This window comes from Lepidochelys kempii, chromosome 24 (assembly GCF_965140265.1).
Source record: "Lepidochelys kempii isolate rLepKem1 chromosome 24, rLepKem1.hap2, whole genome shotgun sequence".
NCBI classification, from domain to species: Eukaryota; Metazoa; Chordata; order Testudines; family Cheloniidae; genus Lepidochelys; species Lepidochelys kempii.
This window is the reverse complement of record NC_133279.1, coordinates 3,162,009-3,231,758: the sequence shown is the minus strand read 5'-3', so window position 1 is coordinate 3,231,758 and position 69,750 is coordinate 3,162,009. Positions and strand designations below refer to the sequence as shown.

The window sequence follows — 69,750 nt, the reverse complement described above, 5'->3', positions numbered from 1 at the left end:
CTGCAAGTGGGTGGGTACGAATATTCCGAGAGGGGTGGAACGGAGCCTTCGTGTCTATAAGAACCAGGCCAGTGACGCTTTTACATGGGCCTAAATGTAATTCTGACTCAGGCCTGATCCCAAATCACGGATGCCCACTTGGTATCCTGCAAGTGCCTTTAATCATGTCTAGTCGATGAAAGTTTCAGACACCCCTGCTAGTGCCACGGAGCCATTGATGGTCATCCCACATGTTTACTCCAAGAACTGGCTCCCTTGGGACCCAGGGCAGGACAGAGGCCAGGCTGCGTGTCTGCTCCCTGCCCAGCCGCCCGGGAACGCTTGCCGATCGACGGCTGGGAGCGTGGTGGGCTGGGAATTGGAGGGGCAGAGATTTGAGAGGGAAGAGGCCACTGAGCTTTGCTGCTCTGACCCTCCCCGCCCGGCCGGAGCAGGATAAATCTCTTCACAATATTCACAGCTTCTTTCTCCGGTCTTGCATTACATGACTCTAGACAACTGAAGGGCAAAATTCCCGACTAACCACAGCGATGGATCAATAGATGCCCTGACACCACCCCGTGTAGGCAGCGAGGATGTTCTAATGCACAGATCAACATCATGGGCCAGATCCTCTGGTGGTGTGAATCTGAGCAGCTCAGCTAAGTCCTTCTCTAATCCAGTACAAAAGTTTGAGAACCACTGTCCTTGCAACATTTGGCCTGCAAACACCACAGGCTTTTGCAAAGCCCTTTGGCATCTGGGCATGATTTGTCAGTAATGCCTGTTATGGGGCTGCCCCAGCCAGCCGTGCAGCCCCTCTGGTGCCCAGGTCTCCCCAAAAAGAGAGAAAATGCAAAGCTCGCTCCCTCATGCACAACACCATTCGTCTAACAAAGTGCCAGGCAGGAAACCGTTTGACAGGCGCTTTGCCCTCTGATTAAAATGCGTCGGGCAAAGAGACTCGTCAGAGAATAAAAGGAAAGAATTGCAGCCATGAAATACGAATCTGTTTGGGGCGCTGAGATCCAGGCAGGGCATTCCTGGCACTGCTCTGCAAAATGGGACTGCACTTACTGGTGCATCTGGTATTCGAAGCATGCATCACTTCGAGTTGCCTTGGCACGGCGAGGGATTGCAGCAGGGAATGGCAAGGGACCGCATGGCATGAGGGCGATGCCAGGCCCCAGCTGCAGGCTGGGCAGGAGAAGAGAGGCACCTGCTGGTCAGTGTGCAGAGCCGCTCCGGTTTGCTGCACTTAGGGATGTGTTGCAGATGGTTCAGTTATAATTCACTGGGCCTCACATTCAGGGGGACTGAGCGCCCCGAGCCCGCGATGAAGCCTATGGCGGATGCAGCTGCTCAGTGCCCCTGAAAATTGGGCATGTCGATCTCAGTTTACCAAAGAGATCCAGGCCCCAGTTCCAAGCACTTGGCACCCACAATGGGGGCTGGACATAAATATTTACGCCAGATGTCCAGCAGCGCTCAGAGCCCAGCAGCTCCCACTAGGCCGGGTGTCCCCAAAGTGCTGGGCTCATCTGAGAGCCTGGCCGGGTGGAAGGGATGGAGGAAGGGAGTCTTCTTGTGCCAAGCAGAACAGGATGGGCTGTGGAAGCATTTTGCCGCCTCATGCCTCAGATATCAAGTGTATTAACCTCCTGCTGCTCTGAGAGACACCCAGCTCCGCCAGTGCCCCACCTGCAGCACCCCCAGCTATTCCAGCCCTGGGCTCCCCCCACAGCCCCTCACTGCCCACCTGCAGCCCCTTCTCTGATTGTCCCTGGGCCTGCCTCAGCTCCTTCTTCTCTGCTTTTGGGATCCTCTTGTCCTCCGTGAAGATGCTGCCAGTCATGGCAGTTTCCGTAGGAGCCTCCGGGGGGTTATGAAGAGAGCAAACGCCCCTCCCCAGCCCCTCCACCCTCTTGCTGGGGTAAGGAAATCTGAATCTTCAGCCCCACTTCCTTCAGCAGCTGGGGGTTTGAACCCCAAACAGGCTCCGGACAGGTCCGGCACTGCTTGGCCCACGTGCGGTCACAGCCCGAGACAGCACAGTGCGAGGCAGGGATATTTATGGCCTGTGTATTTTTAGATGCTGGCATCGGCCCGTGGATAAAATGAAATCAGTTTTCCACTTTGGGCACGTCGGTTCCCATTTATATCCACCAAGGTTCCCTTGAAAATAAATAAACCCGTAGGGCAGGGCTGTAAATATGCCGACGGGGATGGGGAAGAGCAGGGGTTCACAGTGAGGTGACCAGCCAGGCACTAAAGGGGCAGGTATTTCAGAGAGCCCAGGGCTAGACTCCCCCTCAATTGGGGCTGGATTCTCTAAGAGCCCAGCCACGTTAGGTGCCATGCTGTCTGGTAGATCTGGCCCCAGCAGAGGTGCTGAGCCCTGGGGATCTGGCCGCTCCTTCCTTGGCCCTGGATCCTGCAGTGAGTTCTGTGTCAGCACATGGGGAACAAAAATTTGGTAACAGAAGACTCTGTGGTCTCGCAGCCAAAGAACCGGTGGCTGGAAGCTGCAGCGGGACCATTTCAGACTAGAAGCAAGGTGCAAATCTTCCTCGGTGAGGGCGATTAACTTTGGGAACAACTTTACCCAGGGGCGTTGGGGCTTTGCCATCGCTGGACCCCACCGGGGGGCTTTGAAGCATCTGCAAACTGAGGTAGTGGGGTTTATCTCACAGCGCTCACCACACCGAGGTGGGGTTTGGTGCTGAAACACCACAGCTACCTACCTTTTCTAGTCCATAGACATCGAAATTACAGAAGGGGGGGATGCGGGGGAAATAGAGCTTCCAGACTTACCACAGCCCCAGTCCCACTGATCCGTCCTCCCACGCAGCCTGGCTTTCCCACCGCTGCCACAGAGATTCTTAACCAACCCCAATTCCCACCGTCAGCTGCCTCCTGGATCAAGTGATGGGCACCGGGGAGCAGTGGAATCTGAGGGGGGCTGAGCTGTGTTCTTTGGCTCCACCACACCTAGATTTTGGACCCTGTCCTGTAAACTCGATGACTCTGTTAAACCCAGTGGGCAACATGCAGCCAGTCTATTAACTCAAGTGGCAGAGGCTCCTGCTGTTTAAGTGGGACAGACGCAGTGACTAGCCCGGGCGCTGTCGGTCCAGGGGAGCTGTGTCATTCATGGAGACTATGCCCTGCGAAGACCTTTCGTTTCTCCGTTCTGCAGAACTTGCCTCGGTCGACCTCATGGGATGTGAAACGCCCTGGGAACAGGCAGCAAGGCCTCTTCCATTCGCCTCCGTGCCAGAAGGGGTTTTTCTCTTGCTGCCATAAATCCACCCCCAAGAGGCAGACACTAGTTTGAAGAAGGGTTCTTCCGTCAACCTCGCGGTGTCTACACCGGGGCTTCGGTCGGCTTAACTGCGCCTCTTGGGTATGAATTTTTCACACCCCTGAGCAACGTAGCTCCATTTTAGGTGTAGACCAGGCCCTAGTGGGATTTGAGAGGGGACGTATCTATGGGTAACCCGAAGACCCCCAATTATGAGAGCCAGTGCTACCACAAACCCTGCCAGGGAGATTAAATCTCCTGGTTCAGGGCGTAAACCCATTTCTCAATATTAGAGACCAGGATGAGACTTACAAGGTGGGGTGGAATTCCCCACGTCTGCCCACTGCGGGGTTCTTGCACATTCCTCTGAAGCATCTGGTGCTGGCCAAGGTCAGAGACGGGATACCGGGCTAGATGGGCTACCAGGGCTGGGAAACTCCCTCCCAGCTGCTGTATGGACACTAGGGGACAGGCTCACTTTGGTGTGGTACTGGGGACTGGGCCTTTAAGCGGGGAGCTTCCCAGCTGGAGACTGAGGGTGTGTCTACACTGCATGCTAAGCCTGGTCTGCGGGACCTGGGCTTGTAGACTCGGTGTTTCCAAGTCCACGCTTGAGTGTCCACACTGCATTGTAAACCTGGGATTAGAGTGTCTGGACTCGGCTCACAGCTGTACTAATGGATCCATACTGCATTACGCAGACCATCTGACTGGGGTCTGGGGCTTGATCTGTGTCCACACTGCAGAATGATAGGGCTTGGACCCAAGTCTGAGCAGGTCTCGGGCTCTGACCCACTCCTCCTAGCAGCATCCTCGGACCCAGCTTGCTGACCCAAGTCAGACTGATTTGTGTGTGGATGCAACGGTGGGCTGGGCTCAAACCTGAGTCAGAGCCTGGGCTTAGTGCTCAGTGTAGACACACCCGGAGTGTTCGGGTGGGTGGCTGTGAAGCTCTTGTTATGCTCAGCCACTTGGAACGAGACCTGGAATAAAGCAGGCATCTTGCAAACCCCGCCTGCACTGAGTAGTCACTGAGCGCCACCACCTGACAATACAATCCAAGAATCCCAAAGGGGGCTTAAAGTCACCTGCTCCACTTCCCGTCCCTGCCTCTGCCAGGCCCAGGGGAACTGCAAATCCGGCTGCAATGGTCAAGAGAACCCCATCGCCCCATCCCAGAGTGGTTCCGGCCCACCAGATAAACAGAAGGCCCCTTTGCTACTCACCCCCCGGAGCCAACAGCAGGAGGCTACAGAGCAGCAGCCCCATGGCTGGCCACATGCCCTGGACTTCTGCTTTTGGGTAAGTGTGCTGCAGTGTCTCTGTATGACCGGGTGCGAGGGGAGCGGCCTTATAAAGGCCCTGTGCGGCGCACAGGAAGCTGGGCTTGGCCACAAGATGCCCGGGTGTGAATTCGGCTTTCCTGCCAAAGCTGGATGTCTGTGGCAAGCCGTGGTCGAATGCATCCGCAGAGCAGGTGGCTCAGGGGGTAGCCAGGAGCGTTGTTATCGCCAGGGTTAGGATTTTGCTGGCAGCCCAAGGAAAGGAGAGCACTGAATGGTATCGCATGGAGGCAGTGGACTGAGGGGCGCAGGGGGGTCTAGTGGCTAGAGCAGGGGGCTGGTGGCCAGCACTCTTGGGTTCTATTCGTGGCTCTAGAAAGGAGAGTTGTCCAGTGAAAATCGAAGAGGGACTCGGTGTAATTTCTGCTGGCGTCTGTTCCCAGCTGCGGGCGGGACAGTGTTGTAATTGCTAGAGCGACAGATTGGGAGACAGGACACTTGGGTTCTGCACCTGGCTCTGCCCCTGAGTTGCTGCCCGGCTTTGGGCAGGTCACTTCTCTGCCTCTTTCTGCCTCAGTTTCCCCCTCTGCAACTGGGCAACGCAATCCTTGTGTTTGCAAAGTTCTTCAGATCCTTGCATGAAAGGTCCCACAGCTGCACAAAGCCTTGTTTCTCCTCTTTGTTGTAATGGAGCATTTAAACCTCAAGGGGCTATTTAATGCACCCCAAATGCCTTTGGTTATTGGGTAAAATCTGGGGACCACCCACTGCTTAGTTTGTGATGAAAGAGGTGCTGGGGCTCAAGCCATTTTTATTTAGTTTCATAACTGATGCAGCAAGCCCAGCGGTGCCGGGGCTCTGAACTGCCAAACCCGGAGAGTCCGGGGCGCTGAACTGCCCGGCCCAGCCGTGCCGGGGCTCTGAACTGCCCAGCCCGGAGAGTCTGGGGCTCTGAACTGCCCGGCCCGGAGATGCCGGGGCTCTGAACTGCCCGGCCCGGAGATGCCGGGGCTCTGAACTGCCAAACCCAGAGATGCCGGGGCTCTGAACTGCCAAACCCGGAGAGGCCGGGGCTCTGAACCACCCGGCCCGGAGATGCCGGGGCTCTGAACCGCCCGGCCTGGAGATGCTGGGGCTCTGAACCGCCCGGCCCGGAGATGCTGGGGCTCTGAACCGCCTGGCCCGGAGATGCTGGGGCTCTGAACCGCCCGGCCCGGAGATGCTGGGGCTCTGAACCGCCCGGCCCGGAGATGCTGGGGCTCTGAACCGTCCGGCCCGGAGATGCCGGGGCTCTGAACCGCCCGGCCTGGAGATCCTGGGGCTCTGAACCGTCAGGCCCGGAGATCCCGGGGCTCTGAACCGTCAGGCCCAGAGGTGCCGGGGCTCTGAACTGCCCGGCTCGGAGATCCCGGGGCTCTGAACTGCCCGGCCTGGAGATCCCGGGGCTCTGAACTGCCCGGCCCGGAGATCCCGGGGCTCTGAACTGCCTGGCCCAGAGATGCCGGGGCTCAGCAGCTGGACTACCTCTCCACTCAAAGCCAGTGCAATGAAGTCACTGCTGCTCCCTGTCCAGGGTAACCAGTCGCTCCAGGGCATTCTCTGGGCTCTGTCCTTTACTGGAGGCATTAGGTTGCCCTCAGTTTGTCTTGGGCAGCTCGCTCCCGTAGCTAAAGCGACCGTTGGGCTGATCCCATAGAGCTTCTATGGGGCAAGCGGCATGAGACTTCCTCCAGGAGGGGGCTCCTGTGCTGTGAGGCCCCTCGGCAGGCGGGGAAGCTTGTCCTGTCCCCAGGTCCCATGGTGCATGGAGCATGTGAAATGGGGGATTGCATCAGGCTGGATGCAGTAACCCACAGGATGGGGGCTGGTAGTTTTCTGCTCTTGGGGTGGGGGAAGAGGCCTGTGGCTCGATTCTTCTGCTACCTCAGGGTGTGCTGGAGAGACTGGAGGGTTTGGTGCAGCGTGTCTGCATTAGGGGTTTACTGGCTCTGTTGGTGCAAATTTCCCCTACCTAGACCCCCCGAGAAGGCAACGACTTCGGGGGGTGGAGGAGGGAGCCCCTCGCTTGCTGGGATGAGGTAAAACCAGCTTGTTCAGGATGTACAAACTGTTGTCTCCTGGGACCCAGGTGGGGAAAGCAAACGGGTTTCCTCATCAAACAGTCCCACCATCCTGCGAGCAGCTGAGGAGCTGGAAAGCGTCATCTTGTGACAGGCTGGCTCTGGGTGGCAGACAGAGGGCCACATCCCATCTTCCAGAGCCCAGCGGCGCTGGCGGGAAATGTCTCCACATTAGACAGCATCAGACACGAATGACTTCCCCAGCCCAACCCACTGTCATCACTTTTCATGCTTGTTCAGCTGGCGCCCAGAAAGACATCCTGGAGAAAGGCCATCCCAATAAAGTGAAGGGTGCCCGAGCGGAGCCGCTCCTCAGAGCTAATCAGACCACTCGTCGTCTCTCTATCCCAGGACACACCCATCACTCTCCATGCCACTGCTCTCTCCTGGTTGGAATCAGAAATGCTCAGCTGTGTGTCATTGGCCCTATACTGCTTATATGTAGTGGAGAGTCTCTGGTCGCTGAAGAGGCAAGGCCCTGGATTATTAGCAAAGCTATTAGGCCCAGATCCACAAAGAGATTTAGGCTCCTAACTTCCACTGGAATCAATCGCAACCCCTGCTTTTAGCGTGAAATGGAAATAGCAAGCAGCCTATGAGTGCAGGAAATGTGATTGGTCACAGGTGGCTCCGGATTGGTCACAGCATGGGGAGCGACTCTCACACACTCTTCCCTGCACAGTCTGATAAGCCGCCCCCCCGAGGAAGAGGGCCTTGGGAGGAACTGGGCTGAATTTATTCTGCTTGGGATGGCAGGCGGGAGGCCCTGTTCACACCAGATCCCGTCCCGTGTTTGTCCTGGTAACCGGCTTCCTTCCTTGCTGGACATTCTTGAAGTTCGTTATTCGGTGAGCCAGGGAAGAGATTTAAGCCCAGTGATATGAAATGGCCAGGAGAGCTGCTCAGTGGGGCTGCTCCTTGTTCTAACCCCTGGAGGGAATATCCCGGGGGACTCAGGGGTGCCTGCTGCTGGCTCTCTCCTGCTGCACCTGCCCATCCTTGCAGAGCTGGGATACACGCAGCTGGGCTTCACCGGGGCCTTTCGTGCCACAGACCTAGAACCTCACCCCTGCCCTTTCCAGTGGGAGGCGGCAGGCTCGGGCCCTAGCCCAGCATTAGAAACGCACAGAGGACGGCGTCGCAGAGACGGTAACCCCAATGCCACGGGACAGGCTCTTTGCAGCGAGGTAGCCCCCCAAGGAGCGGCCTTGCTCCTGAGGTGAGATCCCCTGCCAACCAGGAGCTCGGCTGAAGGGCCCCCTTAAACCGGTTCCCTTTTGGCTGGATGGGAGCGAGGTAGAACTGCGAGGGGCCTGCTTGGGACAAACCCGGATCCCGCTCATGGGTGTAAATGGTGATGGAGAACCCAGCCCTATTACTGGCGAAAAGGCGGCAGGTGGCCTGATCCTGGCTGTTAAATTTCAATAGCTGCCGAAGCCAAGTGTGGTCGCGTACTGCCACCACCTGGTCTGAATGCAGTTTGTTCTTTGCTTGCAGTGGGGCGGTAGCTGTGTGGGTGGCAAGATATTAGAGGGACAAGGTGCAGGGAGGCACCCGACTTCTGTGGGGGGAAGCAGGGGACAAGCTTTCAAGCTCCCCAGAGCTCGTCTTCAGGTCCACTGAAGTTGCTCCAATAAAAGATGTGATCTCCCACACAAGAGACAGGGCTTCCTGCAGGGGTCCCTGGGTGAAATCCCATGGCCTGCTTATACAGGCTGGTGAACGCTTCTGGATCTAACCCTATGGGCATGTCGAGTTACATGACTCACCTCTGTCAACACCATCTCCTCCCGATAATCCTTGGAGAGCAACATTTTAAACTTTAGTGCAATTGATTTAATGAGTTTTAAGGACCGAGAAAGCATGGAGCTGGTGTGCAGTGTGGATGGGAAGGAGAAAAGTAGAGCTATAGTAGCAGCAGAGGAGGAGGTGAGGTGTCCTAAACTTGATAAGGGGGAAAGGATGGGGTTAGAGTGCCCCTCCAGGGTAGATGGGTCTAGCCCCACCTATGACCCTAGATAAGGATCACTGGGATTTGAACTCAGGTCTGTAGGGTTACTAGGAAACCAACAGTGCCCTACTGCCACCTGGTTGCACCCTAGGATGTTACTCCCGCAATCAACAGCTGTTGCACTCTGCAGGAAGTTCCGCCTTGTGTGATCTGACTGACAGTTACCTTAGTGATCCCTCATTGGCTCTTTGACCCTATATAAGCCCATGGGAAGGGGTGGGCTGTGTTCAGGTCGGTCGGTCGGTCGGTCGGTCGGTCGGTCGGTCGGTCGGTCGGTCGGTCGGTCGGTCGGTCGGTCGGTCGGTCGGTCGGTCGGTCGGTCGGTCTTTAGTAATGATTGCCCAGTGTCTGAGTTCTTGGTACTGACCTTGGCCCTCACTTGGACTCTGACTGACCCCTGGAGCCCCAACATGGACCCTGGCTTTCGCTCGGACCCTTGACTCGACTGGTGACCCTGATACTGGTTCTGACACCCGGCTTCTGGTCTGGCCTCCCTCTGCCCAGGGTCTTGACACCCACTTACTTCACCTCCCCAAGTGGAGAAAATGAACAAAGTCACATGAGGGGCTGGGCCTGGGGCAGACCCGGGCTTTCTGGGGTGGAGATGAGACGGACGCCTGGGGAGAGCTGCAAGGAAAGACCCCCAGGTAGGAAACGCTGGGTGTTGCTGCTCCATGGAGACACTCAGCAGAGCCCAAGAAGGAGGAGGAGATGCAGGAGGAGATGGGCAGGAGGAGATGGGCCCAGCTTCAGAAGGGGGTGGAAGACTCTTGTTTGTTTTGGCCGTGGGTACCCTGGGTGGGGTAGATGTCTCCTTTAAGGACTTGGCTGGAGGGCCAGGTTACCATGGCAACCAAACCTGGCTGCAAGGTGGGGAGATCTGACCTGAGTGAGGAGAAACTGAGGCAGCCGCTGCTAGCCTGAAACCGGGCTGGGTGACTGAATCTGTTATGGTGCCCTCTATATGGGGAGGGGAGGGGAGGGGATTAATGTACCCTACACCTGGGAATGGGTGACAAAGGCCAAATTCTCTGCTGGTGAAAATGGGCCAGACTCCATGAAAGTCAATGTGACCCTGCTGCAACTGGTGACTTGGCCCGAGCCTGCGGCCTTTGTAGAGCGGGTAGGAGGTGAGTGAAAATGTGATGCTTTCATAAGAAGCAGTAGCCCAGCAGACAGAGGGGCTGGTTGTGTTTTCTCTGGCAGCTTCAGTGAAGTGAAATTTGGGGGGTGTGAAATTAACAAAGCTGAGGGGCAACATGATTATGTCAAGCCTCCCCCGCCCCACATCTGTCCCTTCTTCCCAGGCGTGGTTCAATCCCTGCTTTCGCGCTGGGAGTTGTCGTCTTAGGCAGCAGGCTTGCCGTCAGGGCAACGACAGCCTTCGTGATACAGGATGACCAGGAGCCAGCTGCAGTGTGTCCTAAAACAAACACATGCAGGACTTGCTTAGTTCAGGGTGAGGAGAAGCAGGAAAGGCAGGGATCACTGTGTGCAGCAGAGCCCTTCTACAATAAAACTCCTGTTAGGATCACGTGTCGCTCTGTCTCCCTAGCTGAAGTATCTGATTCATAGAATTTAGGCCCAGAAGGGACCATTGCACCATGAAGCCTGACCTTGTAAAGACACAGGAACCAGGACGCTTCTTGGCCCAAGTCACTACCCCTCTCCGTTAGACCCCGCTGCCTTGCTCATAAGCCTGTGCACCTGGCAACTCGCTCCTGCAGGTTTTCTTCTGGCTACCTGCGAGGCAGAGAGCTGCGATCACCCCTCTTTACAGAGAGGTGAAGGGACTCGCCCCAGGTTACAGAAAAGGCCTGTAGCAGAGCTGGGAACAAACCTACATTTCCTGAGCACCATTCCCATCCTTATTGAAGGCAATCCAGGCCATCGCCCATACCAGCCCCTAGCACTGCGCCTTCCCTGTGCCTGGCAGCAGGTTTCAGAGTTAAAATGAACAGGGCAGCTCACGCCTCTGGGAGCTGTTGTTTCAGGCTGCCAGCAGACTCAGGCAATTCCACATCAGCAAGCTCTATTTTTCTCACAGGAGGGATAGAAATCATACCTTTAAAAGGCAAGCTGAGAGTCTGTTGTAGAGCCACGAACCTGGGAGCGGGGCTCCGGACATTAGAGCGTACACCTGGCAGGTTATCTGCCTCTGGTGCCAGCCTTTCCCCTCATCAGGCTTGTTGCTGCAGGGTGTCCATCGATGGAGGTCAGGAGGGTCACTGCTCCCCCATGTGTGGTTTGCTAGGTGTGCCCCGGAAAGGAGGGGTTTTTTCCCTTGCTTAGAAGCAGGCTGCAGATAGGTCTGGTGCTGCATGGAAGGAAGAGAGGATGTTGCACTAGTGGTCTGGAATGCACGTCTACTGGGCTAGATGGCCCCCTGGTCTGACCTAGTAGGTCAAAGGATGCAGGGTTAAGAGTGGTGCTGAGGATTTATACAGCACTCGGCAAACAATGAACCCTCACAACCCCCCTAGCCACCAGGTAACCTCAACCCCTTTCCCAGACTGAGAGATTGGAACAGAGAGAGGAGGGGACCTGCTCAAGGTCACACAATAGATTAATGGCAGAGGTGGGACGGACATTCACCTCTCCCAGCCCTGGGCCCTGTGCCATAGCTAGGCAGGGCCTCTTGTGGATTGGTGAGCTGGTCTGATATGCCAGGAGCCGGGCTGTGAGGCTAGCTATTGCTCTGATGTAATGGGGCCTAGATGGATGGCAGGAGATGGGGTCGGGGCATTGCGTGAGGAGCTCGGCGCGTGGTGATTTCTGAGCCAAAATCTTCCTGTACCCAGAGCTCTTTGCCCATTAAGAATTCCAGCATGATGTAAATGATGCTTTGCATCTCACGTCACTGCAAAAACACCAGTGTGTCAAGCCAGGAGCCCCAACCCCATTTCACAAAAGGGGAAACTGAGGCACGGGTGGGGGAGTGGCTTGTCCGTGGTAAGGAAAGGAGGCAGGAAGAGAACCCAGGAGGTGTGACCCACCCCAGGAAATAATCACTTGCTGCCCCTGCCCTTTCGCTGCAGAATTCATAGCGGATGATGGTTGCTGATGTGGAGCTGTGGTTGTGGGAGGCCCATGCTGTGCGCTTGTAGGGCAGGGGTTTATCCGCCGGTCACAGGAGAAGCTGGAGAATGGACCCCTGAACAGGTGAGGCTCCTGCCTTCCCAGCGTGGGTCCAGCTGAAGGTCACATGATCTGTCCTCCCGGTCCCCGCCGTGCAGTTCAGTTCGAGGCTGCAGGTCCCTTCCGCCCAGCGTGATATCTGCAGGGCGAGGGAAGAGCCAGCCCCGGAGGCTGTTAGGGGATCATGTCAAAATACATCACGATGGATGAATCGAGGCTGACACCCCAGAAACAGTCTGTACGCATTCCTGGTCATCTTTATGCCTGGCAACTTGCACTAACGCTGAGCTTTCAGATCAGACACACGATGGACGGGCACGGATCTGCAGCTTGGAACAGCAGGCCCGGAAAGAGGGTGCAAGGCCGGGTGTCCATTCTGCACAGGCAGGTCCGGACGCTGCCCTGGCTGAGAGAGGCAGACTGAGAGGTTTCTTTTCGCTCGGCCCTGAGCTGTTCTGCAGAAAGCAAGATACAAGAGAAGTCTTGTATGACTTCCTTATTCACGCGTTTGGGCTGCTGTGACACAAGGCTGGCGTGGCGTGGTCTGGGATGGACAGAGTAGATGTGACAGTTCATCATTCCCTAGTTTTTGCTTACGGGCAGTTCGCAGATGACCTGCCCCCTAGGAACTGCGTGGGGACCAGCCTAGCTCTGTCCCCACGGACTAATGAGTGTCCAGCAAATGACAGCGGCTTACTCCCTGCCCGGGCTGGGTCTTGAAAGCCGTGATTAATTTGGCCACACTGGAAAATGAATGCAGACTGAGGTCGGGTGTGAATTTAAAGCGCAATAGTTATTCCAGAATAGAAACTCTGTGTAGATTGGAGATTACAGGGTAAGGGTGTAATTCTAGAGTAACTCCCATTCAAGTCAATGGGCCTGATTCTCAGTTGCTCTGTTCCGAGGCTGGAAGCAGGGGATGAGGGTGCAGTGGGTGGGCTTAAATTGGATTTAAGTTTCCTTTGCATTCCTTGTATTCTGGCCCCTGATGTAAATTAGAGCAGCCTCAGGGCTGCTGTAACTCACAAGCTGCTTCCATTACCCCTGCGAAGTAAAGAACAGCAACGCACGTTGGCCGCAACCCCCAGCTCAGGTCTCCCAAGTCACTGCCCTTGTCTGGGGAGATTTTGACGGACCAGGAAAAGGCCGGGACGGCTACGGGTAGCGTAATATGGATTCTGAGGTTTATCATTACTGTGCCTTGGCACAGTATTTCCCAAATGCGGCCACGACAGCCTCCAGGGCGGTGATGGGGGGAGGGAGCAAAGCATCGGCCCCTCCCCCTCCCGCTCCTTACCTGTTGCTCCTGGATGTGCCACCCTGCACTGACTGGAGACGGGGAGGGGGAGGAGGAAGGGACACAAACAGGAGCAAGGTGAGTTCTCAACCCACCTTGGGTGGCGAGGGATGGTGGGGCCTGGGGTGGATGGGCTCCAGCTCCCAGCCCCTGGCTCCAGCCACATGGTGGTGAGGCTCACCACTCCCTCCCCCATCACTCCTAGGCCCCAGCTCCCACTGCCTCCCTCGGCCCCGCATCCACCCCCTCATCGCCCCTGCTGCCTCCTCCACCACCTGGGGCTTGCTGAGAAGAGTGATATTAACAAACATGCAAGTACCACCTTTCACAGCAGATGGACTAGCATGCAATGCCAAGTAAAGCACCTGGGAAAACATCATCTCAACTCTACAGATACAACGATGGGGTCGAAATGAGCTGTTACCGCTCAAGGAAGAGATCTTGGAGTCGTTGTGGGTAGTTCTCTGAAAACATCCACTCAATGTGCAATGGCAGGCGACAAAGCGAACAGAATGCTGGGAATCATTAAGAAAGGGATAGATAATAAGACAGAAAATATCGTATTGCATCATATTGTGGATAAATGTAAAGTAATGCACATTTGAAAAAATAACCCCGACTATACATACGATATGATGGGGGCTAATTTAGCTACAACTAATCAGGCGAAAGATCTTGGAGTAGTTCTCTGAAGACGTCCATGCAGTGTGCAGCGGCAGTCAGAAAAGCAAACGGGATGTTAGAAATCATTAAAAAAGGGATCGAGAATAAGACAGAGAATATCTTATTGCCCTTATATAAATCCATGGTACGCCCACATCTTGAATACTGCATGCAGAATTGGTTGCCCCATCTCGAAAAAAGATATATCGGAATTGGAAAAGGTCCGGAAAAGGGTGACAAAAATGATTTGGGGTATGGCACAGCATCCGTTTGAGGGGAGATTAATAAGATTGGGACTTTTCAGTTTGAAAAAGACGACTAAGGGGGGATATGATAGAGGTCTATAAAATCATGACTGGTGTGGAGAAAGTAAATCAGGAAGAGTTATTTACTCCTTCTCCTAACACAAGAACTAGGGGTCACGAAATGAAATGAATAGGCAGCAGGTTTAAAACAAACAAAAGGAAGTATTTCTTCAGCCAACGCACAGTCAACCTGTGGAACTCCTTGCCAAAGGATGTTGTGAAGGCCAAGACTATAACAGGGTTAACCCCCCCCCCCAGAAAACTAGATAAATTCATAGAGGACAGGTCCACCACTGGCTATTAGCCAGGATGGGCAGGGATGGTGTCCCTAGCCTCTGTTTGCCAGAAGCTGGGGATGGATCACTTGATGATTCCCTGTTCTGTTCACTCCCTCCGGGGCACCTGGCATTGGTCACTGTCGGCAGACAGGATACTGGGCTAGATGGACCTTTGGTCTGACCCAGTGGGGCCGTTCTTATGTGTGAGTGCTTGAGACTAGAATAAAGTGCAGCTTTAATTGAGAACACTCTTGTCTTGTACTGTTTGTGCCAGCCACCTATCGGCTGGACACCTCGGTCTCCATTGATTTATTTTCTACCACCACCTCGCCAAGATTAAGAGTTACCAAGAGTCTGGGGTTTTTAGAAGCACAGTAACACCCTCACCATTGGACTGTTTCCTCTCGTGAACCCTGGGGGCTGGGATGTGAGACCTGATCACGCTCTGCACTAGAGCTGGTCCAAAGTTTAATTTTTGTTGTTGAAGACACTTTTTTGGACCAAAAAATGAACACTTTCAATTTTTGTTTGCCATTTTCCTTTTTCCCCTCAAAAAACTTGAACTTGTTTACCAAAAAGTTTACCGAAAGTGTGGTTTTAAGGGAAAACCGACATTTTTATCAAATAGAGATTCTGAAAACCAAACCTCTTCTGGTTGCCAGCTTTGGTTTTTCATCGCAAGTTGGCATCTGGACTCCTGGGTCCTATCCCTGCATCATCTCCTGATTGAGCTCAGTTCCGCTCTCTGTGCCTCTGTTTCCCTATCTGTCATAGGGTCATGTCCACAGTGAGGGGTAGTTCCTTGGTGCATGGCAGAGAAGATCGTCGAGTGAGAAAGGGGGTGTGGAAGGATGCAGTGTTGTCATGTTGGATGAAAACATGCTTGTAGCCTCATCGGAGAAGAGAAGGGCTTCTGTTTGCTGTGGAAGACGGGGGAGCAATCAGGGCTCCTGGGAAAGCCAGGTAAAGGACCGGCCAGTGCTGACTGGTAGAGACACAGGATGCTGTTGCGGAGGCTAATCTGGAGAAGCCGTTGAAAGGATGACAGACAATAGGCTTAGGCAGGCAATTTGTGGGGGAACCATAAGGTGATTAGTGCAGTTCAGAGGGGATTTGAAGGGAAAACAGCCGTGTGGTGGATCAGATGACGAGCTCAGAGTTTGGGCACGCCTGCCTGCGTGGAGCTTTTTCTCTCTTCTGGCTGCCGAGGGAGTTTATGGAACGTTCTGCAGAGATATGGCTCTGGCCTCGCTTTCCAGCATGATTCAGTTTTGCAGCCCGGTTATTATCTCTAGGCTAAGGCTTTTCAGGTCAGATGGAGGTGGGAGGAGGCCTGGCCCTGTGAAATATGGAATCGGCTAGATAGGGAGAGGCAGTGTGGCCTGGTGAATAAGGCACTGGGCTAAGCTGGCAGAGACCTGGGGCCTGTTCTTGGCTCTGCCAGAGCTGGGGAGGAGCAAAGCGCCGGCTCTCCAGTGAGGTAGCATGATCTAGTGGGTAGAGCCTAGGACTGTGAGTCAGGACGTCTGGGTTCTACTCTTGATCTGGCGCATCACTTCCCCTCTCTGTGCCTCTGTTTCCTCTTCCCTCTGTTTAAATGCCAAGCTCTTCAAGGCACGGGGCTGCCCGTTTTGGTTGGCTGCATTCCTGGAGGTTTCCTCACAAGACATAAGCTGTAATTAAAGATTGATCTTTAATTCCTGGAGACTCCTGGACAATCCTGGAGGGCTGGTAACCCTACCAGGGCAGGGGCTGCTTCTTAGGGGCTGTGCACACTGCGGCCAGGGGGTGTGACTGGCAGCTGGGGCAGACACACCCGCTCCAACCGCGCCTGAGCTAGCTCGCCAAAAATGAAGGTGAGGACGTCACAACTGGGCTTCAGCACCGGCTGCACCAGCCCGCCTGACCCCCTAGGTATAATACTCGCTTTTATTTTTAGTGAGTTAGCTAGACTGCAGAAAGCCCGGGTCTGTCTACACAAGCTCTCCCCCCCGGCAATGGAGATGCTCTGTGAGAGTGTCTACACTGCAATCCGGGGGGTGATTGCAGCACATATGCAAATTAGCGTCGAGCTCCAATGAAAATAGCAGCGAAGCCGCGGCAGCACGGGCTAGGCATGCGAGTCTCCATCCGGGGTCCCCACTGCAAAGAGCTGGGGTGCTAAGGTTACGTCTGCACTGCAGAGCGCACCCGGGTCCTGGCCTGTGGGCGTGGGCTTGCCACGCTGGTCTCCAAGAATCCACGTGGCAGAGCTGCTCACGCCCCAGACCCCTGTCCACCCCGGCGCTGCCATGAAATGTGTTTGGCGCTAGAATTGCCGGGGCGGGGAGGGGCCCGTATCCCAAGGTTCTGAGCGCCTCGCGATTTGCAGCCACTCTAGCAATTGGTGTGCAGCTGTATGGTGGCCGAAGTTGTCTGTCCTTCCCCTTTGCGGAAGCGTTCTCAGCACGTGCCAGCATGTTTAGCTGCAGGATTTCCCGTGCTGCACTTCTGTCTGCTCCAGCCGGCACCGCTGGCTGAGCTGGCATCGCAGCTGGGGACGGATAAGGGGTCTGTGAGATAGTGATGGGCATTTCAGCCTCAGATCCTTCTACACCGAATGCGGCGTGGGTGGGACTCAGAGGGGAGTCCGTCCATGCCACTCTTCTCCTAAGTAGACAAGTCCTGCAAAGTGTGGGAGGGGAGACAAATGGGAAGGGGTTTGCTCAAGGTCACAGTCAGGGACAGAACCTCCTGACCCCACTCAATGCTCAGTCCACTAGACCGCACTGACAGTGTTTTGTATCGTGGCAGCACCAAGCAGTCATAGACCAGGACCCCGTGGTGCTAGGCGCTGTACAAACACAGAACAAAAAGATTGTCCCTGCCCCAAAAAGTCTGCAACTGAAATGTAAGTCAAGAGGCAACGGATGGATGCAGGCAGGCAGGGGAGTATGACACTTCTGGCACATGTCCCAAACGGTGGCTGCCCTTCGAAGAGTGAGAGGGTGCTCGGCTGGGCAGCACCATTTAGCTAGGAAAAAAGAGCTGCAAAATGTTGCTGAATTGTAATAAAGCAACTTCTTTCCTTTCCGACGTTGGGCTCGTTAGTCTCTCTCAATGCAGCAGATTTAACGGCGTGGTATTTGGTAGCCTCGCTATGTGTGGTATCAGCAAGCTGCTGCTGAGCGAGGTGAACAGAACTTTCTTTTTATGGGACGTGCCTGGCAGATCGCAGGAGGTTTAAAGTTACAGTATTTCACCATGGAAGTAAATAAACCTTGTGAGATGAGAAAAGTCGTGTTCATTCCGCTTAAGGAATTCGGAAGAGAGTTAAAGCTATTGATGGTTGCCCTCACAGACCCCTTGAGTTTGGGGATGGCTCTTTGCCAAGGCAATGGAAACCATGCGGATGAAGAACTGGGCTCTGGGGAGCGGGGTTTCAATTCCCAGCTCTTCCATAGGTTCCTTGAGCAAGATACGGAATCTGTTTGTGCCTCAGTTTCCCATTCTGTGTCTTTCCATTCTGTGTCCGCCCTGGTGGGTTGGACTGCACGCTCCTCGAGGAGTCTGTCCAAGCTGTGAATTGAGCCCTGGCTTGGGGTTTTAGCCGAAAGGCCCCCGGAAGAGTTAGGAGCAGCAGCAGCAGCTTGGTTAAGTGCCTGATCAGTGGTCTTTGCGGGCGGGGCTGGGACTGTCAGACGAAGGGCCTGAGAGCGGGACAGTCGTCCGCTATAGCGCTGGCAGGCAGCTGAGACTGAATTTCATCCTAGTTCAGTGGCGATGGAAGGTACCTTGCTGGTTGAGTGAATTACTGGGGGCAGATAGTGCCCAGGGTGGCATCGGAAAAAGCCGATTTGTTGACCCCAAAATGGTTCCTGGGGACGTATCAGGTTCAACAACCTTTTGACGGGAACCTATCAGGCTCTGACAGAACTGTCTGGTCTCCTACCAGGCTACTGGGGGCCCCCAGGCTTCCAGGATCTACGGCTCCAGGGCCACCCTGCCATGTGGACTGCCCCAGGGGCAGAAGGCCTCTAAATACTCCCCCTGTGTCTCCCCCTGCCACTGTTACAGTCCAGGGCCCTCAGTCATTTCTCCCACGCTAGCATTGTTAGAATAGTGCACAGGTGTAAATGACGCCAGGGGCAGGGCTGCGGAGAATCAGGCCCCATGGATTTGGTGATTTGCCTGGGTTGTCTTTTTCCAGATCTCTACTGTAAGTGAGGCCAAGACACCAAACAATTAGCCGGTGTCTGTAACACAGCCAGGAAGTAGGCAGGTGGGAGCTGTGGCATTGCTAAAGCTGCGGCACGAATTTCATCTCGAGGGCAGTTTTCGACCTTTCTTTTTATGCCGCATTGTAAAAGTGGCCGAACGCCCAAAGCTTCCCCAGAAATGAACATTGCTGCTGAATTTGAATTTCCCCTGCTGGTTGGGTGCAGACAGGATTCAGAAGCACAGACTAGAAGCCCTTCCCAAAGCCCCCTGCGTAACATTTTCAGCAGAGCATCCTTTTGAACCCCTTTTGCAAAAACCCACCAACCAGCCCGTTACAACCGCTGGTTAGAACAAGAGCCGCCTGACCCCTCTTCTCTGAACACCCTCCAGTTCATCCAAATCCCAGTGCCCAGAATTGAACAGAAGTTCCCACAGCAGAGTAAACCAGGACAGGTCTGTTTACAGCAGCCTGATGGGGTGCGCTACTGATTCGGCCCAGCTGAGGAGGAACTCCCTGGGGTTTCAGGCTGGGGAGGCAAGGGTTAATGGAGAGAGCTGCCAATCAGCCTCCGACAGCCCTGGCCTGGGGCAGCTGTAGGGGGGAGGAAGGTGGCTGGGGGTGGATCAGTAGCCTGGCTGGCACCTCGCACGCAGGGCAGGTGCTTCGCAGACAGTCTCTCAGTCTGGACTGGTCTGTTTTCCAGCAACTCTCAGATTCAGTCTCCCCCTGGATGGGTGAGGAGCCAGGAAATGGCTTTGTGCTGGCTGTGGTCTGGGGGCCGTGGGGAGGGGAGGAGAGCTGGGAACGCCCCACAGCAGAGCAGGCCTGAATTCCGGTCCGGGTGCCCACTTCCTCGCAGACCCCTGCCCATGCTGTGGCAGTAGGGCAGAGAAGGGACCCAGGGCAGGGAGGGACCTCAATAAACAAATACATGTTCGGGACCCAGCCGCTCTGGGCCCCAGGAGCTCCGACTCCAAAGAGCCCGGAGGGGGCAGGGATGCCACGCCCAACTCGTCTGGCCTGGCCAGGTGCAGTGCAAAGCCCGGTGCCCCCAGGCCTCCGCAACCCCCTTCCTGCCCAAGACCAGGCACTGAAGGGCCAGGCATGCAGACTGGGACCGCAGAGCGGGAGGCAACAAGCTGCCCCTGGGGGGTGGGGGTTCCTGGCCGGGCAGGGGACGGGCGAGTGCTCATCTCCCAGGCTGTGCTGGGCCAGCCGGGATTCCTTTCCCCTCCGTGCGCCCCACTGTCTGAGCTGTGCCCAGGCAACTGTGTGGGGCCATGCTGGGCTCGCCCCACAAGGGCTGCGAGAGACGCACGCAGCAGCTGCTGTCCAGTGCCACCTTCCTTCCCATCAGGCGTTCCCTCGGCAGCAGGAGAGAAGCTACCCGATGCACCAGCCCTTCCTGCCTCGGCCACGATGCCCACCGTTCACTGCTTCTCGCAGCCCCAGCCTGGCTAGGACAGGTCCCCCCGGCAGCGGTGATTCCACAGTGACACACCTCATTGCCCGGGCATAACCCCTCCTAAGCTTCAGCCGAAACATTCCCTTCCCCCTTGCCACCCCACACCAGCATTCCTCAGAAAACCCCACAAGGAGGGTGATGCCACGAGCAGGCGTAAGCCAGAGATGCAGAGATCATTATACCGTGGAGTCAAATGGTAGAGACTTTATTTATGAGATGGGGGGTTAACCTGTGGAACTCACTGCTACCCGGTATCCACAGTATTAAAATACAGCCAATCCTAGATATTTATGTGAATAACGAGATCCACAATTCCACCATTGGCTCAGAGAGTTGACGGCCCCGTTGCCGGACCCAGTGTTTCTGCTTCGCTCCTGACTCAGTGACATTAACCCTTCGGAAGCTGCAAGTGAGTGTGTCATCTCCCCCCCCCCCGCCCCCTTTCCATCCCTTGGCCTGGCAGGCTGGGGAACGCCTGGGGCCGGTGGAATTGGCAGTTGCAGTGGAAGCTCCTCTGGTCTTGGTCCCATCTCCGCTCCCTGCCGGGGAGGCCGTGCTACGCGATGGCCCCGGCGCTCAGGGCTCCCAGCGCCAGCAGCAGGATGATGAGGCAGTAGGACGGCGATGAGGCCAGGGACTGGTCTGGCGGGGTAGCTAAACAAGAGCGACGGGGTCAGTTCCTGTCGGGGGCGACTGGCGATGCCGGGGCGTTGCTGCATGGTTGGGGCAGGGGCTGGGATACCCAGGGACCCTCCCCCCCCCATTCCATATGGGGCAAGAGGAGATTGGGCAAACAGGGCTGGGTCTGGGCAGGGCCATGCCGGCCTCGGTTCCAGCATCTCCTCTGGGGAATCGGAGTCAGTTCTGCCCAGGAACCCCCCGTCCGTGGAGCTCGGCGCCTGAGGACTCTGACACGGAGCAGAATGAGGAGAGTGGGAAGTGATAGGGCTCAGACCTGCCCCTTGGTCCCCCCAAGTCTGAGCCCCTTGCTCTGCCGGCTCCCTGTGAGTAGCTCACCAAGTGTCTGCCACTCTGCGGGATGTGGCCGCCCTCCCCGGGCCCTGCCCCGCTGATGTTCCAGACCCTTCCCCTGAGCTTCCCCCCTGGTAGGGACCTTCTTAGAGCAAAGACCAGCTCTCCCTGTCCCCACGCCGGGCAGCGCTTTCCCAGGGGGTTACCTGCACACAGGTCCTTTGGGGAGACCATTCTGGAGCTGTTACTTGCGGGGTGCCGGGCCGTGCAGGCGACGGCCGGGAGAGCCTCGAAAGGTCTCAGAGAGACGAGCAGAATGGGTCCGGTGGATACGACCGCGCCGCTGGCCTTCCGAGTCCAGCTGTAGGCCACGCGTCCCCCTCTCTCCCCGGCCACGCAGCGCAGGGTGTAGTTACAGGTTCCATTGGCACAAGTCACCGCGTCACAGACGATCGTTGTTGCTGGCACTTGCTCTGCGGGGTGGGGGAGGGAGAAATGGGATAAAATCCCTGGCACAACTCCCTAGCGGCTGCCTGGAACCGCTGGAGGAAGCGGACCGCGGGGCGGGGGAGCACCTGCCCATAGATGGCTGGTCAAATAGTGTCAAAAATAATGTAAAAGCATCAATTTATCCGAACAGTAACGTCGGTAACAAGATACGGTTGTGGTCGCCAGCCCGCTTAGCCTCAGCTACTTCTCTTTAATCGCCAAAAAAAAAAAAAAAAGTTACTGACCAGGGTGGCGGGTGGACCCCCGCTTCAGGGAGGCTAGCCCCACAGCCCCGCCTCTTCCGCCCAAGCACACCCCCCCCTGCTGCCAGAGCCCCGAGCCTGCCCCCACTGCGGCTGGAGGAGCCCCAGGCCACCCCAACCCCTGCCCGCCGGCTGGAGCTCAGCCCCCGCTGGCTTCAGGGGAGAGGGGGAGTGAAGGCAGGCTCTCAGAGCGGAGCATGGGTGGGGCCGGGGCCTGGGTTAGGGGAGGCTTAGCCTGCCCTGGCCTTCGATACCCACACTTAAGCTAGGTGGGCAGCTAGCCAGCTCTTCGAGCAGCTCACTTTGCATTCTCTTACTATTTTTTTTTTATCTGCTTCACGTAGATCCTAGCCATCATCCCAGTCAGCGAATTCGTCAGTCTGTCCGTCTTCCTCTTCGCTGGAAGAGCATTGAGTCAGTTCTTCATCTGCCATTTTCTTCTCTGATTTCACACGGCGACACAGCAGGGGAGACTTTCTGTCTCTTTCTGGATTTTCAGTGCATGATCCCCAAACTGGCCAACTGAGCCATTTAAAGTGTTACAGGCATTTCTGCCGCTGTAACGAGATTGCAAGGCGGACGCTGCTTTGATTTAAGTGCGGGGATTGCACTCCGCACGGTTTTACGGCTGGCCAGGCTGCCGCTTACGCCATAACTTGCTACCTCCATCCGAACAGTCTGTTCGCTGGTTTAGCCTTTAAAATTCGCATGAGATGCTCTGAGGTCACAAGCAGAAATGGAATCACCATCGCAGACGTCTTGGAAGCGTGGCTGTAGAAGGTAGACAGCAGGGTGTGGGTCTCACGCGGTTCACACCACTCATGGCTGGGGCGCCTCCTTGTGGCTCACCGGGGGATTGGCTCACCGCTGGGGCGCCTCCTTGTGGCTCACCGGGGGATTGGCTCACCGCTGGTTTGCTGCACTGCCGCTTGCGGTTTCTTGCCTCCCTTGCCCCAATTGCGCACTTGGCGGCTTCTCTCATGCTCCGCGAGCTCCAGCACTTCCTCTTTGTGGCTTGGCCCTCTGGCCAGCTGGCTGCAGTTTCCTCCCTTTGCGGGGGTCAGAGTCTCGCTAAATAAACTGCCTCGGGAAGTCTTCAAAATCCACTGCCCTGCCCCTGTTACCCTCCCCTTGAGCGGCGGTGTAGGGTGAACACCCTGTCAGTGCGGGAATGATCCCTTAGTTTTTCCGTGGTGTTGTCCCTTTCCTTCCACTCTTGTGAGTGGACTATGTTCACTGCTCTCATGAGGATGTGTCTGAACGTTCAGGAACCCGTTCTGGGCATCAGACGACGCAAAAGTGTCATTTTCCGCATTCTGAATGGACGGAATGCCGGGTTCAAGCAGTGAACTGAATGTTGAGTTTCACATTTGAAAGACATGAGGAATGTCACGGTGGGCTGTCCACACCTGGCCACCCCTTGCCCGACAGCTGCGGAGCGACGAGCCTTCCTGCACATTGGAGGATCTCTGAGACGGTTGGTAGAAGAGGCCCAGCAAGTACCATGAGACGTTCTCGGCATGGCTCTGCTAACGATGCTGGAGAAAGGTTGCTGGGTCTTGTTTGGTTTTGAAAACCAGGACGACGCTCTTCCCTTTTGACCCGTGGGGAGAGAAAACGGTCAGATCTTCAGCTTCCCCGGCAAGAAGTGGCCTTGTCCGGGCAGCACGGCCGGACTCCCGACGGCGGGAGTGCTCGTGTGTCAACAAAGCCCACGCAGCCTCCATATGAGCCGCGGTGTTGGTCCCAAGCCCAGACCGTTCCCTGGACCCGGTTCGTTGGTGATATTTTTTTTTTAAGAGGTCTGCAATCTCCTGGCCTGGTGAGCAATGGACCAGAGAGTGGGGCAATGCTCAGCTGCACACGGGAATGAGTAAAGCACCGGCTGTGGAGTCGTCACCGTGACGTCATGCCACTATTGCTCCATCCGTCTGATGCTGGAGACACATGAAGGGCTTGCGCAAGAAGAACCCCGAGGGCTGGGGTCACAAAGGAACGTAGGGACACTGAGAGCCGCCACGCCTAACTCGGAGGGGTCTGGGACACCACTGAGATTCACAAGCCTGAGTCTGGCGCCCCGGCGTCCCGTGCAACCAGTGGGGACCGATAGGTACAAAGGGATTCATGCTGGGCAGGGAGCCCTCCCCCTCTCATGGCCTTTGCCGCCTGTCTCTGCTGGGGACTCTCAGCTGGGAACCCTCTCTTGGGCGTGGGCTGCCGAGGCCTCCCCTTGTACTGTGTAGCCCCGTGGTGAGGGCCCTCCCCCGGGTGGGAGAAGGGGTTTCAACAGGGAGCTGCCACCTCACGAGTGAGCGATATAACTGCTGGGCTCTGGGATAGCCTGATGGGGGGCGGGGGGCTCTTTGGATCTCTGATTAATGAGTGGCTGGAGCAGGGGATCGGATCCTGGGGCTCCCTGCTGGTTCTCTTTGCGGCCCCATGACTCTGCACTGGCCCAGCCACAGGGACGCTCCAGCCCCTTCCCTTGATATCTCCCCGGGGGGACGGAGGGGCAGCAGCTTTCTCAGAGGGGGAGGTGGGGCAGGGGATTGCTGGGGTGACAGGGCCCCTTTAAGTGCAAAAAAGTGTTGGAGACCAGAGCGGTTTCATTGAAATAGTCGTGGGGTCAGGGCAGAGGCAGGGACCCGATGCCAGCTCTCTCCAGGAGAGCCCCGGGCAGCGTTTCCCTGCGGAGGGCATTACCTGCGCAGAAGTCCTTCGGGGAGATGGTCCTGGAGCTGTTCCCGTCGGGGAGACGGGCCGTGCAGGTGACGTCCTTGTGGGCAGCCTGGTGCCGCTGAGGGATGTGCACGGTGGAGTCCGTGGACAGAACGCTGCTGGGTGCGTTACTCCAGGTGTAGGTCACGTTCTCCCTTCCGTCCCTGACGGCGCAGCACAGGGTGTAGCTACAGGAGTCCTCCTCACAGGCCACTGAGTCACAGGTGATGGTGGGTGGCAGTTGTCCCTCTGTGTGGGGGGAGAGAAACATGGAACAGGCTGAAATCCCTGCAGCAACTTACTAGCCACTGCCTGGATCTGCTGGGGGAGCAGCACGCAAGGAGCCCTCTGCATCTTCGCAGCGCTCTTGGGGCAGGGGCAGGGGGACATGAAGGTAATGGGACAGCTGGGAGGGGGCGGACGAAGGAGGGATCATTTGGGGGGCCCAGCTTGGGGATCGGTTGGGGGTTGGAGCTGGTTGAGATTTTCCAATGAACATCTTTTCCATCTGAAAATTTGGTTTTGTCAAAACTGCCATTTTCGGCGGGGGAAAAGTTGATGCCAAGAAAAATGAACACCTGCTTCGGAAACCTGAACAAGCAAAACCCCAACCGTTGCATTCGAACGGTCTTTCCCCTCCACCCTTTGGAGTCCGCCCTCAGGGGCAAAGTCGCTGTGGAAACCGATCAGTATTTCGACACCTAGTGTTTCAGAGGGAGTGAAAATGTTGAAATGTTTAATTTTCTGTTTGGGGTCTTTTGAAACTTTTCATGCCACTATTTTATTCTCATTTTTTTTAATTTCTACTTCACATCCCGATCAGGGGCAAAAGCAGATGTCGAAATGGCCCTGTGCAATGGAAACGTTGTTCCTGACTAACTCTCTTGGGGTGACCAGCGCTGGAGTTGTGGGATGGGGAAAGCAGACCAGGAAGTGGAGCCCTGGGTTGGGTGGGGGAAACCTCGATTCCAAGAGGAGTTTGGGTTTCGGATGGGCCAGGACCATGTGGGGCAGTGACCAGAATGGGGGAAGGAAGCTGCAGCAGAGCACAAGTGGGAAAGGGCTTCAGAAGATGGAGGAGCAGGGAGACAGGGCTGGTGAGCAGTGGAAGAGACAAGCGCAAGGCGGAGGACGAGAAGAAGCAGCCACACTAAGATGTTTGCAAGCAGCTGTGAGTTTCCTGAGCAAAGCGAGTTCCAGGCTCCATCAGGGTTCCCCCTGCCCCAGCACTTACTGGACACGCGCAGCGTGAATTCCCTGTAGGCGAATTGCTCTTTGTCTGTGCTGAATTCCACGGTGTAGCTGCCCATGTCCTCCATCCTCAGGTTGGTGATCTGAAGCGAGTAGCTCTCATCATGGAATCGCAGGCGTCCCTTGTAGGATAGGTCAAACACCAGGACATGGGGAGGTTTCCCTGCGGTGACGGTGGCTAGACTGCTTGTGTTTACTGCCCAGGCCCCGTGTTTAAATTTCTGTGCTGCTGGGATCCTCAGGGGGAAAGTGACCGATCCTCCCAGAATCCCGGTCAGCTCCGACTCGTCCGCGGCTGCTCTGGAGTACTCTGGTGCACAGGAGGGAAGAAAAGGGAATAGACGGACCATGGACACACCAGGCCAGTTCCCTCCATGGCCTCTGTGCGTGCTCCACAGGAACCAGGGGGAGTCACAGATTACAGGAGTGGGAGGGGGGAAAATGGTTTCCCCTGGATCTGGGCTCAAACCCCAGAGATTGCAGATCTGGACGTCAAACGTCCCATGGCCGGGCAGCCTTCCCACCTGGGGTGTTGGTTTGGATATTACAGAGCGAGGGGCCATTTGTGAGGTTGAGAGCCGGATCTGGCTTTGGAACACATCCGCTCTTGGGGGACAGAGATCTGGTAGCAGTAGGGGGGTCTAACCCTTGCATGGGGTGCAGCCTCTAGATAAAAGACCCTCAAAAGGGACAAAACCCCTCACTGTACTAGAGTGGGATACAGCTTTTCCAGGGGTTTTATCCGCATAGCCAAGGGAAGCTGGTGATCCTATTACAGCCCATTGAACGGCTGAACGAATCGGTCTGTCTCTCTCCATTCCCACCCATCTCTCTCCCCCCATAGGTGCTGGCGAATGGTGGGTCGTGCCATAACCAGCATAGCAGAGGGAATAGCTGCTGCCACAGAAATAGTCTTGCCAGCATCTCCACCTCACAAATTATCTTCCAGATGCTTTAGCAGCCGGGCTCTGCTGGAGCCAGGGGGGAACCTCGAAGCCCTTAGGGCAGCAGGTCTCCTGGGAGAGGCAAGTTCCACCCCTTTGCAGGGCTGGTAGCTGCCTCTCAGGCCAGAAGTAGCCAACGTGACATTTCTGTTGGTATTTCTACATCCCCACTAGCGGTTCGGGGCTGGGAAGCAGACGAGCAAGGAAATGTAGGTCGAGATCCTGGGCCTGATTCTCCACTGCTCTGCATCTTGCGTAACCACTTCCCCCAGGGCAAAGCCAGGGTGAAATGCTCCTGGTGCGATCCAGGAGCATTTCACACACGGGTCCGCGGAGGATCAGGCCTGACCGGGGGGTCCTGGAAAAGTCGTCTTGGTGTGAATGAGACGGATCAACCCAAAGGGTCAGGTTGGTCCCACCCGCCCCGTGGCTCACGCTGGGCCGGGCCCAGCTGTTGTGCAGGTGCAAGGAGGGGCCGTTTCATCTCGGCCTCATGACTGTCCTCCAGGAATCGCCCCGCCACACACTCCCAAGCCCCTCTCCTCTCCTGAGCTGGGCTCTCGTTTGCTCCCTCTGCAGGGGCCTGTGGAGTTTGGTGGCCCTGCTACGGCTCTGTGTGCAGGTCATGCTCAGTGTGATTGGCCCACGGCAGGCCCTGGGCAGGGGGTGGGGAGCAGGGAGTGGGAAGCACGAATCCGTGCAGACCCCCCCCACCCCCCCGAGCAGCCACCAGGAGCTGCCAGGGAAGCAGTAATAACCCTGCCCCTGCCCACCGCCCTGCTACCCCTAGGGACAGGGGCTCAGGGCATCCCCTGCTGCACCGCGGCCACCTCGCAGGAGTCCCCCCTCCCTCCCTCCCTCCTCTCAGCCTCCAGACCCACAACCTGACCCCTCCTTCTCCCTCCCCCAAGTCCTCCCGTCTCCCATCCCCAGGTCCCTCCTGGCAATGCTCTATGCTTTGCCCTGCCATTATGCAGGACATCCCTCCCAGCATCGTCCCTCTGCTGCGGGGAGATGGTCCCCCAAGAGCACAGGAGCGCTCTCGGGCCTGCCCAGACCCTTCCCTTGGCCACCCCAGGATCTTCAGGGTCTGTGTAGCTTCCCACAGGTCTTGCCCCCAGCTGCTAGAGAGGAGGGGACCCTGCAGGGTGAGGTGAGCTGGGAGTGCAGGTCTATTCCAGCCCCGGGTTCTACCTCTGTTCAGCTCTGCTGATGCCCCTCAATCCTGACATGCAGCCCCCCCATTCCAGCGCTGGACTCCCCTTCCCTCCTTCAGCTTTGCTGATAACCCTCAATCCTGACGTTCAGCCCCCCCCGCCCCCCCCGGTTATTCCAGCCCTGGCCGAGGAGCTATTTGCAGGGCTGCAATAACTCTACGTGGAAAAGAAGGCAAATGGATTGAATCAAACCCTAGACTCCCAGTTGCCCCAGGTGTGGGGTTTGTGGGTAACCCATGTGTCACCATTTCCTGCACCCAATTCAGACAGATCACTCACCGCCAGGCTGCAAGAGCAGAAGCAGCAAAAGAAAAGAAGGTCGAAGAAGAGCCCCTTCCATCCTGACAGCGTGGGGCAGTGGGTGTCGGAGAGCCTCACCAAATCGAGCCGGAGCCTGGAGTGGTTCGGATGGGAACGTGTGGCTGGCAGGGCGATCCTGGCTACCCTCTGTGGCTGAGGATGGACTGCAAAGAAATGAATTGCTCTGTGGCTCTGCAATTTCTCCACCGGGAGATCGGATATGGCAAGACCACACCCCACTGGCAGTGATGTGACTCAACTCTTGCGGTGAGTCACCCAATGAGCTCAAAGCAGCCGAGTTCCCTAACCCCACAGGGTGTGTCACGCTGAGTGCGGGGCTCCACTCAGCTGGGCTCAAGCCCAGGGGGCTGGGTTGGGGAAGGGTCCTCTAATTGCTCAGGGCTGAAAGGGACAGCGGGTGGGACTGAAACGGACATGGTTCCTGTGATATTGGATGGTTCTGTCTATTGCATTGGAGAGCCTGCCAGAAACTGTTTAGTAAGCACATGGTAAAAAAATATAAGGGCAGGTTAAGAAAGAAACATTTAAACTATAAATACAAGGCTAGGTTAAGAAAAGAGCATTTAAAAAGAGTTAAGTTAAAAGAGAGAACAGGGCAAGAAAACTGAAAAGAAAGCCCCTTTGCAAAGGGCAAAGATAGACAGCATGTGGTTGAGGCAGAGAGAGAGAGAGATCTTACCCTTCCAAGTGTTTCTGTGGAAAGAGGCAACTTCCCAGGTTCACAGCCCCTCAGGCTTGTTATCACCGCCTTTGGGTTGGCCCAATCAGATCTTGTTCTACAGAAGTGTCATACAATTCATTTTCCGGAACCAATCCTATAGTCCCAAGGTTTTTAAACAAGACCCACCCCCCCTCCCTTTAACAGCATTAATCTTATCTAAAAAAAAAAAAAAGACCCCAAGCATTTTTCCCCACCATGTAGCCCTTTTACAGAGGGACTTTAATAAAAGTTAAAACCATAAGCCCTTAGTAACAAACAATTTTAAAAATTTCCCCCCTATGTTTTAGACTAACATTGGTTATTTTTTAATAAGGATAATTTGAAGCTGCAGCAAAACCCCTGTTAGCAAAAACAGCATCTGTGAGCCAGTGGATCAGAGATAAGAAGGCTGCTTCTTCCCCAAACTTTTTAACAAATGCAAGTAAAAGTTATATTAAGTCTTGTAAAGGGATAAACACTTTAAAAGACAAACCTATATTGTCAAGGTTCCTTCCCCACTCTGAACTCTAGGGTACAGATGTGGGGACCTGCATGAAAACCCCCTAAGCTTATTTTTACCAGCTTAAGTTAAAACTTCCCCAAGGTACAAAGTATTTTTCCTTTTGCCCTTGGACTTTATTGCTGCCACCACCAAGCATCTAGCAAATATATAACAGGGAAAAAGTCCGCTTGGAAATGTCTTTCCCCCCAAAATCCTCCCCAAACCTTACACCCCCTTTCCTGGGGAAGGCTTGATAAAAATCCTCACCAATTTGCATAGGTGAACACAGACCCAAACCCTTGGATCTTAAGAACAATGAAAAAGCAATCAGGTTCTTACAAGAAAAATTTTAATAGAAGAAAAGGTAAAAAGAATCACCTCTGTAAAATCAGGATGGCAAATACCTTACAGGGTAATCAGATTCAAAACATAGAGAATCCCTCTAGGCAAAACCTTAAGTTACAAAAAGACACAAAAACAGGAATATCCATTCCATTCAGCACAGCTTATTTTATCAGCCATTTAAACAAAACAGAATCTAATGCATCTCTAGCTAGATTACTTCCTAAGTTCTAAGACTCCATCCTTTTCTGTTCCGGGCAAAAGTATCACACAGACAGAGAGAACCTTTGTTTCTCTCCCTCTCCAGCTTTGAAAGTATCTTGTCTCCTTATTGGTCATTTTGGTCAGGTGCCAGCGAGGTTATCTTAGCTTCTTAACCCTTTACAGGTGAAAGGGTTTTTCCTCTGGCCAGGAGGGATTTTAAAGGTGTTTACCCTTCTCTTTATATTTATGACACGCCCCGCAAATCACAGATAGGGTGAAACGCTGGCTGTGATTTCTTCCTGGAGCTCTAGGAGAAAACAGAGTTAATAAGACACATGCACCTCTAAATATACTACCAAGTACATAAAGACTAACAATATTTTCCACATCTCAAGGATGATTTTAACCAGTTGATTCTGGGAAACTTTCATGGGAGAGTGCATCAGCCACTTTGTTAGAAACTCCTGAGATGTGTTGGATGTCGAAATCAAAATCTTGGAGAGCTAAACTCCACCGAATAAGTTTTTTGTTATTTCCTGTGATGGTATGAAGCCACTATAGCGCAACATGGTCGGTTTGCAGGTGGAAACGCCGTCCCCAAACATATGGGCGTAGCTTTTCCAGAGCGTAGACAATGGCGTAACATTCTTTTTCACTGACTGACCAGTTGCTTTCCCTCTCAGACAGCTTCTTGCTGAGAAACACTACAGGGTGGAATTCTTGATCCGGTTCTTCCTGCATTAAAACTGCTCCCACACCACGCTCGGACGCATCTGTGGTTACTAGGAACGGTTTGTCAAAGTCTGGGGCCCTTAGCACAGGGTCAGACAGGAGTGTCGCTTTAAGCTGGTTAAAAGCCTTCTGACGCTTTTCTGTCCACTGAACAGCATTTGGCTGTTTCTTTTTGGTTAGGTCTGTCAGTGGGGCGGCGATTTGGCTGTATTGAGTTACAAATTGCCTGTAATATCCGGCCAAGCCTAAGAAGGATTGGACCTGTTTCTTTGACTTTGGGACAGACCGCTTTTGGATAGCATCCACTTTGGCATGTAGGGGGTTGATTGTTCCTTGACCCACCTGGTGTCCAAGGTAAGTCACTCTGTTTAGGCCTATTTGACCCTTCTTAACCTTAACAGTTAGTCCTGTCTCCCTTATCTGCTCAAAGACTTTTTGTAGATGTTCAAGGTGTTCTGCCCAGGAATCCAAAAATATGGCCACATCGTCAAGGTAGGCGACTGCATATTCTCCTAATCCCACTAGGAGACCATCTACAAGTCTTTGGAAGATGGCAGGTGCATTCTGCAGCCCGAAAGGGAGCACATTAAATTCATACAGCCTGACATGGGTGGTGAAGGCTGACCTTTCCTTGGCGGATTAATCTAGCGGTACCTGCCAGTACCCCTTGGTTAAGTCCAAGGTAGAGATGAACTGGGCCCGTCCCAGTTTCTTTAATCGTTCATCTGTGCGTGGCATTGGATAGTTGTCTGGGCAAGTTACAGCATTTAGCTTACGGTAGTCCACGCAAAAACGTATCTCCCCATCTGGTTTGGGAACTAGAACCAGTGGAGATGCCCATGCGCTGCCAGAAGGGCGGATTACACCCATCTGTAACATATCCTGGATCTCCCGTTCTATAGCAGTTTTAGCTTGAGGAGACACCCGGTATGGTTGGACTTTAGTTGGGTGAGCATTACCTGTGTCAATGGAGTGGTATGCCTGTTCAGTCAGTCTTGGGGTGGCTGAGAACGTTGGTGCGTAGCTAGTGCACAGCTCCTGGATCTGCTGTCGCTGCATACGCCCAAGGGTCATGGAGAGGTTCACCTCTTCCACACCACCAGCACTTTTCCCTTCATAGTAGACACCTTCAGGCCACTCAGTGTCGTCTCCTCCCTGGGCTGTAAACTGACAAACCTTTAATTCTCTGGAATAAAAGGGCTTTAGAGAATTAATATGGTACACCTTAGGCTTTCGGTTGGAGGTGGGGAATGCTAGGAGATAATTAACAGCTCCCAGGCACTCCTGGACTGTGAATGGCCCTTCCTACAACGCTTCCATTTTATGGGCCTGGAGCGCCTTTAAGACCATGACCTGGTCCCCTACCTTGAAGGAATGCTCTCTGGCATGTTTATTATACCAGGCTTTTTGCTCTTTTTGAGCATCCTGTAGGTTTTCTTTAGCAAGGGCTAAAGAGGTTCGGAGGGTGTTTTGTAGGTTGGTTACAAAGTTCAGAATGTTAGTTCCTGGAGAAGGTGTAAATCCCTCCCATTGCTGCTTCACCAATTGTAATGGCCCCTTAACCTCGCGGCCATATACAAGTTCAAATGGTGAAAACCGTAAACTGGGATGTGGTACAGCTCTGTAGGCAAAGAGCAACTGCTGCAACACTAGGTCCCAATCATTGGAGTGCTCATTTACGAATTTATGTATCATGGCCCCCAAAGTTCCATTAAACTTCTCCACCATGCCATTTGTTTGATGGTGGTAAGGAGTGGCAACCAAGTGATTTACCCCATGAGCTTCCCAAAGGCTTTCCATAGTTCCTGCCAGGAAATTAGTCCCTGCATCTGTGAGGATGTCGGAGAGCCAACCTAGCCTGGCAAAAATGTCTGCTAGTGCCTGGGACACACTTTTAGCCCTGGTGTTGCTTAGAGCTACTGCTTCCAGCCATCGGGTGGCAAAATCCATGAAAGTCAGTATGTACTGCTTCCCTCTGGGTGTCTTTTTTGGAAAAGGACCCAGAATATCCACAGCTATACGCTGAAATGGAACCTCAATGATGGGGAGTGGCTGGAGAGAGGCTTTGACCTGGTCTTGGGGTTTTCCCACTCTTTGGCATACCTCACAGGACCGGACATAGGTAGAAACATCCTTACCCATTCCCTCCCAGTGGAATGACCTCCCCAAATGGTCTTTGGTCCTGTTCACCCCAGCATGGCCACTAGGATGATTGTGGGCTAAGCTCAAGAGCTTGACCCAGTACTTAGTTGGAACTACCAACTGTCTCTGAGGATGCCAGTCTTCCTGGTGTCCACCAGAAAGAGTTTCCTTGTATAAAAGTCCTTTTTCTACAACAAATCTGGATCGATTAGAAGAGCTGAGAGGCGGTGGGTTGCTCCGTGCCGCCATCCAAGCTCTTTGAAGGCTTTCACCTGCTTCTGGTTCAGTCTGGAACTGTTCCCTGGATGCTGGAGACATCAGTTCCTCATTGGATTGTGGACCTAGGCTTGGTCCCTCTGGAAGCGATGTAGGGGATGGGGCTGCTTCTGTTGACTGTGAACCGCTCTCCACTGGTGCACTATGTTGGGGTTCAGGCTCCGGATGAGCCTCTGGTGTAGGGTTATCGGCTGCTGCCGGTTCAGGTTCGGTGGGGCCCTCTGGTGTTGGGGTTGCAAGTACTGGGTTCAGTGCTGGCAATGGGTCTGGTGCTGGTTGTTCTGCTGGTTCCGGTTCTGGGACTGGCTCTGTCTGGGTCTCTGGGACTGGATCCACTACTGCTGTTGCAGACATTGGCCTGGGGTCTGGGTCCACCACCTCTGACCGGGTCCTGGTAGAAGTTTCCAGAACAGAGCTAGGTGTGACGGCTTGTTTAGCCTGGCTGCGGGTGACCGTTCTCACCCTCTTGGCTTGCTTCACATGATTGGCCAAGTCTTCCTCCAACAGCATGGGGACGGAATAATCATCATAGACTGCAAAAGTCCACGTTCCTGACCAGCCCTTGTACTGGACAGGCAACTTGGCTGTAGGCAAATTGAAAAAGTTGGACTTGAAGGGTTGAATTGTCACTTGGATCTCTGGGTCGATTAAATTTGGGTCCACTAAGGAAGCATGGATAGCCGACACTTGTGCTACGGTGTCCCTCCATGCAGTGACCTTCTTCCCGCCCACACTCACAGTTTCCCTCTGCTCCAAGGGTATCTGGGAGGTATCTGGGCCTGAGAACCTCTGGTGTGATTCTGGTGCAATGAACAGTAATCTGTTGGGATTCTTGAGGCACTTGGCCTTCACGTGCCCCAGCTCATTACATTTAAAACATCGTCCAGCTGACGGGTCACTGGGGCGAGGTGGGTTGCTGGAGAATGGGGTGGTGGGATGATAAGGTGTCTGCAGGGTTCCTTGAGGGGTAGTTCGGGCCTTGGGCTGCCCCTGGTAGTAGGGTGTGGTCTGAGGTTGTCCCTTCTGGTATCCGCTCCAACTGCAACCAGCTTTTTTCTTTTCTGTCACCTCCACCCATTTGGCTCCAATCTCCCCCGCCTTGATTACAGTTTTGGGCTTCCCATCTAGGATGTATCTTTCTATTTCCTCAGGAACACCCTCTAAGAACTGCTCCATTTGCATTAGGAAGGGCAAATCTTCTGGAGATTTAACGCTTGCTCCTGATATCCAGGCATCCCAATGTTTCACAATGTGGTAGGCATGTCGGGTAAATGACACGTCTGGTTTCCACCTTAGGGCTCTGAACCGCTGACGGGAATGCTCGGGTGTTAGCCCCATTCCGATTCTCGCCTTGGTTTTAAACAGTTCATACTTGTTCATGTGGTCCTTAGGCATTTCAGCCCCCACCTCAGCTAAGGGTCCACTGAGCTGCGGCCTCAGCTCTACCATGTATTGGTCTGTAGAGACGCTGCACCCAAGGCAGGCCCTTTTGAAGTTTTCTAAGAAAGCCTCGGTATCATAGCCTGCCTTGTAGGTGGGGAACTTCCTGGGATTTGAAGCTGTACCTGGAGAAGGATTGCTATTCTGCTGAGCCTTTGCCTTCTCCATCTCCAGTGTATGATTCATTTCTTTTCCCCTTGCCTCCATAGCTCTCCTGTGGGCAGCCTCCCTTTCCTCCTCAGCATGCTTCCATTCTTTTTCCTTTTCCTCCATTTCTTTTTCCTTTGCCTCCATAGCTCTCCTGCGGGCAGCCTCTTGGGCTTTTTCCTTTTCCTCCGTTTCTTTTTCCTTTGCCTCCATAGCTCTCCTGTGGGCAGCCTCTTTGGCTGTTTCTGTTTTGGGGCTCTGTCATGTTTGCCTCTCTGTTTTTAACTAACTTTACACCCAGGAGTTAGAAATAAAACAAACAAAAAAATTTGGCTTGTAAAATTTTGCTGTGCTGTAACCGGATACCTATGTTCTCTGATAGTGATTGTCAGCCTACAGAAAAATCCTTAAAAAAAACCAAACCCAACACCTTTGTCTCCAGGCAAATAGGCAGAAAACCCCTCTAGTTGCGCTTAGGTAAAAAAAAAAAAAAATTCTTCAGGTCTGTGAAGACTTGTGAATTTCCCTGCAGGAGGTTAACTACCCTGCCTTTAGGTAGAGAAAACTCCAGCTCACAAAAGACAATTCCCTTTTGTCTCTGCTCTGGCCCCCAAGCAGAGACAAAAAAACTCTAACTGCTTTCAGCTGAAAACCTGCTTTCCAGCAGCCCAAAGGAAAAAAAGATTCCCTTTTTAAAATCTGGGCTTCTTGTTCAAAAAATCTCAAATTGATCTCAAAATGATTTCAAGTTAATCCTACTGCTCTGCCACCATGTCAAGGTTCCTTCCCCACTCTGAACTCTAGGGTACAGATGTGGGGACCTGCATGAAAACCCCCTAAGTTTATTTTTACCAGCTTAAGTTAAAACTTCCCCAAGGTACAAACTATTTTACCTTTTGCCCTTGGACTTTATTGCTGCCACCACCAAGCGTCTAGCAAATATATAACAGGGAAAGAGCCTGCTTGGAAACGTCTTTCCCCCCAAAATCCTCCCCAAACCTTACACCCCCTTTCCTGGGGAAGGCTTGATAAAAATCCTCACCAATTTGCATAGGTGAACACAGACCCAAACCCTTGGATCTTAAGAACAATGAAAAAGCATTCAGTTTCTGAAAAGAAGAATTTTAACTGAAGTAAAAAGAATCACCTCTGTAATCACCTCTGTTGTGCTCTCGGCAGCTGCCAGAGGGCACCTCTGAGCTGGGCTGATTCTCCACCACATCTTCTGCCACACAGAGGGACCCAATACTTCCCCTCCTCCCACTCAGTGACATCCACCCTTCGGAAGCTGCAATCAGGATGGTAAATACCTTACAGGGTAATCAGATTCAGAACAGAGAATCCCTCTAGGCAAAACCTTAAGTTACAAAAAGACACAAAAACAGGAATATATATTCCATTCAGCACAGCTTATTTTATCAGCCATTTAAACAAAACAGAATCGAATGCATAGCTAGCTAGATTGCTTATTAACTTCTAAGACTCCATTCCTTTCTGTTCCCGACAAAAGTATCACACAGACAGAGAGAACCTTTGTTTCTCCCCCCTCCAGCTTTGAAAGTATCTTGTCTCCTCATTGGTCATTTGGTCAGGTGCCAGTGAGGTTATCCTAGCTTCTTAACCCTTTACAGGTGAAAGGGTTTTTCCTCTGGCCAGGAGGGATTTTAAAGGTGTTTACCCTTCCCTTTATATTTATGACATATATGAAGACACATCCCTTTATTTACAGGTGTGTTTCAATAAAATAGAGCATGCAGATACCAGCTTTAAAACCACAGGTCCTTAGTAACAGACAGTTTATATTCCCCTTATTTTGTAAACCAGTGGATCAGAGAGAAGAAGTTTGTTTCTTCCCCCACTTTTTAACAGAGGTGAAAATTATAGTACGTCTTGTAAAGGAATAAACACTGTAAAAGACAAGCCTGTATGAAGACACATCTCTTCATTTAGCACTTTTGCCTACGTTTCAATAAAAAAAAGCATGCAGAAGCACTCCAGGCCTAAACACAAACCCTGACTAGGAAAAAGTTTTTAAAAGCTTTCCCCTATGCTGTTAGTGAGAACAATTTGAAGCAGCCTTTTTAAGTTGGTTGATTAGAAAAGAAGAAGACCACTTTGAAAAACAAGTCTATGTGAAGAAACAATTTTTCATTCTGCCCTTTTGCATAGGTGTTTCAATAAAAAGAAAAGGAGGACTTGTGGCACTTCAGAGACTAACCAATTTATTTGAGCATAAGCTTTCGTGAGCTACAGCTCACTTCATTGGATGCATACCGTGGAAACTGCAGAAGACATTATATACACAGAGACCATGAAACAATACCTCCTCCCACCCCACTCTCCTGCTGGTAATAGCTTATCTAAAGTGATCACTCTCCTTACAATGTGTATGATAATCAAGTTGGGCCATTTCCAGCACAAATCCAGGTTTTCTCACCCTTCGCTCCCCCCCCACAAACTCACTCTCCTGCTGGTAATAGCCCATCCAAAGTGACCACTCTCTTTACAATAAAAGAAAAGAAGGACTTGTGGCACCTTAGAGACTAACCAATTTATTTGAGCATGAGCTTTCGTGAGCTACAGCTCACTTCATCCAATGAAGTGAGCTGTAGCTCACGAAAGCTCATGCTCAAATAAATTGGTTAGTCTCTAAGGTGCCACAAGTCCTCCTTTTCTTTTTGCGAATACAGACTAACACGGCTGTTACTCTGAAACCTCTCTTTACAATGTGTATGATAATCAAGGTGGGCCATTTCCAGCACAAATCCAGGTTTTCTCAGCCCCCCCCCCTTTTTTTTTCCAAAAAACCACACACACAAACTCACTCTCCTGCTGGTAATAGCTTATCCGAAGTGACCACTCTCCCTACAATGTGCATGATAATCAAGGTGGACCATTTCCAGCACAAATCCAGGTTTTCCCTCCCCCTCACCCCCATACACACACAAACGCACTCTCCTGCTGGTAATAGCTCATCCAAAGTGACCACTCTCCGTACAATGTGCATGATCATCAAGGTGGGCCATTTCCAGCACAAATCCAGGTTTTCTCACGCCCCCCCAAACTCACTCTCCCGCTGGTAATAGCTCATCCAAACTGACTGCTCTCCTTACAATGTGTATGATAATCAAGGTGGGCCATTTCCAGCATAAATCCAAGTTTAACCAGAACATCTGGGGGGGGGGTAGGAAAAAACAAGGGGAAATAGGCTATCTTGCATAATGAGTTAGCCACTCCCAGTCTCTATTTAAGCCTAAAATAATAGTATCCAATTTGCAAATGAATTCCAATTCAGCAGTTGCCCACATATCTATTCAGGGGACACCATCACAGGGCCTAATAACATCAGCCACACTATCAGAGGCTCGTTCACCTGCACATCCACCAATGTGATATATGCCATCATGTGCCAGCAATGCCCCTCTGCCATGTACATTGGTCAAACTGGACAGTCTCTACGTAAAAGAATAAATGGACACAAATCAGACGTCAAGAATTATAACATTCGAAAACCAGTCGGAGAACACTTCAATCTCTCTGGTCAAGCAATCACAGACATGAAGGTCGCTATCTTACAACAAAAAAACTTCAAATCCAGACTCCAGCGAGAAACTGCTGAATTGGAATTCATTTGCAAATTGGATACTATTAATTTAGGCTTAAATAGAGACTGGGAGTGGCTAAGTCATTATGCAAGATAGCCTATTTCCTCTTGTTTTTTCCTACCCCCTCCACCCCCCTCAGACGTTCTGGTTAAACTTGGATTTATGCTGGAAATGGCCCACCTTGATTATCATGCACATTGTAGGGAGAGTGGTCACTTTGGATAAGCTATTACCAGCAGGAGACTGAGTTTGTGTGTGTGTGTTTGGGGGCGGGGGGAAGGGGTGAGAAAACCTGGATTTGTGCTGGAAATGGCCCACCTTGATTTTCATACACATTGTAAAGAGAGTGGTCACTTTGGATGGGCTATTACCAGCAGGAGAGTGAGTTTGTGTGTGTGTGTGTGGGGGGGGGGGCAGAAGGTGAGAAAACCTGGATTTGTGCTAGAAATGGCTCAACTTGATTATCATACACATTGTAAGGAGAGTGATCACTTTAGATAAGCTATTACCAGCAGGACAGTGGGGCGGGACGGGGTATTGTTTCATGGTCTCTGTGTATAAAAAGATCTTCTGTACTTTCCACAGTATGCATCCGATGAAGTGAGCTGTAGCTCACGAAAACTTATGCTCAAATAAATTGGTTAATCTCTAAGGTGCCACAAGTCCTCCTTTTCTTTTTGCGAATATAGACTGACACGGCTGTTACTCTGAAACCTGTCAATAAAAAGTGAGCACGCAGAAACAACCCAGGGCAAAAAACACAGAAAACCTGTTTATAAAAGTAATGTATAGTGATAAAAAAGTTCCCCCCTGCGTTTTGGACTAACATGGGTCATTTTTTAGTAAGGACAATTTGAAGCAGCGTGATTTTGTAGCAAAGCCACCGTCAGCACAAACAGCCTCTGTAAGCCAGTGGATCAGAGATGAGAAGGCTGCTTCTTCGCTTGCTTTTTAACGAATACAAGTGAAAGTTATATTAAGTTTTGTAAAGGAATAAATGCTTTAGAAGACAAGCCTGCCTGAAGACAGAGCCCTTCAACATTTTTACGTGTGTTTCAATTAAAAAAAACGAAAAATGAGCGTGCAGAAAACACCCCAGAGTGAAAACCGCAGAACCTTAGTAACAGCTAGTTTATATTCCCCTTATTTCGTAATCCAGTGGAGCAGAGAGAAGTTTATTTTCCTCTCCACTTTTTGACAAATCCATGCAAAAGTTATATTAAGCTTTCTTTTTCTTTTTTGCTTATTAATTTACCCAGAGTAAGTAATTACTACCTGGGGGAGCAACCAGCTGTGTATATCTCTCTATCAGTTAAGTCTGCAGCTTTGGGTGCGTGGATCAGACCTGGGTCTGGGTTTGCAGCAGGCTGGCATGTCTGGCTCGACAAGGCAGGGTTCTGGAGTCCCAAGCTGGCGGGGAAAATGGGCTCAGAGGTCGTCTCAGCACATCAGGTGACAGTCCCAAGGGGGTCTCTGTGACCCAACCCGTCACAATGGAGGCTTGGTGTGAATGAGAATCTGGCCCTGCATCCCGGGGGGGCTGCAGGTTCTCTGCTACATAAAGGAATGCGCAAAGGAATGGAAGGTACCTCCCCATGGCTGGAAGCTCAGAGCTGGGATAGGGACACAAATGCGGGTCAGGTGTGAGCAGGAGCAATGTTGGGAAGATGGTGACTGAGCCTGGGCCCCGAGGAAACCCCGCAGTGAGTATGATGCCACTAGCGGGATTACCCCAGAGATACCAAGATCATGACCCTGTGGAGTGCAGAGGCCTGGGAAGGGCCTGGAAAAGTCTGGGAAGCCTGGAAGAGCCTGGGAAGAACCAGGCGCTGGAGCAGCCGTGAGGACTGAGCAGTGTGCTCTGGGTTGGGGGATTGGTGTGGGCTGGGCACGTAGGGACTGTTTACACTCTGGGACAATAAACCAGCCCCTGGAAGGGGTACGTTTAGACACTGGGATCTTTTCAAAAAGAAGGAAACTGAGGCAGGTGCACCTGTTGTGCTGTCGGCGGCTGCCAGAGGGCGCCTCTGAGCCGGGCTGATTCTCCACCACATCTCCCGCCACACAGAGGAACCCAATACTTCCCCTCCTCCCACTCAGTGACATCCACCCTTATGAAGCTGCAAGCGAGCGTCCCCCCGGAGCATCCCTTGGGCTGGCGGGCTGGGGAACACCCAGGCGGGATGAGCTGCCACAGTGGGAGCCCCTGTGCTCTCAGTCCCGTCTCTGGTCCCTGCTGGGGAGGACGTGCACCACGATGATCCTGGCGCTCAGGGCTCCCAGCACCAGCAGCAGGATGAGCCCCTTGACGTGGCAGTAGGACAGCGAGGAGGCCGGGGCTGATGTGGGAGCTAAACAAACAAAGGTGATGGCGTCAGTTCATGCAGGGGGCAACCGGCAATGCCCCAAGAGCAAAGCAGGGGAAGGGGTCGGGGTGCCTGGGAACCTGCCCCCCACTCCTTATGGGGCAGGAGGAGACGCTGTGTGAACAGGGCTGAGTCTGGGCCTGGCCCCGCTGACCTCGGCTCCGGTGTCCCGTCTGGGGAATCAGAGTCAGAGGCCGCGTCCTGCCCCCAGTGCCCAGAGCGGGGCCCAGGGGGCTCTGATGCGGCTCAGACTCCTCCGGAGCAGAGTGAGGTAACGGGACCCAAAACAGCCCCTTGGGCTCCCACTCTGAGACCCTCGCTCCCCCACTCTGAGACCCTCGCTCCGCCGGCTCCACCCTACGCTCCCCCTCCCCCGTGAGCCGCTTATCACACCTGTGCAGGGCTGGGCTGGGACCCCTCCCCTGGGCAGCCTGCGCTGATGTTTCTGCCCCTCCCCCTGCTACCTCCCAGGTAGGAGCCTTTTCAGAGCCGGGGGGGGGGGGGGGTTGATGCGGCCCCTTATGTGAGTCAGTGTTTGAGATCAGGAGTGTTTAATGACAAAACTTCTAGGGGTTCCCCCCCCAGTATCTCAGCCTGTGCACGACTCTCCTTGGGCCCAGGCTGCTCCCCACTGACCCTGCGACAGACGAATCGAGTGCAAACCGCTCCCTGACTGGCAGGTTGACAGGTTAAATCTGCGGCGAGGTGGCTTCTGGGGCTGCAGGGGGCCAGGTTGCATTTGGTATCAAAGGCCTGGGACCGGTGCAAAGGCAGCGACCCGATGCCAGCTCCCCCCACGTGAGCGCTGGGCAGCGGCATCCTGCAAGGGGAGTTACCTGCACAAAGGTCCTTTGCAGAGGCCGTTGTGGAGCTGTGACTGACGGGGTTCTGTGCTGTGCAGGTGACGGCCAGGTGAGCATCACGGGGTCCCTGGGAGATGGTCAGAATGGGTCCAATGGACACCACAGCGCCCCCTGCTGGGCGAGTCCAGCCGTAGGTCACCTGCTCCTTTCCATCCCTGACGGTGCAGCTCAGGTTGTAGTTACAGGTTTCGGGCACACAGGTCACTGAGTCACAGAGGATAGTTGGCTCCGGTACTTGCTCTGCACGGGGGAGAGAAACATGGAATGGGCTGAAATTCCCACAGCATCTTGCTAGCCGCTGCCTGGATGTGCTGGGGGAAACCGAGCGCAAGGAGCTGTCTGGTTCCTCGCAGCACGGTTGGAGCAGGGGCAGGGGATTGGGCAGACCCTGCCCCAGCTGGAGGTGGGGGGAAGAAGGGAGGGATTGATTGGGGGTGCTGGAGAAGCGTTGGCCAGGAGGCCCAGCCTGGAGCTAGTTGAAATTCCTCAAGGAAAGGGGTTTCCATCAGAAAATGGGGTTTTGGTGGAATTGGGGAGATGGGGGTGGGGCCTGCAGAAAGCGGCCGGGCAGGTGAGCCCTGGCTTGGGTGCAGGAAATCCGCGTGCCAAGAGGAGTTTGGGTTTCTGAGGAGCCAGGGCCGTGTGGGGTGGGAGCAGTGGGGCGGCAGCCAGGGCAGGGGAAGAAAGTTGCAGAGGAGAAGCGGGCAGAGAGGCGGAGCTGGGGGTCGGGAGTGGAGGGGACAGGAATGAGGAGGAAGAGAAGCAGCCGCACTAAGAGGTCTGCACAGACGCTGGGACCCTGCAGCCCTTGATCTCCCGGAGGAGCTTCCTGAGCAGGGCGGGTTCCAGCTTCCACCGGGGTTCATCGGCCCCACACTCACTGAACACGCGCAGCAGGAAGTGTCTGTCGATGATGCGTGGAGCTGTGATGATTTGAGCTTTGTAGGTGCCCGTGTCCTCCATCCTCAGGCTGGTGATTTGAAGCGAGTAGTTCTCGGCAGGGACACTCAGGCGTCCCTCGTAGGATGGGTCCGACACAAGGACATTGGGGGGTTTCCTGCTGCTACAGTTACTACAATCCTCGTTGTGTTTACTGTCCATGCAGCAATTTTAACTTGCTCTGCTGGGATCCCCAGAGGGAAAGTGACGGAGCCCCCCAGAATCCCGCTCAGCTCCATCGCACCTGCCTCTGCTCTGCCGTACGCTGCCCCACGAGAGAGAACAGGAGCCTTTAGGACCAGGTCGACCACACGCCCCATCAAAGGACAGGTGCCTTCCCCAGCCCTTGTGACACATTCCCCCGGGAACCAGGAGCGCTGCTGTTCCCGGGCCAGAGAACAGCCGGGGGAGGGGACGGTACCCTTTCCTTTGGAGCTGGACCCAAACCCTCCCAGATTTCAGATCCTGGTGTCCAGAGCCCCATGGCCGCGCGCCTTCAGCCCTGGGGCTGGGATATTACAGAGCCAGGGGCCAGCTGTGAGATGTGGGTCCGGATCTGGCTTTTGAACACGTCCGAACTCAGAGGGTTGAGATCCGGTAGCAGTAGGAGGCTCTTTCCCTCTGCTGTGATCCAACCACTAGAGGGGGATGGAGAGCTGCCCTGTGCCAGAGCGGGTTACAGGCTTTCACAGGCATTTTTCCTGCCCAGGTTGAGTGGAGGCTGATGATCCTGTTGCAGCCCATTGGTGGCTGAGTCTGCCTCTCCCCTTACCCACTCGTCTCTCTCCGGGGGGTTCTTACACTGGTGCCCAGCACCCTGGTATCTGAGCACCTCCCAAGAGTAAGGGAGACAGCTTTGCTTCCCTTCTCCCTTCCCAGCAGGCTCGGGTGGTTTCATGATCCCCACTGGACCGAGCTGAGCGGGGAGTGACTGTGCTGAGTTGGGGGCTAGTGAAGGAAGTTTGGCTGAAGAGGTGACTTTGCACATTGCTCTGAATGTGGGGAGGTTTTAGATCCTTAGGGGGAGGGACCTGCCTAAGGTATGGTGCAGGCATTTTAGGCTCAGAGAGGAGGGGTCTACAGTGCTCCCCAATGAGCCTTGGGGGGCAGGAGCTTGAGGCAGACCCAGCAAAGCCGCCTTTGGCTGGGGAGGGGGCATGAGTCTCCCAGGCCCATGGCAGGGGCTATTTGTGGGGCCCCCATTTCCCTCCTAACTTTGCAGAGGATTTGAGGTGGTCCTCCCAATGCTCCATAAATTCCCCAGATTGCCCATCCCGTCTTTGTGCACCTCCTGTGGTCAGTGGGAGATGAGGAGCCCCCAGTAAAACAGGAATCCCTCTGTGGGTGGGGGGTTGAGGAGAGAAGGCAGGGGACTCAGAAGAAATACAGCCAAGCCCTCTGAGCCAAGGCTACATTCAGAACAGAGGAAGGTGTGCGGGGCATAAGTGAAAAGAAGGGGCCAAACCCCAGGGCAGGGCTCGCAGTGGTACAGAGAAGTTCCCACTCTACCTGTGGTACTTATGTGGCCCCATCACCGCAGTATCTGAGCGCCTCCCATCACAGCCCCTGGATGAGGTAGAGCAGGGCTGTTATCCCCATTGTACAGATGGGGCATTGAGGCACACACAGATTAACAGCCAGACTTTCACAGGTATTTAGGCACGGAGTGGGATTTTCAAAAGCGCCTAGAAAGTCCGGAGCTTTGTAAACCCCACAAGATGCCTGGCTGCATCCTTGGGTGCCTAAAAACCTTTGAGACACTGTCCCTAAGGCACTGACCTGAGGTCAGACGGAAAGTCTATAGGGGGTGGGGCGTTGTGTTGAAGACCCTGCTGGAAAGTGACTAGCCTTTCAAGAGAAGTGAACGCTGTGTCGCCAACTCTCATGAGTTTGTCATGAGTCTCATGCTAAATATCTTTTCCCTTAAAACCCCGGCACCTGGAGTCAAGCGATATGTGATGATTTCAGCCTTCATTCTTAAAGAACAATGAAGTTTCTAGCTCTTGTGGCTGTGGAGGGAGCTTCAAAATGTGACCCCTGTGCACCTTAAAGGCTCAAAAAGCAGAATGTAAAGAAAAAACCCACCAAGTCTATTATTTTTTATATACTCGGATTATTTTAAAGCCAATCTCATGATTTTTGAACATTTGGGGTTGGCAATACTCTGAAAGTGACTTGAAAGTGTCAGTTTCACTCCTGTTTAAAGCCATTTTCTAGTCTATTACTTCTAGTGGGGCAACACCCCTAGAGCAGGAGGCGGGTGCAATCTAAATTCACAGGGCCTTCCCCTAATAGGATGTTTCCAAAAGCTAAAGGGTCTATTCCAAGCTTGATGAACTGCAAAAAAGAGATAGAAAGTCCTCTAGGTTTTTCTACCATTGTTTCAAGAGTTGTATGCAAGAGTTAGTAACAAAGGAAGAATATACATTAACATTTTAAACCTAACCAGTGTCCCTTAAGTGACTTGACACAAGAGGCCAGAACATGTTAGTATTAGAGCTGAGTGGGCCTAATATTTATTAAATTTTCTTTCTTTATAGAGGAATTAGAAACTATTATCTGACAGGAGCACTGTACCTCAGTTATTATCTGCAAAAAACCAAGAGTTTTCAGGTGCCCAAGTAGCCTCTGGAATCACGGTTAAAGTGCCCCTTCTTCCCCACCGAAATCTGAAATGATGGCCCTGTCTCTGCCACCATTTCCTGCCCTGGAATTTAGACAGATCACTCACCGCCGCGCTGTAAAACCAACAGGAGCAAGAGAAGGGAAGGCCGTAGAGCCCCCTCCATCCTGACAGCAAGGGGCAGACTGAGCGGGCGGCCGTCAGTCCATGTAATGGGTGTCCTGACTGAACAGAGCCAGAGCGGGTTGGCCGGCAGGGTTTCCTGAGTGGTCGATCCCTGATGGTGCCGAGGAGCTGCAGAGAAATGACCCACCCCACAGCTCTGTAACTTCCCCCGCGAGATGCTCTTTCCTTTTGTGATAAGTTGCGCAATGAACTCAAAGCAGCTGAGTTCCCTAAAGCCTGCAGGGTGCGTCACTCTGAGTGCCGGACTACACCCAGCCGGGCTCCTGGCGAGGGGTCATGTCGCCTTTGGTCAATGCAAGCCCAGGGCGCCGGGTTGGGGAAGGCTCCTCTCATGGGCCTTGCTCAGGGCTGAAAGGGGCAGCGGGTGGGTCTGAAAGGGACATGGCTCCTGCGTTATTGGATAGTTCTGTCTATTGCATCCGAGAGCCTGCCATGCTAGGAATTGTCAGAGCTGGGGGAAGGGATAGGTGAGCTGATACAGTCCCTTAAGTGAGTCAGTGTTTGAGATCAGGAGTGATTAAGAACTAAACCTCTCGGGGTTCCCCCCAACATCCCCCCTAATATCTCAGCCTGCGCATGGCTCTCCTTGGACCCTGCCAGAGGCTGCTCTGGTGATACAGACAAATCAAGTGCAACCTGCTCCCTGATTGGCAGGGTTACAGGCTAAAATCTGCAGCAAGGTGGCTTCTGGGGTGGAGTGGGAGGTGGCAGATTCGGTTTGGGGTCAAAGGCCTGGGATAGGCACAAAGACCATGACACAAGGCTAGCTGTCTCTGCGTCAGCACTGGGCAGCACCTTGCTGTCAAGGGAGTTACCTGCACAAAAGTCGTTTGGTGAGACCGTTGTGGAGCTGTGACTGACGGGGTTCTGTGCTGTGCAGGTGACGGCCAGGTGAGCATCACGGGGTCTCTGGGAGATGGTCAGAATGGGTCCAATGGACACCACAGCACCCCCTGCTGGGCGAGTCCAGCTGTAGGTCACATTCTCCACCCCCATCCCTGGCGGTGCAGCTCAGGTTGTAGTTACAGGTTTCATTCACGCAGGTCACTGAGTCACAGATGATAGCTGGCTCCGGTCCTTGCTCTGCGGGGGGTGCAGAGAAACGTGGAACAGGATGAAATCACAGCAGCATCTTATTAGCTGCTGCCTGGAACTGCTGGGGAAAGAAGAGGGCGGGGAGCTCTCTGCATCTTTGCAGCATGGTTGGAGCAGGGGCGGTGGGGAAGTGTGATGCTGTCACAACTAGGAAGTGGGGGGCAGACGGAAGGAAGGGATCATTTAGGGGATTGGGGGTTGCAGGGAGGCCCAGCCTGTAGGCTTGTTGGGGGTCTGAGCTGATCAAAAGTTTCCAGTGAATTTTTTTTCTGTTGGAAAATGTGGGTTTGTTGCAATTGATATTTTCCAGGGGGAATCGTCCATTTCAGTGGAATTTTTTAATTTTCCAAAGCTACATTTGGAAACAAACCATTTCATTTTGAACGGACATTTCCGCTCAAAGCACCATTTTATTGGCACGGTAGGTTGAAACATCTAAGTAACCAATCAAAGCTTTGAAACAAAACTTTTGCTTTGATTGAAAACGTTGAAAATTTTCCTTTCTGAATCGAACATTTTCAAACTGTTTTGTTCCATGAACATTTTTGCTCCTTCCACTTTTCCTCTTGATGCAGAAGGAAAACCGCTGTAGAAATACCGGCATGTCCTGCGGGATGGGAATTCTGTCTGACCAGCTCTGTTGGGGTGAAGATCACTCTGGAGTTGTGTGGTGAGGAGATCAGGCTGGGGCCTGGAGAAGATGAATGAACAATGAAATGCTGGGGTGGGTGAAGGAAAACTACATGCCAAGAGAAGACTGGGTTTCTGATGGACCAGGTCTGTGTGTGTTCAGGGAAGGGGCTGGAGCAATGGGATAGCAACCGGGATGGGGGAAGGTATCTGCAGAGGACAAGTGGGAAAGGGCTGTAGAGGAGGAGCAGAAAGGCAGGGCTGGGATGTGGGGGAGCGGCAGGGACAGGAACGAGGAGGAGGAGAAGCAACCGCACTAAGAAGTCTGCACAGACGCTGGGACCCTGCAGCCCTTGATCTCCCAGAGGAGCTTCCTGAGCACCGGGGTTTCGTTGGCCCCACACTTACTGTACACTTTATCCGTGTTTATGTCAGCTGTGTATTGTCCCGTGTCCTCCATGCGCAGGTGGGTGATCTGTGGGAAGTAGCTCTCGTCAAGGATTCTCATGCATCCGCGGTAATTTTTTTTGTCTATCAGAACAACATTGGGTGGTTGCCCTGCTGCCACGGTTAGTAAACTGTTTGTGTTTACCATCCAGCCAGCGTTCTCGAAGTGCTCTGCCGCTGGGATCCCCAGAGGGAAAGTGACCGACCCTCCCAGAATCCCGCTCAGCTCCATCACGCCTGCCTCTGCTCTGCCGTACCCTGCCCCATGAGAGAGAAGAACAGGAGCCTTTAGGACCAGATCGACCGCACGCCCCATCACGGCGACACCAGGCCAGGTCCAGCTCTTGTGACATGTTCTCTCAAACACCAGGGGGTGCTGCTGTTCCCGGGCTGGGGGAGGGGACAGTTCCTTTTCCTATGGAGCTGGGCCCAAACCCTCCCACATCATGGTGTCCAGCGCCTCGTGGCCGGGCCTTCAGCCCTGGGGCTGTGACTGGGCTATTGCCGAGGGAGGGGCCACTTGTCAGATTTGGATCTGGGTCTGGCTTTTGAATGCATCAGCTATTGGGGGGTAGAGATCTGGGAGCAGCAGGAGGCTCTGACCCTTTGATGTGGAGCAGCCACTAGATGGGGACAAAGGCCCTCCCTGTCTGGAGTGGGTTGCAGCTGTTACAGGGGTTTTTCTGCAGAGCCTCACGGGAGGCTGCTGATCTCTTTACAGCCCATTGAATGGCTGATGCTGTCTATCAGATGTCCACACACACCCATCTCTTTCTCCGGGTCCTGGGGCACGGGGGTCATGCTGCCAACCATCACAAAAAGTAACGATTGAAATGTACAGCTAGGCCGGGTAAGAAACCTGCTGCTTCAGAGCATATTAGAAGTTGATTGACGGCTATTTACAGCTGTCAACATTGCATGTCAAAATGGACAATGACAAAGCTGGGTATGCAGTCGCCTTGCAGCCCCGTCGGTCCCGGGACATGAGAGAGACAAGGTGGGGGAGGGCACATCTTTTATAGGAGCAGAGAGACCAGCCCTGGAGCTACCCCAGAGCTTTTTGAAAGCTTGCCTCCGGCCCAATAACAACGCCCCCTCCTTCTCTCTCACGATAAAGCTTTAATGTTTTGCATCTCAAGGTCTGCCATAAAGAATTATTTCTGACCTTCCCCCCCCCCGATGTCCTGCAACTGTGAATATAGAAATTGATAAACATTGAAAAATGCTTAAAACCCATAATCCAAACACCGCAGGAAGCTCGAGGGGTCACTCGGCTGCTCTGAGCCCAGCCAGCTCTGCCCGCCACACCTGTAGCAGGGCCAGGCTGGAAGGGAGACGCTAAGAAAGGGGAGACCCTGCCCTGCAGGGGGCTGGCTGGGAAGGAGCAGGGACCCAACAGCCCTCACGGGGAGAGGGGAGCTGGGCTAGGGATTGAAACTGGAAGACCTGACTGGGCCTCCTTGGGGGGAGGGAAGGCCCTGACAGGAGACTGCTTGGAAGTACCTGGGATGATTCCTAACGTAAGGCCCTGCAGGGGCAGGAGAGTGACTGCGAGCTGAGTCCAGGGGGTGGGCAGATGGGTAACGTGAAAGGAGCAGAGAACTAAGCTGAGCTGGGACAAAGGCTCCTATATCTTGTGTCTGGTTCGACTCCGATACCCTGGAAGGGGACTGAGCTTCCGCACTGACCGAGCCAGAGTGGTGAGCCAGGCGAACCGTCATAGCAAGTGGGGAAAGCTAGAATGGAGAAACTAAGGCAGAACACCTGCAGCACCATGCCCAGCCAGGAGGTGGTGGCAACCCATTCTCAGCCAGGTTTAGGGGGGCTCTGGAGGCTGAGTTTCTCTAGTCCCGACCTCCCCATCTGAGCCCCAGCATGGCAGGGCAAGGGAGCAGGGATGGGTCCAAACCCAGGCCCATCGACAGCTGGGCTGCTGCGGCTCCGGTGTGCAGTAGGGGAGTGAAAAGACCCCGTTGCAGATGCAGACGTCGCCACAAGCCGCAAGGAAAGCTCCTTGCACTGGCCCTTCGGCTCGCTCAATCCAGCCTCTCTTTGTCCTGGGTGAGGACGTGCACCATGCCGATGGCTGTGAGCAGGGCTCCCAGCACCACCAGCAGCAGAATCCCCTTCACCTGGCAATAGGTCGCTGGGCTGCTTGACCCTGCTGGGAAGCCAGTGCTGGTGAAGCCTGAAGGAAGAAACGGGACAGGGTTAGTTCATGTGGGGAGTGATTGGTGACGCCCTGCGGTTGCTGCACCCATAGAGTGCAACAGGGGAAGGGGTCGGGGAGCCTGAGAACTCACGCCCCATGCTGCAGAGGTCTCTGCCAACCTGACTCAGGGGCAAATTCCTTCCTGACCCCAGCTTCCTGCCACTGGATCTCATTGTGCTCTCTTCGGCTAGATTAAGGTCCTCTCTGCTATCAGAAATCACTGAAACTTGTAGGCTAAAATCCAGTCACCTGCCAATTTTCTCTTAAACGGAATAGATTGAGCTTCTAAAGTCTCTCCTTATAAAGTGCATTTCCCAGACCTCAAATTCTGGTTGTAGCTCTTCCCTGAACCCTTTCCAGGTGGACAGTTTTTGATCTGCTGTTGCTGGGGCAGATTTTATCCCCAAGTGGATTAGCTACAGCTACCATCAGACATGACACATACAGCAAGAATGGCTGTTAACAGGACTTGTTGCTGTGGAAAGTCACCTTCACAAAATTCCTGGAGAGAAATTGATTTTGAGCTGTTGCTGATGGGGTTCCTGGCCGTGCAGGTCACAGGTGAGACCCCACTTCCGAGTCTGTGCGAGATGAGAATGGATGCCCCACTGGAGACAACAGAGCTCTCTGCTGTCTGGGTCCAGGTGTAGGTCACGTCCTCTCCTCTCCCCGGGAGGGAGCAGTTCAGGGTGACGATACACGTCCCATTCACAGTGCGCACGGAGTCCTGCCCGGGGACGATGTTGATGTCGGACTCTGTCAGTCGTTCTGTTTGGGAGGAAAACAAACCTCATCAGCGAGGACAGCTGGCTCTGGCCCCTGCTGTGCAGGTGAATTTGGAAATCACGGAATTCCAAAAGGGGGGGAGATGAGAGAGAACAAACAACCCCTGAGAGGTGTTGTCACGTCGCTCAGTGCACATCTGGAAGGTGCCCAGATGCCACAGTGATGGGGGCAGTGGAAGAACCTACCCAGAGCGGAGTGGCTGGACGAGATCTAGAGAGGGGGGCTGCAGATCAGGTCTGAGTTTGCTGTGCGGGATAGTCGCAGAAAGGCCAAGAGCGCTGCTTCCTTCTCACTTCAAGCAGCTTTGGATCAGGCCCTGCGTGGTTCTATCTAAGGTGCTTAAATGGCCCTCATCTCGGTGCCGTCTCTCAGTCTTTATCCTTGCAGCACCCCCGTGAGGCAGGGCTTTTATCCCCATTGTACAGATGGGAAACCGAGGCACACAGTGGCTAAGTGACTTGCCCAAGGTCACGCAAGAAGCCTGTGGCAAATCAAGGACGTGAACCCATCCCCCTGGGTCTCCAGCGAGAACCCAAGCCCCTGGGCCACGCTTCCTCCCTTTCTGGCCTGAGCTCCACCTGGAAAGGGTTCAGAAAAGAGCGACAAGAAAGATTGGAGGCCTGGACAACCTGCCTTATAGCAAGGGACTGAAGAGGCTCATGGGTCTCGCTCATCAAGAGAAGGCTACTGTGCAGAGTCTCCCCAGCAGCTGCGTGAAAGCGTGCAGGGGGCAGGGTGGGGCGACCACGGCAGCGAGACGAGTATAGAGCCTGCCGTGCCAGAGGGCAAAGCTCACTTCATCCAGTCGCTGCCATGGAGTCTGCCACCACAGGCCGTCCGTCCTCCCTCTGCCCCCGGCCGCATCCCCCAGCAACGCCCCTCATGGCAACAAACTGAACAACCAACATCCAGACCCATCCATCTGCTGTAGGGAGAAAGGGACTGACCCCTCCGCCCGGGACTTACTGTACACGTGCAGGGCGAATCTCTGGAAGATGGGCTCAGTGGTTCCTTCTGTGGCTATTTGTGCCGTGTATGTACTTGTGTCCTCCTGGCTTAGGTCCATGATTTGCAATGAGTAGCCCCCGTCCAGGACTCTCAGTCGCTCTCTGTAATGTTGATCTATCACTTGTGGTGCGGCTTCTTTTCCTGGTTTCACAATTGCTACAGTTGACTTTGCGTTCCAGACGATATTGTCAACCCGGCTTCCACTTGGAATCACCGGAGAGAAAGTGACCGACTCTCCCCAAATCCCGTTCAGCCTCACGGGCCCCGACTCTTCTCCGGAGGCTCCTGCAGCCGGGAAGACAGAAGAAAAGAAAACTGTAAGATCCAGCCGGAACAAACCCTGCCCCCGCCACCTATCAGAGACGGACCAAGCTCTCCCCCCGGCACCTGGTCAAATATCTCCACTGAAAACCTGCCGCAGGGTATTTATCGCCTGTATTACCGTAGGGCTGGGGAGCTCCTGTCATAGACCAGGCCCATGGTGCGAGGCGCTGTAGAAACACAGGACGGCGACAGTCCCTGCCCCATAGAGCTGCCCCTTTGTGGGCCTCTGGGATATTATACTGCCCGTCAGTTTATTTTTGAGGTGTCAATTCTTCCCTGGGACATCCGTGCAACTTTACTGAGTGCAGGGGGGGAAAGCCGGCTGCACAAGCCCTGTGCCCAGAGTCTAGCAAAAATAGAGCTGGGTGAAAATGGGGAGGGAGCTGAGGTGGGGGGAGGAGGTTTTTGGATGCAGATTAAAAAGCCCCAACCCTGGGAATAGGCCAGTCCTGCTGCCCGATCCCAGCCCATCGCAGACAGATCGAGCCAGTCCCGCTGCCCCATCCTAGTGGCTTATGTCTATGGAGAACTTTTGGGGACCCAAGGAGGCAGTGGACTGGGAATCAGACCTGTTTTTGGCCTCATGCTGCAGTTTTGGGGCTGTTCTCTGGCTCCCCTGCCTGTCCTGCTGATCTCTCTCTGGCTGGCCGTGTCAGAGACTCCAACCCTGCCTGTCTTCGTCAGCCTGTCAGCGGAGCCCTCGCTGCCCGAAGCGCCTTCCTGCCCCCTGTTTTCTCTCTCTTCCTCTTCTGCTTTTTCCTCTTTTCTGCCCTTCTTTCCATTCCCACTTCCAGTCGTCTCCTCGCCCGCCAGCAGCCCTGTCTCCGCCTTGCTCAACCAGATATTACTGCAGATCCATGTGCACCTGAGGGACAGCGCTGGTCCCCATCACAATAATATCCGAACCCCTCCCTGTCTCTCATGGAGTTCTCCTCCTAACACGGGGTTGTCACCCCCACCTTCAGAGTGGGGACCTGAGGCGCAGAGAGACTAAGTGACTTACCCAAGGTCACACATGGAGTCCGCAACGGAGCAGGGACTTGACACCCAGCCCACGGAGCCGCCCTGCTACTCAGCCTTTGCTTCCAGCCCTGACCAAAAGTGGGAAGTGCAAATGCTCACATGGATCTGCATGAGTGCTCTGTGGCTCTGTTAATGCACCCACTTTGTGACTTGCGAAATACCCCTGGTTTTCCCCGCTCCACACAACTCAGCCAGTCCATCTCAGTCTGGACCCGCAGTACCCAATGCTATTCCAGTCCGGAGCCCCGCCACGCAGCTCTGTCTAAGCACGTCATCCCTGCTCTCCGTGCCCCATGCTGCTGGCCTCCTGAATCCCCTCCCCAGAGCTGGTGATGTGCCTGGAGCCTCATCCACATCTCCCGTAGCTGCGAGTCTCACTCAGATTGAGACCCGGTGCCAACGGCGCTTTGTGATGGGAGCAGCCGTCCGAGGACGTGTCTACCTTGCAATCAGGGGGCCGGTGTAGGCATCACTGAGCTACCTTCCATTGAGCCAGCTGGCTAAGAACAACAGTGAGGCTGGGGTGGCACAGACTAGCTGTCTGAGTATAGCCAGCCTAGATCCCCGGCTACCTACTCAAGTGGTTAGTCCAAGTCCCCGCCATGCTGCTGCAGCTTCACTCTATTTACAGCTGGCTAGTTTTCCTCTAGCTCGCTGGGCTATGCCTACAGGGGCTGCAATCACACCTCCCGATTGCTGTGTAGACAGACCCTCGGTGAGCCCAGATGCCAGGTTTTTTTGTTAATATTTTTTCAAATAAAACTGGGCTATTCACCCCAACTGGGCTACAAACAACCAGCTTAATCGGATCTCTAAGACTTCTAGCTACGACCCTGTGGCTGACCTGCTGGCTTATTGCTCTTTCACCCTGCCCTTAGTTGTTACTTACCTACAGCTTGGAAAGCCAGCAGGAGGAAGAGAAGGGAAGGTGGCAGAGGTCCAAGCATCATGGCAGTGCGGGACAGGACAGGACAGGTTGCTGAGCCAGGAGTAATCAGTCTATAGAGCGGATACCCAGACCAACTAGGCAAAGAGCTCAGAGTTGATGGACAGGAGGATCTTGTGACTCCCCTGCTGAAAGAAATAATATAACCCCCAGGTGGTGTGCAAATTCCCCTCGCTCTTTTCTGCTCCTAAGAACTCTGCAGAGCAGGTGAGATTCTGCGTGTGTGTGATTGAAACCGAGCATGGTTTACGGAGAGGGAAGGTTTTGTTGCTCAACAGAGGAAGTGGTGTAGATAACAGGATATTCGTAGTTTTGAAAGCTTGTTTTTTAATGGTCTTCATAAGGCCTGGTTGAAAAACCAGGAAACAAATCAGACTGATCTCTACGGAATTTTTTGCCCTGGCTTGTTGCAATTCAACATTTCTGTGGCATTTTTAAAAATTCTGATCACTGCTGTAGCTGGTCAAGATGGGTGTGTGGTGGCGGCAGGAGATCATTCTGGCTGTCCCTAAAGTGCAGGACATGGGGGAATTTTAAATAGAGCTGGTTGGAAAGTAGATGGTGCGGGCTTGCAAGGAAAACACCGATTAGAAGAAAATGCTTTGTGGGGATTTTCAGCAGAAAGTTCCGAAGTTTGGTTCTGAAACTTCCCACGGTGGAAAATGGGAAGTTGTTTTGTTTGTTTGTCTTCAGCTGCCAAAACTGTTTCAGCTGCAACCTTGTTTTTGAGGATTTCAGCTTTCGGATGGAAAAATCAAACAACTGGAGCGTGAAGCAACCGCTTCCTGTGAACGTTTGCATTTGGCCTAACCCCCCATTTTCTATGTTAAAAGAACCCAAACCTAATCCGAGCCCATTCTGATGGGGAAAATTCAACCAGCTCCAGCTGTAACAGGTCAGGTCATTCACGACCCAGGAAAGGCACAGCACTGGTGCAATGGCAGCTTTGCGGACAGGGAGCCCGGTTTAGTGCTGGGGCAAACAAGTGTCATGAACTTTGCAGGGAAAATCCTGACTGAGTGCAGGGGACAGGACAGGAGTCTCCTATTGTAGAAGGGAGGCAGCATTGCCTAGTGGTTAGAGCACTGGACCAGGCGACTTGGGTTTGATTCCTGGCTTGGCATCTAGGTGATCATGAATAAGTCACTTCCCCTCCCCCTGCCTCAGTTTCCCCATCTATAAAATGGGGGAAATGATACTGACCCTCTTTGTAAAGCATTTGGAGATCTATTTAGAAGGGCAGGTATCATTGTTCCTGGCAAAAAATGAAAAACATTTTTTTCTGGGGGCACGAGTGAGTGTTGAGAGTTGCATTAAGGGGACAGCGTTAGGAGAGTAGAGTAAAGGGAACCTGTTCCCATTTGTGACCCTCCCCCCTCCATACACACTGGTTGCACTCACCCCCGGGTCAATGGTTCACTGGTGTCTCTGAACTCTGGTTTGTGCTGGTAGAAATGACTTTTCTAAATGGCTGTTCACAGCCCCTCCCTGATCCATGAGGCAGCCTGGCTTAGGGGTAAAACACTTCCGTGCAGAGCTGGATGCTCCAATTTCCCAGTCAGCCACCTGTAGCATTTTCATTTGTGGCCTGATTTCCTCTCTCACGACTGGGGTGCAAAGGGGCCACCACAGGCATACTGAAAAGCCATACAATCCCAAGGTGCTTTTCTAAATTTGGTGAGTGAAATGCCAACATGGAAATGCGGCCTCCTCTGGGGTGGAGTGGGCCAGCTGTTTAGCGGCTACTCTGCACCAGTAAACAGTGTTTATGGGCGAGGCAGCCTCCATTGCATCTAATTAAACTGGAGGGGAATGCAGGGCACCAGTGTAATTCACCAACACTTGGATTTAGCACCAGGCCTAACAGCTCGACTGTAGCAAAGTGCCCTGGGATCCTTAGACAGGACCGACAGCACTAAATAGCAAAACCGCGTGCTCTGCCCATTGTAATGTGCTCCGGGGTGTAATCCAGACTGTGGAACGCCTGTGCCCCCTTTAACTCTCCTGCCCAGGCTGTCTCTTACACTGTTCTGCCAGTGAACAGCAAACCCCTCCAGGCTCTGTTCACTCAGCCATCAGCGTGCAGAGGCACACCCAGCAAAGTTACCTGGAGGCTCTCCTAAGCCACTCCTGAACAGCATACAGGGAGACCCCAGCAAATTCCCCCAGCCTTGCACCCCAGAAATGTGTGTCTTACACTGCTTAAGACCTTCTTGATCAATACAAGCTCATTAATGAGTTCGCCACTCCGTCAAAGGGTAATGGACATGCCCCAGCTTCTGTAATCTGAGCAGATCCCCCAAACACTTTAGACAAACACACTGGTTTAGATTAAACATCGAAATAAGTTTATTAACTAAAGAGAGAGAGATTTGAAGTGATTATATGTGGTAGGCGTAAAGGTCAGAGTTGGTTACATAAGAAATACAAAGTAAACAGGCATCCTAAATCCTGAACTTTATCAGGCTAAGCAAGATTGGAATCAAACACTTTTTCTCACCCTACCAAACACTGCAGGCAGGTTACAGTTCAGAGTTTGTACTAACTCAAAAGCTTTCTTGTTTGGTCCCTCCCCTCCCCCAAAATGTCAAAATGGGATTTCTCTCTGGAAAGAAAATACTTTCCAAAATTACAAAATAAAAATAAATCATCTCTCGAGGTACAGAAATGATTTAAATTAATATAATTTCATTCATTTAATGAATTCCGTGGCCCATTCACAAAAATGTGATGGGAGAAAAATTGAATGGTCAAGTTTTCAAATTTGCTGAAATTTCTGCAAACTTTTTTTTATCAGCTCTAGTTGTAACTTAATAAACTTCTGGAATTATTGTTAATTATTATTATTTATTATCATTATTATAATGCAGCAGTTCCTCGGGGCCCCACTCAGGGCTCTGGCTGCAGATCAGACGTGGGGGAGAGAGACCAGGGAGCAGTAGGAGGCTCTTATGCTTCTTTGTGGTGTCACCACTAGATGGGGACAAAGACCCACACTGAGCGAGAGACGCTCACAAGCTTTTAAAGGTGTTTTTCTGCATAGACTCAAGGGCGACTGACGATCTTATCACAACCCCTTGAATGGCTGATTGTGTCTGACAGTCTCCAAGCACACCTTTCTCTTTCTCTCTCTCTCTCTGCCTCAGGGTCCTGGGGAACGGTGGGTCTTGCTGCCAACACTCTAGCCAGGGAATGGCTGCAGCCACAGAAATGTTCTTGTTAATGTCTCCCCGCAGCAAATGATCTGCTAGGCGCTTTAGCAGCCGGGTCCCTGATGTGATGGGAACCTCAAAGGGCTGAGAAATTCAACTAGCATCTCAGGATCCTGCCCCAACCTCTCCGTAGCCCTTAGGTAGGCAGGAGAGGGGAGCTTGGGCCCTTCCTAGGCCTGGTAATTGCTGGCAGTAGCCGGAACAGCATTTCTGTGTTTTTTCAGCATCCCCACCTGTGATAACGTCTGGGGCCAGGGCGTGCACGGGCAGAAGCGGAAATAAACAGAGGCTGAGATCCTGGGCCTGATTCTCCATCGCTCTGCACCTTGCAGGGCCGTTTCCCCTCAGTGCAAAGCAAGTGTGAAATGCCGCCATTGCGAACCGGGGACATTTCACACCCAGGGCAATGGAGGATCGGCCCTTTCTGGGGCTCCGTTCCCCAGCGGGCTTGGAACATCTCAGCTGTCGCTCGTATCGACTCAGAGAATCAGGCATTGCCATTTCAGCCCCATTACTCTCACTGGTGAGTCGCATAAGCCATTCAGCTTCCAGCCCCTCCACTCTCCCCTCCTGAGCTGGGCTCTCTCTCTCTCTGTCCCCCTCCAGGGGCCTGTGCAGTTTGGTGGCCCTGCTGCGGCTCTGTGTGCAGGTCACACTCACAGCGTCGCTGGCCCCCGGCAGTCCCTGGGCAGGGGGTGGGGAGCAGGCATCGGGAAGCACGAATCCGTGTGGACCCTCCTGAGCAGCCACCAGGAGAGCAGTGATAACCCTGCCCCTGCCCGCTGCCCCTAGGGACAAGGGCTCAGGGCATCCCCTGCTGCACCGCAGCCACCTTGCAGGAGTCCCCCTCTGTCCTCCCCTCAACGCTGTGCCCCTGACTCCTCCTTTTCCCTCCCCCAAGTCCTCCTGTCTCCCTGCCCCAGAGCCCCCCATCGCTCTGTGCTTCTCCTTTTGTTATCCCAATCCCCCCTCCATCTCTTCTCCTCCCAATGTCATCTCGGCCCCCTGCTACCGGGGGATGCGCACCCCAAACCCAGGACTCTTCAGGGTCTGCCTACCTCTTTCCCAGCCACCCTGGACTCTTCAGGGTCTGGGCAGATTCCCACTGGTCTATCCCGCAGCTGCTGGAGAGGATGTTGGGGACCCACCAGTGGTTTCCTGCCCTCAAATTCAGACAGATCACTCACTGCCGGGCTTTAAAACCAGCAGGAGCAAGAGAAGGGAAGGCCGTAGAGCCCCCTCCATCCTGACAGTGAGGGGCAGGCAGAGCGGGCGGCCACCAGTCCATATAACGGTTGTCTTGACGGAACAGACCCAGAGGCAGAGCCGGTTGGCCGTCAGGGTCTGGCTGAGTGGCCGACCTGTGATGGTGCCGAGGGCCTGCAGAGAAATGACCCACCCCACAGCTCTGCAACTTCCCCTCGAGACGCTCTTTCCTTTTGTGGTAACCCGTGCAGTGAGCTCAAAGCAGCCCAGGGCGCTGGGTTGGGGAGGGCTCCTCTTCCTGGCCTTGCTCAGGGCTGAGGGGCGGCGGGTGGGTCTGAAACGGACATGGCTCCTTCTGCCTTTGATGGTTCTGTCTATTTCATCGTAGAGCCTGTCACGTGAGGAGCTGTGTTAGGTACAAGAAATACAAAATGGAAGGGCAGCAGGGAGCCCCCTAACAATATCTGAGCTCACAGTCGTCTACTGCCATACCAGCGTGGGTCGTCGGGTTGGCAGCCATCCTCCATTATGTAACCATTATGTAACCTCCCTTCCCTCCCTATGGGGAAATAATGCAAATGGAAGCAGACGCCCCTGAACTGGAGCAGGGCTGGGGAATAGGGCTGCAGAGATACAGCCTGGGAATAGGCAAAGGCAGCAGGGCCTAACCCCCTTGCCAGTGATGAGTAGTTTGCCCCAGTGAGCGGGGGCTAGATGACGGGCAGTAGCCAATGCGGCAAGGTGGGTGAGAGGGTTGAGGGTCCCCTGGGAGGGGAGACCCAGAGTGTGGGAGTACTGCGGGGCACAACCCCGAGGTAAAGGGCACCGGGGTCCAGGAGGGACACTGGGCCAGCGGCAGGCAAGACACCCGCCGGCAGAGGGTGCCCCGAAGGCTGGAAAGAGCTAATGCCCAAGACGACCAGCAGGAGGCTGACCGAGCCTGGGCCCATGTGGGCAGCCCCTGGCTTCCCCTTGCAGGTCTCCCCGCTCGCTGACTGGTCCCAGCCCCGGGTCAGAAAGGGTCAGAAACCAGGAGCCTCCACACAAATGATGTGACAAGCTGATTTGCATATTTGCTGACTATGCATCACCTCCTTTGCATAACTCCCCCCACTGCCAAAGATCCCTCCTGTGCCCCTCCTCCCTCTGTGGTCCTCCCCCTCCTCCGTATCCCTACATCCTCCCATCCCTGTTCTCTTTCCTGTGTCCCCTCGCTCTCTGGCTGGCTCCTCTCCACACAGGCCCTCTCTTGCTCCTCCCCTTTCCAGTTAAGTTTCCCCAAGTCCCTGCCCCATGGTAAAAATGTGTCTCCCCAATTCTCCCCCCCCCCCCGACCCAGCCTGGTCAGTGAGAGTCGGTCAGCATGGAAATCTAAGCTCATCTGAACGTCCACCGGCAGGGAAAGCATTTGGAGTAGCATTTAGGGGACAGCAGAGTAAAGTAAAGGGAACCAGTTTCCAATTGGCCCCTGCACCCTCCTCCCTCCCCCCCCCGCACTGGTTACACCCATCACTGGGTCAGTGGTTCGCTTGTGTCTCTGGGCTCTGGTTTGCGCTAGTGGAAATGGCTTTTCTAAATGGCTGTTCACAGCCCCTCCCTGATCCATGAGGCGGGCTGGCTAGTATCACCCCAGCTGGGTGCACACACCCTATAGCATTGGGGTAAAACACTTCCATGGATTGCTGGATGCTCCATTTTCCCCATCTGCCCCACTGTAGTGTTTTCATTGGTAGTCTGATTTCCTCTCTCGTGACTGGTGTGCAGAGGGGCCACTGCAGACATATGATACCAACATGCTTTTCTAAGTTTGTTGGCATTTTTCTCCCCATGGAAATGGAGCCTCCTCTGGGGTGGAATGGGCCAGTTGTTTAATGGCCACTCTGCACGAGTAAACAGTGTTTAGGGTGGAGGAAATATCCACTGAAGTTAAACTGGAGGGGAATTCAGGGCATCAATGTAATTCACCCAGGACATCACCAGGCTGACACCTTGACTGCAGCAAAGTGCCCTGGGATCCTAAGACAGGACCAACAGCACTAAATAGCAGAGAAACAGAAATCCTTGGTGAGAACACGACAGATTTACCGATTGCTAAAAATGCAGTAGAGAAACCATGGAGTTTTGCTAGCATCAGTGTAAACCACCAAGCCCGGTGACAGCTGCTGCCTGAGGCCTTTCTTCACAGGCTGTACGCAGAGCTAGGGAGCAACGTTCACTTCCTCGGGTGAGTCGTACCCGCAGGGGGGGCTCTGTTCTCTGTCTTGTCCCCCACCCCCACCACCGACACAGAGTGCCCCTACAGCCAGTCAGTATCTAGAGAGCCAATGTCGGCTGGTGCCAAAGACCGCCCTAGCATTTGCTCTTCACCTGAGAAGCTTGTCTACATGGTGAGTTATTCTGGAATAGCTGTTCCTGATTAACTCCATGTACGGCTGCTCTTATTCCAGAATTAGAGTGTCTTATTCCTGATTAGCTTCATCCATTTAGGAAGTGCATTAAACTAGTGTGCTTTAAATTCACACCCTATCTTATTCCAGATGAACTTTCACGTGCAGACAATCCTAAAAAGGATCGTAATCCTCAACGCTCAGCAAACGCAGAGGCACAGAACTCCGTAACGTCATCATGGCCTGATCCCCTGGCAATGCAGAGGAAATAGAAGGTGCTGAATGACTCCTTAAAAGGACTGATCAGCCGTGAGAGAGCCTCTGGGTGAAAGCGACTCTGCTGGTAAAGCGAGGGTTTGTAAGTGCACACCTTCCCTCCTTGCGAAAGTTAGAAGCCAAAGTTCCTCTGCCGAGTCCAGTGAGAACTTCCCCATGACTTCTCCATGGGCCTGTGGCCTCTTAGCTAGTTGTAACAGGACTGAGCCCTCTGCAATTGCAGTCACTTCCATTACTTTGCGGCCTGGTGGTCCACAAATACCAGGAGCCAGGTGGTGGGTGAAGGGTTAACGGATTGCAGAGCTTGTCGGGGAAGTGTGGGATAAATGAGAACGTCAATAGCCTGGAATTTAAACCCAGGGAGAGGCGTGGTAGCCCTGGAGAAGGAAGTCTCAGTTTATCAATGGAAAAGGTAGCATGAACATCCCACAAACCTGACTTAGAGTGACCCACTGACTTCAGTGCATAAGGTTAGGCATTTGGTTAGGGGGCTTGCTGGACTGGGGCCAGAGGGCTCATCCCCTTTACAGGATGGAGCCCTTAGCCTCCCCCACATCTACTGACCCTGATCTACTGATGTGTAAGGGAGGCTAAGTGCATGTGTAACTTACATGGAGCCCTTTAAATAGCCCCATCCCTGATTTAACGCACGTCCTCTGTTGCCTTGTCCTGTAAGCAGAGGTGAAAGTAAGCCGGTACGGCGTACCGGTAAGAAAGTTCCTGCCGGTACACAGTCGACTGTTCCAGCAGGGCTGCTCATGGGCGGGGGCAAAAGGGGCAGTCCAGAGCCGCCCCCCAGCCTTGCCCGGGACCTGAGTACCGGTAAGTCCGTTAAGTTACTTTCACCCCTGCCTGTAAGTGGCAGTCCCGGACACAGGAGGAGGTGTTAAGTAAGTGCTAAATGGGGTTATGAATGTCAGCAAGGGAATGGGTCTAATTTATAGCCCCTTCAGACACAGGGCCCTACATCTTGCATGGTTTGGCCGGTAGGATGCAGAGAGACACTGACAAGCAGGCATATGCTGTGGTGGGGAAAATCCCACCCATCGTGGCTTTATACTTCCTTTCTCCAGTCTATTTTCCCCTGTGGTCCAGCACACAGTGAGCAGGTGTGATCACCACAAGAAGTGTGAAACTGCATGGGGAAAAAACTCTGACTTTTTTTTTTAAGTGAGAATATTAGCTGAATAAAAAATGGGGGAGGGGTTGAGGACACTTGAATCTGCTAAAACTGGCATTGGGGGTTGATCAGGGAATAGGATGCCTGGAATAGTAACTAAAGGTCTGTTCCTGCCCTACTGAAGTGAATGGGAACTTGGCCATTGACATCAGGTGTCCGGGACCCAGCCCTGCAAAAACGGCTGTGTGGGTTTAATTGTATGCATGTGAGCAGTCCCACTGCAGTGCACTGAGCTCCGTGCAGAGGCCGGTGCAGAGTGAAATCAGTGAGCTATGACACTCCGCACCAGCTAAAACCATCCTCCCTGCCATACGTAAAATTCAGCGTGTGCATAAGTCTTTTCAGGATTGGGGCCTCTGTGGGAGTCTGAAATGATGGTGAAAGGCCCCGCTCTGCCCTACACACTCTTGCTCCACAACATTCTCCATCAGGGGCAATGGAATGAATTCTCACTTGGTCGGGATTTGGTAGGTGGTAGCATGGGCCAGCCGAATGGGACTTGGGACTCCTGGGTTTTGTTCCTGGCTCTGCCATGGACCCGCTGAGTGTGTTTGGTCAAGTCACTGCCCTTCTCTGTGCCTCAGTTTCCCCATCTGTAAAATAGGAAAATGCTACTTACCTTGGGTCCTGAGCCTTTGGAAACTGGGTCTATAACAGCCTGAATTTGTCAGCCTTCAAACCACGCTGGAAGACCCATCTTGCCCATAAGAGGATGAGGGATCGCTATCAGTGGTGGAGATTCTGGGCAGGTAAATTAATTTTGTGTTATTACTGATGCTGTCACTGGGTTATTTCATTTGATCTTCGGTCTGTTTATAAATGATATGTGTATTTTAAGATAGTTATGGGAGCCCAGAGTATCACACTCTTCTATTACAGGGAAGTAAAAACTGAAATAAATACATAAAAGGAGCTTTCTTGGTAAAGTATTTTGGGGTTTGCAACCGAAAAACCCTGTTACAATGAGAAGTGCTTACTTCCCCAACCCTTCGCAAGTCACATCTCCCCTCCTACTGGAACTAGTTCTTCCCCATTGCTGCTCCCGAAGTTTTTTTTAGTCACTTCTCTTGCAAACTCTGCCTGGATTGGAAGCGTCAAGCAGCAAAGCACTTGCAATTAGCACGGCTCGGTTTGGTTGCTAGCATTTGTGCTGGGGGCTTTTAAAGGAAGCCGGGAGGATATGGCGCGTAGGCTTTTATGAGCAGAGCGGTCACTGTTCTGTTGTGAAATGACAGGACTCACTGCAGAGAAACCACACGGAGCAGAGGAAGTCGTTGACCGACAGTCTTGAAGGAGTCTCTTTTCTGTCGCTTGCTGTCAGAAATTCGCCTCCTCTGTCATCTTGGAGTGTCAAGAGCAGGGAGGGTAACATGAAATATTCCAGCTATTAACAGCGACCGGTGCAGCTGATTCTCTCTTCTGGAACCAGATCATGAGGGTCTCCTTGTGCCTGCTGCTTTTCTGTGTGGTACATGGTGGAGGTACGCGGTGTTAATTTTTACAACAGGTTCGAGGGAACCCTGTTAATTCACCAGTCATGTCACCAAGTCTGTGCAACAGACAGGAGGGGGGGCTTCATGGCTCAAGAGCTCAGTTGTAGGCTGCAGAACTCTTCACCTTGAGGTTGCCAGCTTGGTGGCCATGCAATAAGCTTGGGGGGGGGGAGGGGGGTCTCAGTCCCAAACGGACAAAACAGCCACTGAAGCTGGGTCTGGTTATCTCCCCTTGTTGGCACCTCAGCAGAACAGTCAAGGGCCAAAGGCACGGCTCCCCTCCCTCAGCCCAAGAGCAGGAGGGGGGAAATGGACGGTGAGGGGGAAGAGGGTCTGGTCTTTTAGCTAGATGATAGAGCAGTGCAAAGGGAACGGGAGTGCAGGCAAAAAACTGGCCCTTTGCATCTTAATTTTCTTTATAGCACTGCAGTGAACCATGGGGATAATTACAGAGCAGCACCCGGGCAAAGAGCAAATTGTGGGCGTTGACTTTAACCCCATTCTCAAGGGTGATAGAGAGAGAATCTATTATACATCTATAACAATTCCAGAAGCGTGTCCTCAGATAGGGTAAATCAGCATAGCTGTATTTACTTCAGTGGAATGATGCTGATTTACATGCGGGGAGAATCTGGCCTCTTGGTTTAGCTAAGCTCTGCCATGGGCTTGAAACGTACCATTTGCAAACACGTATATAGAAAAAAAGCTACCTGAATGTTTGCAAACAGCAGCTAATCAGAAGGTGCATCCAGGATCATTCAAAACTGCGAGTTGAGTTTGGCGAGTTGTTTGCGCTTGGGGTTTCACACCATTGAAACAGCTCTGCAGTGGAATAACCGACCTGAATTGCACAGAGAGAACAACTTTCTTAAACTCTAGGGACAACGCTGGTGATAAAGTCACTGGCCTAAATCTTCCCAAGTGACGAGTGATTGGGATGTTTCAATTTCTAGAGGCCTTCAAGGGATCTGTCCTGAGCAAGCATCCTCTGAAACCCAGCTCCCTTTGAGGGCTCTCGAGTCGGGCACCCACAAACAGAGACATCAGAGATAGCCCCTCACTCTTAAAATTCAGGCTGATTCGTATCATGCTGTAAGCTCACCTGGGGCTCTGCACATCATTTTGTGTCATGGCTGTTGAGGGGAACGTTTTCAAAAGCACCTAAATCCCACTGGCTTTCCATAAGACGTAAGGACCAGATTTTCAAAGCTGTTTAGGTGCCTAAAGATGCAGAGAGGTGCCTAGAAGAATTTTCAAAATCATCCTGGCACCTAACTCACATAGGCACTTAGGTACTTTTGAAAATCCCACTAGGGCATCTCAGCACCTCTGGGAGTTAGATACCTAGGGGGACTTTCAAAGTCATCGTGGCAACTAGCTGTATCTTTAGGTGCCTAAATATTTTGGAGATATGGCCCTAAGTGCCTAAATCACTTTTGAAAATGGGACCTAGGTTCCTAACTCACTTGAATGCTTTGGAAAATTTTACTCTGAGTCTATTTGTGTTGCAACATTTTTGGAAAATTCTGCTTTGTGTTCTAGCTCCCCTTGAAACGAGGCTGTCTGTAGGCTCCTAGGGCACTGTTTACCCATCTGGGATAATTTCGATTTACTTCAATAGCAAGCTGCGGCCAGTGCTTTATACTCTGGGGTGATTTGGGTGGGTGGGCTGGCAAAAGATAGGCTGCAGGCATGGCTCCAGAGTGGGCTGATCTCTGAAGACTGGGTGGCGTAGCAGGCTGGTATGGGACCGCAGAACCTTTCCCTGGTTCAGATCTGGTGCAGGTCTGTAATGACGGACAGGTATCATCAGCTGGAAGCTGCTTGGTGGGCAGCCCACTTCTCAGAGTCCACATCACAGGGTTGTGCCGCAGTCCTCGTAGAGGGACCAAAGAGAGCCTGCAAACTCCACCATCCCTCTCACTGCTTCAGGCTGATCACTTTAGGGCAGGTCTGTGGGGGAGCATGGGGCGAGCTTGCATTACCCCTGCTGAATCAGTTCTGTGGAAGCCTGTTCGATAGTCCTTCCATCAGATCAGGGCCTGGATTAGCAGAGGATTTGGCAAATGGTTCGAGTGAACAGATGTGGTTTAAACAACACCCTGTCAGCCAATTCCTGCTCCCAGTAACACCAGTGTGAATGTTGCATTGGATTTACATCGGCGTAAATAGGAGCAGAATTCAGCCCAGTGTCTCTGTAATGTGTGTCTATTACTTTTTCTGCACCAGGGTGCACGCTCGGGGCTGTGCAGGCAAATCAAAATGCCTTACCTCCTCTGAGCCAAAGAGTTTAGTTACTAAAGTGGAGAGCCTCAGCTGGGGCCAACTGAAATCACCTGAGGGATTTCCATGGAGCTGTGTCGACTGACACCCGCTGAGGATCTGGCCCTTAAAATATTAGACACAACACAAGGGAGAAGAAGAACAGGGTAATCGAGGAAAGGGAGCAAGACTGCAAAGATAAGATCTTGCGGTTACAATGGTTAGTTGTGTCCAGTCCATATGGTACCTTCTATACATACGGTACGTATTATACATACACAGGGTACGGAGGCTCAATTCTCCTCTCATTTCCACCAGTTTTGCACTAGTCCGACTTCCCAGGGGTTGTTCCCGATTCACACTGGTTTCAGTGAGAAGCAAATCAGGCTGGGTGTGATCCTCAGCAGCTGTTAATCCATTGCAGCCAGCCGTGCTATGCCAATTTACACCAGCTGAGGATCTGACCCACTGTCTTTAATCTGGTGTGTATGTGAGTGTGTGTGTGGCGGGGGGGCAGGGAGAGGAGAAATAAATCTAAAAAAGAACTGTTCAGTCCCAGAAACAGGACATGTTTCTAAAAAGCCATGATTGGAAAGGGTTAACTATAGCCTGGCAAGGCAGCCCTTCCTCAGGTGATGAGCCCTTATGGAAGCAGTCAGGATTAACAGAGGATCTGGCAAAAGATTAGAACAGAACCTTACTTGAAAACTGAATTCCCATGGCCTGGCTGTTCACACCATCACACAAGTGGCAATTAAACAGCAACGGGTTGGGTTAGGGTGGCCCCATGGGTAGGGCCCTACCAAATTCACAGTCCATTTTGGTCAATTTCACGGTCAGAAGATTTTAAAAAATTGTAAATTTCATGATTTCAGCTATTTAAATCTGAAATTTCACGGTGTTGTAATTGTAGGGGCCCTGACCCAGAAAGGAGTTGTGTGGGGGGTCACAAGGTTATTGTGCGGGGGGTCACGGTACGGCTACCCTTACTTCTGCACTGCTGCTGGCGGCGGCCCTGCCTTCAGAGCTGGGCGGCGGGAAAGCTGCAGTTCCTGGCCAGGAGCCCAGCTCTGAAGGCAGGGCTGCCGCCAGAAGCAGCACAGAAGTAGGGACGGCACGGTAGGGTATGGCCCCCCTTTCTTCTGTGCGGCTCCCTTATGAGCTGGGGCCTTGGTCAGCAGCCCTCGCTCTCTGCCGAGCTTTTCAGGCAGCGCAGAAGTAAGGGTGGCAATACTGTGACCCCCCCCAAATAATCTTGCGACCCTCCCTTGCAACTCCCTTTTGGGTCAGGACCCCCAATTTGAGAAACCCTGGTCTCCCCTGTGAAATTTGGGCAGAAGATAAATGTTCAACCTGGAGAAATGCAGCTAATATATCTAGGGTGTTAACAAGAATCCTAACCCACTAAATGTCATTAGTACTGGGTTTCCTTACGAACAATGATCAATAGAATTGTGGACAATACAAGAAGGTTTCTTAAAGTGGCAGCAAAGAGGGTCTCAGATTGTTGTGTCTAACAATTGGGAATATCCCTTTAAATCCAGGGGTCCAGTGGCGTTGAAGAAATTCATCTTCCCCTTCCTTCCTTTCTCAGTCATTGTGGATAGCAGCCATTTCCCCCGCGTCAATCAGGCCTGTAACCTAAGCATCACCTTCAACTCTGCAGATCATCACATCCAGCCTGGGTCTGAATCTCACTGATTCTTCCCATCGATAGGGCCCTACCAAATTCACGGTCCATTCTGGTCAATTTCACAGACATAGGATTTTTTAAAACGTAAAGTTCATGATTTCAGATATTTCAATCTGAAATTTCATGGTGTTGTAACTGTGGGGATCCTGACGCAAAATGGGGTTGCGGGAGGGTCGCCAGGTTACTGTAGGGGGGGTCGTGGTACTGCCACCCTTACTTCTGCACTGCTGGTGATGCCGCTGCCTTCAGAGCTGGGTGGTAGGAGAGCGGCGAACGCGGCCAGTGGGAGCTGCGATCGGCCGAACCTGCGGACGCTGCCGGTAAACAAACCGGCCCGGCTCGCCAGTGGATTTCCTTGACAGGCCGCGTGCCAAAGGTTGCCGATCCCTGCTCTGTATAAATCCATGGTACGCCCACATCTTAACTACTGTGTGCAGATGTGGTCGCCCCATCTCAAAAAGAATACATTGAAATTGGAAAAGGTTCAGAAAAGCACAACAAAAATGTTTAGGGGTATGGAACGGCTTCCGTATGAGGAGAGATTAATAAGACTGGGACTTTTCAGCTTGGCAAAGAGACAGCTAAGGGGTGGTACATGAAATTGCAAGCCCATTAGCAAGAATTTTTAATGAATCTGTAAACTCAGGGATTATACCATATGACTGGAGAATTGCTAACATAGTTCCTATTTTTAAGAAAAGGAAAAAAAGTGATCCGGGTAACTACAGGCCTGTTAGTTTGCCATCTGTAGTATGCATGGTCTTGGAAAAAAATTTGAAGGCAAAAGTAGTTAAGGAAATTGAGGTCAGTGGTAACTGGGACAAAATACAACATGGTTTTACAAAAGGTAGATCGTTCCAAACCAATCTGATCTCGTTTGAGAAGGTAACAGATTTTTTAGACAAAGGAAACACAGTGGATCTAATTTACCTTGATTTCAGCTAGGCATTTGATACGGTTCCACTTGGGGAATTATTAGCTAAATTGGAAAAAATGGGGATCAATGTGAAAATTGAAAGATGGATAAGGAACTGGTTAAAGGGGAGACTACAACAGGTCATACTGAAAGGTGAACTGTCAGACTGGAAGGAGGTTACCAGTGGAGTTCCTCAGGGATCGGTTTTGGGACCAATCTTATTTAATCTTTTTATTACTGACCTTGGAACAAAAAGCGGGAATGTGCTAATAAAGTTTGCGGATGACACAAAGCTGGGAGGTATTGCCAATACAGAGAAGGACCGGGACATCATACAGGAAGATCTGGATGACCTAGTAAACTGGTATGCATCCGATGAAGTGAGCTGTAGTTCACGAAAGCTTATGCTCAAATAAATTGGTTAGTCTCTAAGGTGCCACAAGTACTCCTTTTTTTTTGCGAATACAGACTAACACGGCTGTTACTCTGAAACTTAGTAAACTGGAGTAATAGTAATAGGATGAAATTTAATAGTGAGAAGTGCAAGGTCATGCATTTAGGGATTAATAACAAGAATTTTTGTTGTAAGCTGGGGCACATCACTTGGAAGTAACAGAGGAGGAGAAGGACCTCAGAGTATTGGTTGTTCACAGGATGACTATGAGCCGCCAATGTGATATGGCCGTGAAAAAAACGAATGCGGTCTTGGGATGCATCAGGCGAGGTATTTCCAGTGGAGATAAGGAGGTGTTAGCACTGTTATACAAGGCACTGGTGAGACCTCATCTGGAATACTGTGTGCAGTTCTGGTCTCCCATGTTTAAGAAGGATGAACTCAAATTGGACAAGGTATAGAGACGGGCTACTAGGATGTTCCAGGGAATGGAAAACCTGTCTTATGAAAGGAGACTCAAGGAGCTTGGCTTGTTTAGCCTTAACAAAAGAAGGCTGAGGGGAGATACGATTGCTCTCTATAAATATATCTTAGGCATAAATACCAGGGAGGAGAGAAATTATTTAAGCTCAGTACCAATGTGGACACAAGAACAAATGGATATAAACTGGCCATCAGGAAGTTTAGACTTGAAATTAGACGAAAGTTTCTAACCATCGGAGGAGTGAAGTTCTGGAACAGCCTTCCAAGGGGAGCAGTGGGGGCAAAAGACATATCTGGCTTCAAGACTAAGCTTGATAAATTTGTGGAAGAGATGCTGTGATGGGGTAGCCTAATTGTGGCAATTAATTGATCTTTGACTATTAGCGGTAAATATGCCCAATGGCCTGTGATGTGATATTAGATCGGGTGGGATCTGAATTACTACAGAGAATTCTTTCCTGGGTGTCTGGCTGGTGAGTCTTGCCCACATG

At 52.9% G+C, this 69,750-nt stretch overlaps 3 protein-coding genes across 3 annotated transcripts in view; 1 reads left to right on the top strand and 2 right to left on the bottom strand.

Annotated features, from left to right (window-relative positions):
• Positions 1-20,233: 20,233 nt before the first annotated feature.
• Positions 20,234-28,920, bottom strand: LOC140902643 (SLAM family member 9-like). Its single transcript, XM_073322958.1, has 6 exons — positions 28,899-28,920; positions 28,178-28,362; positions 25,721-26,047; positions 24,472-24,735; positions 21,223-21,489; positions 20,234-20,698 (listed from the first exon to the last, which is right to left on the bottom strand). Exons 2-6 carry the CDS (start codon positions 28,236-28,238, stop codon positions 20,601-20,603), a joined length of 1,017 nt encoding a protein of 338 aa, XP_073179059.1. The 5' UTR covers positions 28,239-28,362; positions 28,899-28,920; the 3' UTR covers positions 20,234-20,600.
• Positions 28,921-40,523: 11,603 nt separating this feature from the next.
• On the bottom strand, positions 40,524-53,982 carry LOC140902892 (T-lymphocyte surface antigen Ly-9-like). The gene is given in 11 exon segments (XM_073323483.1): positions 40,524-40,660; positions 41,512-41,778; positions 42,420-42,584; positions 42,587-42,742; positions 46,102-46,284; positions 46,980-47,072; positions 47,420-47,486; positions 49,591-49,646; positions 50,160-50,438; positions 51,423-51,749; positions 53,701-53,982. Coding segments are annotated over 11 exon segments (1,791 nt in total). The 5' UTR covers positions 53,762-53,982.
• Positions 53,983-63,278: 9,296 nt separating this feature from the next.
• Positions 63,279-69,750, top strand: part of LOC140902488 (natural killer cell receptor 2B4-like) — a 25,008-nt gene continuing 18,536 nt past the window's right edge. The window contains exon 1 of the mRNA XM_073322611.1: positions 63,279-63,499. Within this exon, the coding sequence (XP_073178712.1) occupies positions 63,451-63,499 (49 nt within the window). The 5' untranslated portion in view covers positions 63,279-63,450. The remainder of the gene's footprint in view (positions 63,500-69,750) is intronic.

Excerpts from the sequence above, each read along its gene's own strand:
- LOC140902643 (XM_073322958.1), bottom strand. The coding sequence starts at position 28,238 with ATGGAAGGGGCTCTTCTTCGACCTTCTTTTCTTTTGCTGCTTCTGCTC. Across the intron at positions 26,048-28,177 it reads TCTGCTCTTGCAGCCTGGCG|AGTACTCCAGAGCAGCCGCG; the intron begins GTGAGTGATCTG and ends CCTGTGCACCAG. Across the intron at positions 24,736-25,720 it reads ATTCACGCTGCGCGTGTCCA|AGGGACAACTGCCACCCACC; the intron begins GTAAGTGCTGGG and ends CCCCCCACACAG.